The sequence below is a fragment of the Erythrolamprus reginae genome, chromosome 11, assembly GCF_031021105.1.
Source record: "Erythrolamprus reginae isolate rEryReg1 chromosome 11, rEryReg1.hap1, whole genome shotgun sequence".
NCBI lineage: Eukaryota > Metazoa > Chordata > Lepidosauria > Squamata > Dipsadidae > Erythrolamprus > Erythrolamprus reginae.
This window is the reverse complement of record NC_091960.1, coordinates 23,963,705-24,023,300: the sequence shown is the minus strand read 5'-3', so window position 1 is coordinate 24,023,300 and position 59,596 is coordinate 23,963,705. Positions and strand designations below refer to the sequence as shown.

The following is a 59,596-nucleotide window of genomic DNA, read 5'->3' as shown; positions in this document are numbered from 1 at the left end:
ATTTGTTTGTGTCCAGGGCCGCCGATAGACGGGTATTAGTGGGAGGGGCGTACCGGGCCTGGGAAAATTGAATAATGGGGGGGGGGGGCGCTTCTCCTGCTGAGCCCAGCTGCTGCGGGCGCTCCGCTCCTTTGCGGCTGAGGCGATGGAAGGCGGCTCGGGCCAAAGCGCTTCCGAGGGAGTTTTGCTCTTGGGCGTCTTTCGCCTCTTCCCTTGCCTGAAGGTGAACTGCGCTCTGAGCCTGACGAGCGGCGCAGAGCGGCTGGTGCGCCAGGCTGGACTCGGCCGGCCGGAGCACCAACACTGCCGGCAGCGCGCTCAGTCTGGCCACTTGCGTGGGCTGCTACACTTTCCAGAGCAGGAGCGCCTCGCAGCAGCCGGCGGCCGCCTACTTCTCCGTCGTTTGCTACCCTTCCAAGAAGGGCTGGTGGTACCACGCGGAATGCCGGCAGAAGGTGGCCAAGACCTTTTGCGTCTTGGCGTCGCAGGACGCCGACGAGAACCGGCGCGTTGCCGAGACCTGGGTGAGGACCATCCGGGAGCTCTCGGCCCCGCAGCTGGAAGATGATCCTAAAACTGCAAGCATAGGACATGGGCATATAAACCCTGTCTGTTTGTCTGTCTGTCTTGTCTGTCTGTCTGTCCATTCATCTATCCATCTACCCACCCACCCACTTCTTTCTTTCTTTCTTTCTTTCTCTTTCTTTCTCTCCTTCCTTCCCTCTTTCCATTTCTTTCATTCCCCCTCTCTTTTTATTTCTCTTTCATTCTCTTTCTTTCCTCTTTCTTTCTTTTGTTTCTTTTTCTTTCTTTCTCTCTTTCTCTCTTGCTCTTTCATTCTTTTTTTCTTTCTCTTGCTTTCTTTCTTCCTCTTTCTTTCTCTCCTTCCTTCCCTCCTTCCATTTCTTTCATTCCCCCTCTCTCTTTTTATTTCTTTCATTCTCTTTCTTTCTTTCTTTCTTTCTCTTTCTTTCTCTTTTTCTTTCTCTCTTTTACCTTCCCTTCCTCTATTTCTTCTTTTCTTTCTCCTTCCTACCTTCTTCCCTCCCTCCCTTCCTTCAGTCCTTCCTCTCTTACTCTCCCCTTTCATAAGTTTCCTTGCTTCCTTCCTCTGTTCCTGTCCCTTCCCCCTTTCTTTCTTTCTTTCTTTCCTTCCTTCCCTCCCTCCATTTCTTGCTTTCCTTCTCCTTCCTCCCTTCTTTCCTCCCTCACTCCCTTCTTTCACTCCTTCCTCCCTTACTCTCCCCTTTCACACCTTTCCTTGCTTGCTTTGCACCCTTCCTCTGTTCCTGTCCCTTCCCTCTTTCCTTCCTTCCTTCCCACCCTCCGTCCATTCATTCACCCATTCCTCTCTTGATCGCCCCTTTTACCATTCCTTCCTTCCTTCCTTCCTTCCTTCCTTCCTTCCTTCCTTCCTTCCTAGCTCGCCCTCGCCTTTCTTCCCTTCCTTCCAGATGGGAGTGCCCCCTCAAGACACCCGCCAGACTGCTGGTACCCTGCTTTTTCTCTCCCCTCGTCCTTTCCAGCTCCTCCCCAGTGGCTGCCGGGTGTGGGATCCCCCTCCCCTCTCCCCTCACTAGAAAGCACATGGTTTTGTCAACAAGAAGGGAGAAGTGCCAAGGAGCGGTAAATAAGCCTCGCTCCGCCTGACCGATGCCAGGATCTTTCTTTCCCTTGTCACTCCCGCTTCTTTCTTTCTCCTGGACGACTCCACACAATCGACTTAACCCAGTTCCTGAAATAGCCTATGGCAGTGCTTCCCAACCTTGACAACTTGAAGATATCTGGACTTCAACTCCCAGAATTCCCCAGCCAGCAAATGCTGGCTGGGGAATTCTGGGAGTTGAAGTCCAGATATCTTCAAGTTGCCAAGGTTGGGAAACACTGGCCTATGGGACCGGTCTGCCTCGCTTGGCGTGAAGCGGGAAATGATCCCCGGGGGATGGAGTGGCTTGGCGACTTAAAATAGTTTTAAAATGGCGGGGGGGGGGCAGACACTTAGGCTGTATGGGGCCCCAAAATTCCTGATGGTGGCCCCGTTTGTGTCTCAATACATTGATGCAGCCAATCTATTGTGGATTACAGACTGTAGAGTACAGCTTTTAAAGCAAAGCAGGTAAGCCACTGATGAGAAAGCCCATGCAAGAGGGATTGTAAAATTAGTCCTCTGGTTGTAGTTGATTTAGCAGTAGATAATGTGCTCATACTTAGTCATCCCACTCACACGCTTAGCTGCTTCATGCTGCACCATCTGTTTTTTTCCCAGTCAAGGACAACTGTAGGTGGGTTGCCACGTCTAGAGGAGAATATCATTAATGCAGCAACTGAAGCTAGTGAGACAGTCTCTACAGACAGAAAAGACTCCAGTGGCATCATCAAACAGTTCCATAGGATATGTTCCCATGACACTCTATACTTCACCTATCCGCTCCGAGTCTCCGGAGAGGGGCGGCATACAAATCTAATAAATAAATTATTATTATTATTATTATTATTATTATTATTATTATTATTATTATTATTAATAATAATAATCCACTTTGTAATTTAGCATATGGACCCAGACAGCATAGATATTGGGTAAGGAGCAGGGATGAAATCCAGCAGGTTCTGACGAGTTCTGGAGAACCAGTAGTGGAAATTTTGAATAGTTTGGAGAACTGGCAAATCCCACCTCTGGATGGCTCCAGAGTGGGGTGGGAATGGAGATTTTGCACTGCCATGGCCACCGAGCCACGTTCACAGAACTGGCTCGGTGGCCAGTTGGCAACTTGTCCTTTTTTGTTTTTCCCCCAGAGATATTTTTTTCTTGTTTGTAATTTTCTTATTGAGATGGGGAGGTTATTTTTTTTTTTGTGGTAGATGTTAGAGGTACATGAAGTCTGATAATAATTTTCATTTCAAGTAGGAATGCTTGATGCCATCTGTTGTATCTTGAAATGGCTACCTTGTATTTCCTGTAAATAGTTTGTTCCGTCTCCCAGCGCTGTCTGAGCCGAAGCAGGAAGTCGCTCCTGATTGGCTCAGACGCGGCTGGCTCTTGCTTTGGCGGGAGCCGCAAATGTATAAAAGAAGCGGCTTTTCTAAGCAGAGTCAGTCGGTACTCGCTGAATTGTCACTTGCCTTGCTGAGCTGTCACTTGTTCTCTGAGCTGAATAAAAAGTACCGATTTGTTCGAACCCTGTCTCTGGGTCTACTTCACTGGCGACTAACGGACGGAAGAAACATCGCGTGCAACATGAGCAAAGTCCAGATCGGCCAGGCTCCGGAACTCTTCGACCCTGAAAAAACGTCCTGGGACGAATACATGGCTACCTTCGAGATCTTCCTCGAGGCAGCAGGGATACAGGACGCCGAAGCCGATCGCAGACGGGCTATTTTTCTGAATTACTGCGGCCCAGAAATCCGTGGCCTCGCCCAGACTCTCACCGACCCGCAGCCAGCAAGAACCGTCGCTTGGGACGTCCTACAAGACAAGTTAGCGAGCCATTTCAAACCGACCAAACCAGCCATGGTTTTTCGGCATCAGTTCTCTATGATGGCTCAGAAGGAAACAGAATCAATCAACCAGTTTACAACGCGACTTCGAACGGTGCTTGCACAATGCAAGTTTAAAGACCCGGAAGCTCGCCTCACCGATGCCTTGGTCTTTGGCATGAGAAGCGCCACGGTGAGGAACAAACTCCTCACCGAAGACGAGCCGACTCTACAAACCGTAATTAAACTAGCGCAAACCGCAGAAGCCGCCGACGCAGCAGCGAGAGAATTAAAAGAACACGGAAGGCGAGAACTCATCGCCAAGATTGACTCCGCGTCTTCCCGCGCCGTGGGATCAGACGACCCCAGCCAACCAGCTCACAACGAGGACAACTGTCCCTGGTACAAGACCAGCCGAGACACCACAGAGCTACTCACCCAGCCCCCTGCGCGGGCTGCCGGGGAAACCACCAGCGCCATCGATGCCCCTTCCGAGACGCCACATGCCGCCGCTGCAACCGCCGAGGCCACATCGCCATCGCATGCAGAGCAACGGCACCAGAGGAGACATTCGCCACACCGCAACACCAACGACCACAAAACCAGACCCCCCAGCCGCGAGAAAATCGACCGTTCCGCTATTCGGGTCAAAGGAACTACTCAACCGCTAACCGCGACTACTATAGAGGTAACACTCAATTTTCCGTGAATAACACGGCAACAAAAAAAGGGGCCAAAATTGTTATCTCACTGTTACTAAATGACCAACCATGCTCGATGGAGCTTGATATTGGGTCTAGGTATACCATTATACCTTGGGAGAAGTTTAAACTGTATATGCCTAATCTGTCTAAATCTGATCTAAAACAAACCTCTTTAGTGATCAGAGATTTTCAAGGGGGGGGTAATCTCGGTCCTGGGAACAGCAAATGTACCTATTGTATTCAAGAATGTCAAATGTACCCTACCCATGCTTATTGTAACGGGGGCTAAGCACTCTCTCTTGGGGTTGGCTTGGATGGAACCTTTGGGGATTGAAATTTCGGGTGTGTGTAATGTAAACTGTGATAATATGCCTAACTTTGTGCAAGAGTTCCCCGAAGTGTTCAGCCCCACCTTAGGATCGTATAAGGGGCCCCCTATATCATTTTCCATTGACCCCAAGGTCCCACCAGTCAGGCTAAAACCTCGCAGGGTCCCCCTTCCGCTTCTCCCCAAACTAGACCTGCAGCTTGATAAACTTATAAGCCAAGGTATTTTGATCCCTGTGGAACAAGGGCCATGGGAAACTCCTATAGTTACGCCTCTGAAGCCAGATGGTGCTGTTCTGTTCGGGTCGTATGTGACCCGAAGCCAAGTTTGAGTCCCTGTAAAAAATTTTCCCTGCATATCTGAAACTTGAAATTTCATGACTATCCATCACTTCAGGGGTTCTCTCTATGAGAATTTTTTTTGGGGGGTGGGGGGCTTAGTTTTTGCTGGGCAAAAAAAGTTACAAATCTTCTGTTCGGGTCACATACGACCCGGACCGAAAACTCTTCATTTGAAGTGCTTATGTTTGGTCAATTTGAAAACTTTTTTCACTTGGAAAGTAGTCTGAACATTTCTGCACACAATGATATGAAAATTGAAATGAAAAAAGTAAATCTTATTGGTTTATTTTGCGGATATAATGCACGCCCCCCCGTTTTTGTGATTTTTTTTTCAATTTATGGATAGTTTTGCTTGCAAAATGCATTCTATTTTACTAAAGTTGGTGTGGGATTGGTAGCTTGAACATTTCTGAATATAAGAAAAATATAAAGGAACTGAAAAAAATGATTCTTATTGGTTTTTTAATATCAGAAATAAGGCCTCCCCCCCCCCTCGGCTGCTTGCAACCATTTTCACTTTTTATTTTTTTATCCTCCAAATCCGAAATATTCTTTAAAATCTTAGGCATTCATTTACTCAATTTAACAATGCTGATCATCAAAAAATATTTTTGGGGTGGTGGCTAATTGTTTTCTGGGCAAAAAAAAATCATAACTTCGAGTCTGTTTCTGTTCGTATATGACCGGACCAAAAATAATTTTTTTAGGTACTTGAATTTGATCTTTTTGAAAACTTTTTCAACTGGAAAACTAGTTTGAACATTTATGAACATAATGATATGAAAATTGAACTGGAAAAATTGAGACTTATATTTTTATTTTGATCAAAAAGCCCCTCCCCCCCCATCCTTTTTTAATTTCGTGTCAATTTCTATTTTTTTAAGGCTACAAATCCCTAAGGAATTTCCCCCCAAAAGGTTTGATATACTAAATTGAACATTTCTGAATATAAGAAAAATATAAATGAACTGAAAAAAATGGTTCTTATTGGTTTATTTTTGCCACAAAAAGGCCACCCCCCCACCCCCGGCCTTGCTATGTGCCATTATTGTCACTGTTTATACATATTTGTCTAGAAATATTTGGAATATCCTTTTGAAAATCAACCACATTGTAGCCAGAGGACTAATTTTATGAAACAAATCCATTTTACTAAAAAAAAGTATGTAAGTTTGAAATTAACAGCATAATTTTTATATAAATTGAAATAATTGAACACGGGGGGAGGCATACATTTATGTGCAAAATAAACCAATATGCATCAATTTTTCCAGTTCAATTTTCATATCATTATGTTCAGAAATGTTCAAGCTACCAATCCCACACAAACTTTAGTAAAATAGAATGTATTTTGCTAGCAAAACTATCCATAAAGTGAAGACTATTTAAAAAAAACGGGGGGGCATGCATTTCATCAACAAAATAAACCAATATGCATCAATTTTTCAAGTTCAATTTTCATATCATTATGTTCAGAAATGTTCAAGCTACCAATCCCATACCAACTTTAGTAAAATAGAATGCATTTTGCAAGCAAAACTATCCATAAATTGAAAAAAATTTCACAAAAATGGGGGGGGCGTGCATTATATCCGCAAAATAAACCAATAAGATTTACTTTTTTCATTTCAATTTTCATATCATTGTGTGCAGAAATGTTCAGACTACTTTCCAAGTGAAAAAAGCTTTCAAAAAGACCAAACATAAGCACTGCAAATGAAGAGTTTTCGGTCCGGGTCAGGGTGACCCGGGAACAGAAGATTTGTTACTTTTCTTAAACAGAACAGCAGGGTTAAGGTTTTGCGCTGACTATAAATCTACCCTTAATAAGGCCCTCCAAAATCACCCCTACCCCATCCCGGTGGTACAACAACTCCTACACTCCCTGGGGGAAGGGAAAAGGTTTGCAAAAATCGACCTCGCGCAGGCTTACCAGCAGCTTCCAGTCGATGAACAAACAGCAAACGCACAAACAATCGTAACGCACAGGGGGGCTTTCAAATGCACGAGGTTACAGTTTGGGGTGAGCATAGCCCCAGGGATATTCCAGAGCATTATGGAACGCCTATTGTCAGGGGTTAATGGGGCCATCCCATATTTTGATGACATCTTAATTGCAGGGGAAAACCAGGAACAAGTAAACAAAAGAATAAGGGAAGTACTTAAGAGGTTACAGGACAAAGGCTTAAGAATCAAGCCTGACAAATGTGTCTGGGGAACCAACAGTATAGAATTCCTAGGATATAAAGTAGACAAAGAAGGTATCCACCCCACAACAGAGAAGCTGAGAGCCATTAGGGAAGCCCCAGAGCCACGAGATAAGAATAAGCTACAGGCATTTTTAGGCCTCCTTAATTTTTATTCCGTTTTCTTAAAGCAGAAGGCAACAGTAGCAGAGCCTCTACATCGTTTACTCCAGAAGGAAACCCGCTGGACCTGGGGGGAAACTGAACGTGAAGCCTTTTTCCAAGTAAAGCAATTACTAACTTCTAAAAGTGTGGTAGTCCAATATAGTGCTTCACTACCCATTAGACTCACGTGCGACGCTTCACCGTACGGCATAGGAGAAGTCCTAGCTCACGTTCTGCCTAATAAGACAGAGGCCCCAATAGCATTTTTCTCCAGAACCATGACCAGCACAGAGAGGAATTATAGCCAGTTAGACAAAGAGGCTCTAGCTTTAGTGGCAGGGGTAAAGAAATTTCACAAATACATTTTTGGAAGAAGTTTTGAATTAGTCACTGACCACAAGCCTTTACTAGGTCTGCTAGCCCCCAACAAGCCCACTCCGCCTTTTATGTCTCCAAGACTGATCAGATGGGCTCTTTTCCTCTCAGGGTACCAGTATGATCTCACCCACAAGGGGGGGAAGGAAATCAATCACGCAGACGGCCTCAGCAGGTGCCCCATAACAGACTTAGTGGAGGACCCTGCTCCTTCCACAGATGTTCTAATGATAGAACTCGAGGATAACCCACTAACCACAGCCAAAGAGGTAGCTGCACACACGCAGCAAGATCAAATCCTTAAACAAGTGGTAAACTGTGTACTTAAGGGATGGCAAAATGATTCTGTGAAACCTGAATTGTGTGACTTCAAAACCAAAAGACTTGAGTTATCTTATGTAAAGGGTTGTCTGCTGTGGGGACATAGAGTGATCATCCCCAAAAGCCTAAGGGAAAAGGTACTCAAAATGTTACATGTGGGCCATCCTGGGATTGTCAGGATGAAGAGCCTAGCAAGAGGGCATTTATGGTGGCCAGGTCTGGATGCTGATATTGAGAGCTGGGTTTCGAAGTGTGAACCATGCCAAGAGTCACGGCCTAATCCCCCCAAAACAACTCCGGCTGAGTGGGAGCAGCCTGCTGGTCCTTGGTCAAGAATCCACATTGACTTTGCTGGTCCAGTGGGGTCCCAGTATTTCTTAATAGTGGTTGATGCGTTCTCCAAATGGGTGGAAATAATAGCAATGAACAACATAACCACAAGTGCCACCATCAAGGTATTAAGTAGACTGTTTGCCACCCATGGTTGCCCAGATATCTTAGTGTCTGACAATGGGCCACAGCTAACAGCCAGGCAATTCGAATTGTTCCTAGATGGCCTAGGGGTCAGGCATGCCCTCATCTCGCCTTACTCGCCTTGGGCTAATGGATTGGCAGAACGTTACGTTCGTGTGGCAAAGGAGGCATTGCGCAGGTCAGGCCCTGGGGATGTACAACAAAACTTGGACCAATTCTTACTCACCCAACACATCACCCCTAACTCGCACACACATGTAAGCCCTGCAGAGTTATTAATGGGAAGGAAATTAAGGTCACCACTAGATAGGTTGAACCCAAGATTCTGTATTAATAATAATCAAATGTGTGTAAAACCTGAAAGAGAAATGTATTTGGGACAAAATGTATATGTAAAAAGTTTTGATGGAAATGTAAACTGGATGAAAGGAATTGTTGTTAAGCAAAATGCACGAAAGACTTATATAGTAAAACTAGAGGATGGTCGTTTGTGGAAACGACACATAGACCACATTCGGAAGCGAACAGAAAACCAATTGCCACAACCCGCTGACATGGACTCTCCCCCTTCAACAGACTTTAACACATTGCCCGAATTAAGAGACACGCAAAGGGACTTATCGGGCCAGGGAGAGCCATCCAGCGACGCCGAGCCATCCTCCTCCTCCGAAGCCTTCGTTGGGCCCGCCAGGCCAAGTCCGCCGCGCCGGGAGAACAGCGGCGAGCCATCCTCCACAGTCAGTGTCGAAGGAGAAATTGAACTGCGCAGGTCAGAGCGAGCTTCACGGAGGCCCCACCGATTGGACGACTTTGTCACGTGGCTTTCGTGATGGATGTGTCCAACTATGAGGGGAGGGGTGTTGTATCTTGAAATGGCTACCTTGTATTTCCTGTAAATAGTTTGTTCCGTCTCCCAGCGCTGTCTGAGCCGAAGCAGGAAGTCGCTCCTGATTGGCTCAGACGCGGCTGGCTCTTGCTTTGGCGGGAGCCGCAAATGTATAAAAGAAGCAGCTTTTCCAAGCAGAGTCAGTCGGTACTCGCTGAATTGTCACTTGCCTTGCTGAGCTGTCACTTGTTCTCTGAGCTGAATAAAAAGTACCGATTTGTTCGAACCCTGTCTCTGGGTCTACTTCACCATCTTTCCCTTTGCTTTCTTAATGTTTTCATGTGCTATCCAAGTATGTGGGTTAATTCCATCAGATCCAGCATGGGCAAGACACAGCCATTATCTAAAATAACCTTTCTATATCATTTGTCTTGGTTGGTTGGGATGAAGAAATGACCAGATTCCCAAAATTTGACTCCATATTTATATTTTGGCTCAGACATTAGCTTAATTCTCTGGTTGACTTCCCTGAAGAGACAGCCAGAAACCCTTCCCCATTCCTCTTCCATTAGTCACCTCAAGTTAGGGGTGAACTTCAGCAGATTCTGGAGAACCATTAGTGGAAATTTTGAGTTGTTTGAATAACTGGCAAATACTACCTCTGGCTGGCCCCAGAGAGGGATGTGAATGGAGATTTCGCAATATCCTTCCCCTTGGATTGGGGAAGGAATGGAGATTTTGCAGTATCCTTCCCCCAGAAGTGGGGAAGGAATGGAGATTTCGCAACATCCTTCCACCATGGGTGGAGAGGAAATAGGATCTTGCAATATCCTTCCCCTGCCATGGCCACCAAGCCACACCCGCCAAGCCACACCACACCTACCAAGCCGCACCCACAGAACCGGTAGTTTTAAAAAATTGCATTTCACCACTGACTCAAGTCCATCCTTCATACTTCACCTGTCACGGCCTTGGTTGCCTTCTCAACACTCACAGAGGCACCTGACTGTGGAAAGCCACTTCAGTGCAAGATGGTAGCTGAAGGGGTCAGGGGTCAGGGCTAGGCACACCTGTAGCGCAGAACTGATCTCACCTTCTGCAAAACCATGGACCTATTTTAAAAATCAAACCAAGAACGGAAGCTTCTCACTCAGAGTGCCAGTATATCGCTTGTTTTCCCCTCCCTTTCCTTCTAGAAGAACACTGGTTTCTGTTTGTCCAGACAAAGGTGAAACAAAAGCCTTTTGCAGGTCAGCTGAAATCTGTGGGAACCAGCTAAGGCAATTGGTAAAAAGATTTGATACAGATTCAGTGGTACGTCTACTTAAGAACGCCTCTACTTAAGAACTTTTCTAGATAAGAACCGGGTGTTCAAGATTTTTTTTGCTTCTACTTAAGAATCATTTTCTACTTAAGAACCCAAGCCTGGAAAAATTTCCTAGGAAATTTGAGAGCGGCACGAAGGCCCGGCCAGTTTCCTGCCATTCCCCCTGGGTTTCTCTCTCTGGCGCAGTGAATGGGAGGCAGCCTCGCACCGGGTATATGGGAGGCACGTTCTCCTCCTCGTCGCCTCAGAGTCCATCTTTTTTTCTTTAAAGTTTTCTTAAAGTTTGGGACTTTTTTGATTCCCCTCACCTCACCTTCTTCCTTCAGCAGCGACTGTCCTCCTCTTCTTCCTCCTCCTCCTCCTCCTCCCACCCAAATTCCGAGCTTTTATTTCTTTCCTAATGGTTTTGCACGCATTATTTGCTTTTACGTTGATTCCTATGAGAAAAATTGCTTCTACTTAAGAACGTTTCTATTTAAGAACCTGGTCACGGAACAAATTAAGTTCTTAAGTAGAGGTGCCACTGTACAAGGAAATGTTCCAAATTGGTGCCTCCCTCCACCCAAACAATTCCCACAGTATTTCATCATTACTTCCTGCGGTTGTACTTGGAGACACCTAGTGGTGGGAAAACACAAGTTCCCATTTGAAAGGACCGTCCATTTTGCGGAAGAAGGCAGCCTTCAGGCTCCATCTGAGGGCCCAGGCATTTCTTTCCAGGGTCAGCCAGGCCAAAGGCCCACAGATATTTATGATCATCTACCTTTCAGTGCTCATCCTAGTGTTCTCATCAAAATCATGAGCAAACAAGGGTCCTAAGGTGGAAGTTATTTTCAGGGTTGTTGTTTCTTTTTTTCCTTCCAGTTTTCCAATTTTACAAAATTGTAAAATAAAGTTTCTGCATGTAAAATAACTAAATAAATATAAAGCAGACTCTTTTATACAAATCTAATAAATTATTATTATTATTATTATTATTATTATTATTATTATGTCAATACAACACAGCAAACGAGATCACTATGCTGGATTTCGTATTTCATCGCCAGTCGGGCGCTTCCCAAGCACCTAGGACTGCGTGATGTAGCGGTGAATTATGTTTGCCGATCCCAGTAAAGCGGCCTTTTGCAATTGATAGGTGGAGATTTGGTCAATTCCGATGGTTTTCAAATGTCCGCTGAGATCCTTTGGCCCTGCGCCCAGCGTGCCAAGTACCACTGGGATCACTTTCACTGGTTTATGCCAGAGTCGTTGCAGCTCAATTTTTAGATCTTCGTATTTCACTAATTTTTCTAGCTGCTTCTCCTCAATTCCGCTGTCCCCTGGGATTGCAATGTCGATGATCCATACTTTCTTTTTCTCCACAATCAGGATGTCTGGTGTGTTATGTTTCAGAATTCGGTCAGTCTGAAGTCGGAAGTCCCACAGTAGTTTTGCTTGCTCATTTTCTACCACTTTTTCGGGCTTATGATCCCACCAGTTCTTTGTCACTGGTAGATGGTAGTTCTGGCACAAGTTCCAGTGGATCATCTGTGCCACAGCATCATCATCATCACCACCATCATCATCATCATCATTATTATGCATTCTTTCAGCGCTGGGATCTGTGAATTCAATTCATTTTGCTGTTGCACCTTCTACCAAGAAACTTCAGAAACAATGTATTTTTATTTAGTAAATAAAAATAACCATTGCGGTGGTACAGTGGTTAGAGCGCAGTGCTGCAAGCTACTACTGCTGATCACCGGCTGTCAGCAGTTTGGCAGATCGGGTCTCAGTAGCTCAAGGTTGACTCAGGCTTTCATCCTTCCAAGGTCGGTAAAATGAGGACACAGATTATTGGGGCAATATGTTTACTTTCTGTAAACTGCTTAGAGAGGGCTGTACAGCACTATGAAGCAGTATATAAATCTAAATGCTATTGCTATTGCTATAAATTCTTCCTTCCTTCTTAAGTTAACCACCTTGGAGGTTGTGAGTTCAATCATTTTTGATTAGTCACTTGAGGTGACTAATGGTTATGAGTTCAATCCTAGGTAGAGGCAAATTGCTTGGGCCCTTCCAACTCTGTTAATCTGGATTTGAAACTGCTTTTAGAAATTACTTATCATGGGATATCACCATAATTAACTAATTGTAGTGTAATCAACATTCACTAATTGTAGTATAAACACAAATGCAAATTTGCAAATAATGTTAAGTATCAGATCTGTGACGCAAAAATCTGGATAAACTCTAGGAGGCAGCAAAGAATGGCACACTTTGCTCCCATCTAATGTGATCTTGAGTTTTGCAGCGTGAATATCACGTGCCTAGATAATGGAATGGAGGCTACTGGAACTTAGAATATGTGTTCATTCTATGCCAAGATTTATTTCAGCCAAATATTCCACAAAAGCTAAGAAAATTAAACTGTAAAGAAATAGAATTTACATGTGACCTACTGGAGCCATGTCTCCCTTCTCACTGTAGGTCTGGACCATTTCATGTCAGCTGATTGGAATATTGGTTGGGAGTTATGACAAGACTGGATTGGACTTCTATGGATACATATGTTTGTGTGCATGTCTTGTTTTTAAATAAGGGGTTTTAAGATATTTTTTAAATATATTAGATTTGTTATTGTACATTGTTTTTATTATTGCTGTGAGCTGCCCCGAGTCTACGGAGAGGGACGGCATACAAATCTAATTAATAATAATAATAATAATAATAATAATAATAATAATAATCATCATCATCATCTTCGGGAACATCTTCTGCCGCATAGCTCCCAGTGATCGATAAGAGCCCACACAGTTGGCCTTCTCTGGGTCCTCTTGACTGAACAGTGTCAGTTGGCGGGACTGCAGGGGAGGGCTTTCTCTGTGGTGGCCCGGTTCTTTGGAACTACCCCCTGAGATCTGTACTGCCCCCACCCTACTGGTTTTCTGGAAAGCCTTGAACACCTGGCTTTGCTGGCAGGTCTGGGGCCGTGATCAATCAACACACCTTTAGATCCAGCCACAATAAGATTTTAAGATTGTACTAAATGGGGTTTTAAATTATATTGTTTTTTAGTTGTTGTAAGCCCCCCCGAGTTCTTCAGGAGTGGGCAGCATACAAAGATAATTGATAGATAATTGATAATTGATAATTGATAATTGATAATCGATAATTGATCTGGGCTTATTTTGCATCGGTTTTTTTTTTTCTCTTAGTTCTCCCCTATGGGTGTTTAATTACTCAATCAAGAATGCTGTGATTTTTGTAATGATGAAGAATATAGACCAGAGGTCTCCAAACTTGGCAACTTTAAGACTTGTGGACTTCAACTCCCAGAATTCTCCAGCCAGCTATGGTATAGACCCTCCTGTTGTACAGCAAGAATCATTGACGTGTGTATTTCTGCATTATTAGCAATGTCTGGCATTGCTACACCAATGATGGCGAACCTATGGCACGTGTGCCACAGGTGGCACATGGAGGGTACACAAGGCATTGCCCTATGTTAGCTCCAGTGCACAATCATGCGCGCACTAGTCAGCTGATTTTGGGGCTTCTTTTTGGCCATTTTCACTCTCTCCAGGCTTCAGGAAAACCCAAAATTCACCTGTGTGCTCACCAGGGGCAGATTCCTCCTATTGCACTACCAACGCGCTTTGCGGGCAGCTTCAGATGTGCTGCATGTGCAGAAGCAAAAAAAAAATCACCAAAATCTCTTGCACATGCATGTCCCCTTGCAAGTTTTTGCTTCCTACACATGCGCAGAAGTAAAATCTCGCTATGATGTGCACGCACACAACACACCCAAAGCTGCACATGTAGCTCAATTTTTACCACTGGTGCAGCGCCCTTTACCGTTCTGCTAGCAACCCGCTACTGGTGCTCACCCCCCAGCCTCCTTTTTGCTATCTAAGGTCTTCATGAACTTATTCCAGTGTTTCCCAACCTTGGCAACTTGAAGATATCTGGACTTCAACTCCCAGAATTCCCCAGCCAGCATTCACTGGCTGGGGAATTCTGGGAGTTGAAGTCCAAATACCTTCAAGTTGCCAAGGTTGGGAAAGACTGACTTATTTGGCTTTGGACAGTTGCAACCAGGCCTCCCACACCTTGGACCTTACTTGATCTGCAGCTGGCAAGGCTTTCCTGAAGGCCTCTGCAGCCAATACCAGAGCTCCAGATCAATCCAGAGCTCTGTGATCGGCTGGAGAGGCCTTCAGGAAACCCTTGCAGGCTGCAGAAGAAATGGGCCGAGGTGTGGGAGGCCTGGTTTGCAACTATCTGAAAGTAAGGAATAGGGCAGCTCCATAGCTTAAGTGAGGCCTGTGCTCATGGGGTGGTGGTGGCAGCGTTTGAGTTGTGCGCATATGACGGGTGAGGGCATTGCATTATGGGTGTGGTCACCCGGGTGCATGCCATTGTGTGTTCCTGCACCTTTTTGGCACCTGAGCCAAAAAAAGGTTCCCTATCACTGGTCTATACCAGTGTTTCCCAACCTTGGCAACTTGAAGATATCTGGACTTCAACTCCCAGAATTCCCCAGCCAGCATTTGCTGGCTGGGGAATTCTGGGAGTTGAAGTCCAGATATCTTCAAGTTGCCAAGGTTGGGAAACACTGGTCTATACCATTCTCACGAGGGGTTATCAATCTAAGCCTTTTGTGTACAGAGCTTGTGTTCTACCACAGTCCTCCAGTCCAGATTTTGATGGACTATTTGCTCCAAAGCTTTAAAAATGCCTTCTGCCACCGCAAGATTCTTCCTCGTGTCTTTGTCAGTGTGCATTGCTCCTGACCTTGAAATGACAGGAAAGTAAGTCAACAGACATCGCACAATCTCAGGAAGAAGCTCAGGACTGGTGCTGACGTTACAGTTTGAACGCAGGGAAAATTAATGGCAGGGTTTTGTAGATTCCTCTGGCTAAGTTTCCTCTTTCAACCAGTTTTGTGGCCCATGAGGAAAAGCAGCGACCAATTACTTCCTTAGCATGAGGTTAGGTGGGCCGGGTACCATTCAAACTCTGGAGTGACAGCACAATACAGTATTTCTCTTCAGTAGTGACCTATCCCTACTTAAGCTGTTTTTATTTTATTTTATTTTAGTTAGTTAATCCAATACACAATGGTTTTAGAGGATATACTTCTAGTAAAATATATCAGAGAAATAGTAGAAGAGATATAGGAATAAAATATAGGAATAAAGATATAGGAAAAAGGAATAAAATACTGTATATCAATGAAAGAATAGAGAAAGGATATAGGAATAGAAGAAAAGATATAGCAGATATAGGAGAGACAATAGGACAGGGGACGGAAGGCACACTAATGCACTTATGCACGCCCCTTACTGACCTGTTAGGAATCTGGTGAGGTCAACTGTGGATAGCCTAAGGGTAAAATGTTGGGGATTAGGGGATGACACTACAGAGTCCGGTAATGAGTTCCATGCTTCAACAATTCAATTACTATTAAAAATATACTTTATTAATTTATTAAGAATGGGGAAGGGGAATGGGAATACAAAAAGAAAGATAGGAGGGGTGTGAGGCAAGAAATCTTTTTACATAGTAGCATATATATATTGTTGTATATTCATTTCAAACATTTATCTATAGATAATTATTTTGTATTCAATATTCGTATTTACATATCTATACATTACATTATCTATAAAATATAGTAATTTAAGAATAAAGTACTGCTTTGCTATATGCATTAATAGATAGGTAATATAGTAAAGATTTTAGATGAGGTAAGAAAAAGTGGGGGGTTAGTACCTGCAAGCTAGCAGGGATATATATTGTGACAACTTAGCTTTGGTTATGTTTATTAATTTTGTGAGTAAAAGATATTTGTGAGTTATGTTGTTAGTATATTGTCAATAGTTATCGGTTGGATTGAACTCAGACAGAGATTGTGTTTCAGTTTTAGTCAGAATTTCTGTTGTGTACATTTTGGAGTTCACATGTCTTAAATATGTCAAGTTTGAGAAATACTGCCATATTTTATGACACAGGAATAATACAGAAGCCTTTTCGTGAACTATATTGAAGTCTGTAGTGAGTGGAAAATAAAGAGTATGGCAGAATGCTATTAAACACAATAAATAATCAGATCTATTTTTAGCATTTTATATTTGGCCTTTTTCATTGTACTCAGAACATCAATATTTACTTGATTGGTTGCTGTTGAATACAGTAATAAACATAACCTCCTCAAATTTCACCATTTGAAACTTGGCAGCTTCATCCTTTCCGAAGAGACAAGAGTAACTACACATATTTCTAATCCTGCCAAGAAATAAATATAAAATTGGCAGTTCTCCTTAAAGGACAAGAAAAATATTTTGTCTTCAATTGGGCATGTGACAACTTCTAAAAAAAGGCTGCGTTTACTGCTAATCTGGGTCAATTTCAAATTATAGTTTAAGAGAGCCAGCTAAAATTGATGATTTTTCACACAGAAATAAGCAGTTTAGAATCTCCAGAAGGGAAACATGAGGAAGTTTGAATCTGGTTTATGACAAGAAGCCCAAGATTCATCCATCATGTATTGCCGTAAACATCCAGTCTCAACCCCCACATCAAAAAGGAAAAATATTGCATTGCAACGCCACAATGCAAAGCTCCACCCTTCCCTACATATCTCATGTTGTCATAACACTGCGTACAAATGTACACACACACACACACACACATTTGTGATGTTCAAAAGGGGCAAGTACAAGTGCACTAGAGTGCTTTCCATCCCGTCCTATTGCCCTACACCTTTCTTCTATTCCTATATCTCTTCTTCTGTTCTTTCATTGATATGTTCTATTACTATACAGTATCTTCTTTTCTATTCTTTCTTAGATATATTTTACTATGAGTATCTCCTCTATAACCTTCATCATGTATTTTACTGTGTGTGTGTGTGTGCACTGTTTTTTAAAATAATGGGGTGGAGCAGGAATGGGGAGGATTATTGAATTTATGTATGAGTGACATTCATAGTAAAGGAATATAGTAAAATATAGTGAAGATCCAGAGACAAGATGCTCAAGGCAAAGCAAAACGGCCACTCAATCCAGACCAGCCCACGTGGCTTCTCTGTCCGCAGCAAGACAATGCGCATCGTTTGGAGCTCCTTCCGTTCCCCCACCCAGCCCCGCCTTTTGGGAATCAAACGATCCAATCAGTGGAAGCGTAAGTGAAAGGACATTCGACTCGTCTTTTTCTGCATTACGCCTGACCAATGGACGAATGACGTCTTTTCCCCTCACCTTCTCCCACCCTGCTTTGTTGCTGATCGGTTCGGAAAGCTGTCAATGTAGTTGGGGGAGTTTTCTATTGGCTGGCTCAAGGGAGGGGGAGCAAGCCAGAAGGGCGGGGACTGTGCCTGTTCGTCGAGGCTATAAAAGAGTGAGACAAAGGCGGCCGCGAGGCTGTTTTTTTTTAAAAAAAAATATCTGTGCGTCTGGCGCCATTTTGTCTTTGGTCGGAGTCTGAGGATCAACTGCGTCGTGTCGCCGTCAGGCCCCATCTCACCCGCCACCATATTCGCCATGTCGAGAGACCGTTTTCGTAGCCGCGGCGGCGGCTTCCATCGGCGCGGCGGCGGCGGAGGCCGAGGCGGCCTCCCCGATTTCCGTTCGCCATCGGTGAGCATGGGGCAATCGCGGGGCAGCCATCATCATATGGGCGGCGGCGGCAGCAGCAGCTCCAGCAGCACCCCGAAACCGGAGCCTCCTAAGCCGCCGAGCTCGACCTCCACTCCGCCTTCTTCCGCGGCCTCCGTTTCCTCCAGCCAGGCAACCTCGTCGTCGTCTTTGGGGCCGAACCAGAACCAGATCGGAGCGGCGACCGCAACCTCGTCGTCCGCCTCTTCCATCTCCACACCGAGTTCGGCCTCCGCGCCCGCTGCCCCCTCAGGCCACCAAAGCGGCGGCCGAAGCGGGGAGACGCAGTCGCCGCAGCAGAGTAACGCGCCGTCGAACCAAAGCTCCGGCCAGGGCGGTTCCAAGAAGGGATCCGGCCCATCTCCCGGAGGTGGAGGAGGACCCATGGGTGGCCTGAAAGGAGGCCCCGGAGGGTCCCAGCAAGGAGGCGGCGGCGGTTCTAAGAGTGGCGGCAGCGGCGGCTCCTCTGGACAGCAACATCGCGGCGGCGAAAGGCGCGGAGGGCAGAGCCAGCACCACCACCCGTCGTCTCAGCACCACCACCCATCTCAGTCGCAGCAGCAGCAGGGCGCGGGAGACGAGAAGCTCTCCGACGCTGAGGTAAGCAAAAACCACGGCGCCCCCCCCCCCCCCGCGCTCTGCCTTAACACAAGATGGCGCCGGTGCGTCCGCTCTGCCGCGGGCCTTCCCCGACAGCGCGCTCCGCCACCATTTTGGGCGCGGGAGTGCGCGCGCGCGAGGGCCGGAGCCTCGGGCTACTCTGCAATGGGGCGTGGCTGCCGATGAAGAGCTGGTCGGGTTTTATAAGAGGAAAATGGGTTCCTTTCGTAACAGCTGCCGCCTTGATTTTCCCGCAACAGAGTCGCGCTTGCTATGTAGAAGTCCTGATTTTTGCTACCTTAAAAAGTGATGAGTGCCCTTCCAAAGTCAAAAGTCTCATGTTTCTCAATAAAATCTATTCTTTCACCCGTGTACATACCTAATGCTACAGAATTAACAATATTAAGCTTAATATTGTTAATTCTGTAGGATTAGGTATAGCTTAAAAGAGACATCGACAATCCAAAGAACGATAGGAAAATGCTATCAATAATAAGCATTAGAATTAAAACCACTCGGAAGGGTTTAGAAGTAGAAAGGAAAGGGGAGAGGGAGGTAGGAAGAGGGAGAGAAGGAGAAACAAGGTAGGGAGAAGGAGAGGAATATGGAGAGAAAAAAACACTGATCAACAACAGGAATATTAGGTGTTAAAATAGGGTGTTGAATTCTGATTGGAAAATATGTGTATTATTGACATTAAGTTATAGTATTGGTATATATATATATGTATGTATATATATATATATATGTATGTATGTATGTATGTATGTATGTATGCTGAAGGGATTGGATACTGTAGCCTAGAGGTTAATTCTCTGCCTTACAAGGCAAATGTTGCAGGTTCAAGCCCCAGTGAGGGTATGGCTAGCTGATGAGGCCAAAATAAGGTCGAAATAGATCTATCCTAGTCTCCCTTAATTTTCAAATTCAGCAAAAAAAAAAAGTCACACACACACAAACACACACACACACACACACACACACATATATATATCACGTTATATATAATTGAGAAAAATATATATTTTTAATTAAAATGATGAATGGTGGTGTCCTTCATTGCTCAGATCATGGCGTTCTGAGAAAATGCTGTTAATAGGATAAGGCGGGTCAGTGTTTTCACTTCTCTGGATGATCTTGGGGCCACTCAAAGACCTACGAAGGTGGCAATGGGAAGTCAATCTGAAATAATATGCGGGGAACTACAGTGGAAGTGATTTGCTATAGTTTCCTTCCTAAGGCAGATATTGAATGCCTGGCCCAAGGCAGATCCAGGGTTTATGGTTTCCAAGTTTCTAGACTGGTGCGTGAGTCTTTACAGCATACTAGTTCTATGTGTGTGTTTGTCATATACTTCTGCAATATAGAGAGCCAGTTTTATATGGTTATGGTGCTGACTTAACAAAGCAGAAGTCTGAGCTTTAGGCCTCAAATCCTAAAGCTGTCTCTGACTGGATTTCTCACTTTCTCAGCCCAGTTCACCTCACAGGATGATTGTTGGGGAAATAGGAAGGTGTATTGGGTGTGCTTATATATGTATATAAAATCTGTACTGTGTGCCACAGTAGAGATGAGCAAGAACCTTCCAATTTTGCTCATGTCTCCTTTAACCCCATTTTGAAGACTATTAGCCACAATGGCTGAAAAGCAGTGACCCAGTTACTCCCAATCTCTAAGGCAAACAACATTGTGCAGGATTAAAAATACAGTATTAATAAATCTAGCTCTTTTAGTTTTATTGTAATTTGACATGTGCATTCTGAAAAAGTATTAAAATGTTTGAATATGTAATTACTAAGGTAAATGTTATTAGACAAAATTTAAATGCAATAGAAAAATAGTTATTCTTTTATGTAAGGATATTGCCTGGTGCATCATGTACACGGGCAACTTATGCTTAAAGAGCATTCTCCCTTTAAAATACTGCAGAGACAGTGATGGTTGTGGATTGAGTATGTGAGGGATCTATCAAATATATCTAAATGGACAATTATCAGGTTGTTTAATAAAATGATGTGAGTGCCTTTTAAATACAAATATTATAACTGTGTCATTAATTTTGTTAGGGTTTTAAAGCAAGTCTATCACTTTTGAGACGCCCTGGAGAGAAAACATATACTCAGCGCTGCCGGCTGTTTGTTGGGAATTTGCCTGCTGATATCACAGAAGATGAGTTTAAGAGATTATTTGCCAAATATGGTGAACCAGGGGAAGTCTTTATTAACAAGGGGAAAGGTTTTGGCTTTATTAAACTGGTAAGCATTAAAGTTCTAGGTTTTTTAAAAAGACTTTTAATACTAAGATTATTCTTACATTGTTGAACATTCTTCTAAATTAAGATTTATTAACCTATCTACAGGAATCTAGAGCTTTGGCTGAAATTGCAAAGGCAGAACTTGATGATATTCCTATGAGAGGAAGGCAGCTTCGTGTGCGTTTTGCCACCCATGCTGCTGCTCTTTCTATACGTAACCTCGCCCCCTCTGTGTCAAATGAATTGTTGGACGAAGCTTTCGCTCAGTTTGGTCCAATTGAAAGAGCTATTGTGATAGTAGATGATCGTGGCAGGTCCACTGGAAAGGGCATTGTGGAATTTGCATCTAAGCCTGCAGCGCGAAAAGCATTTGAACGTTGTACTGAAGGTGTCTTTCTTCTAACAACGTAAGTAGGCCTCTTTTTAAAAAAAATGTAGCTCAGTAACTGAAGACTGGACTGAAAATTTAAATTAAAAGCTTTAAGTTTAAAGGCAAGTATTTAAACCAAACTCAATACTTTGTCTCTGATTTTCAGCACTCCTAGGCCAGTTATTGTGGAGCCTCTTGAACAACTGGATGATGAAGATGGTCTTCCAGAAAAGCTGGCTCAAAAAAATCCAATGTATCAAAAGTAAGCAGATATAACCGTGTAGAATTGCCACAACTAAACTCTTATTTAATAATTTAGAACATGTATTGTATGTTAATATAATATACATAACATGTATAGTTTATGTAATGGAGTATGATTATAACTTGACTCATTCCTGTTTTCAATAATGTGAATTAGAAATTTTTATATTGCTTTGAATTAAAATACTTTTTGTATTTTTCACTTTCAGTTTTAAGTAATTTCAGTTTTTTCTTAGAATGGTTGGTTCACTTAAAATAAAATCAGATGGTTTCATTTTGTAAATTTATGTAGCTTAAATATATCTAAAACATTCAGAGTTTTATTTTGAAATAATTTAAATTCAGTGCCCTTGTGCCTTTTAGGTTTTTAAGCAAATAATTTTTAGAGTTGTGTATTAACCTACTACTTAAGACATCTTTTACACTTTGTAAATTGAAGGCAACTGGAATAAACATTTGGACTAATGAGAAGCAACATTACTATCAGAATTTATGGCCAAATCTTATATTTTGCAAGCTTTTTTTTAAAACAAATTACAAATTGAAAATGCACAGCAGTCCACTTGAAGTGAAAAACTGAAAAGTAGAGCATTGTTTGCAGGAGATAGAGCACAAATTTGTCAGTTCCAGTCAGGCTCATGTTGTATTCATTCTATTAACAATTTTGATGAAATGGTGCCTTTCAAAAGTTCACTGAAAACAGTTTCTTCTGTACTTGACTTTCTGAGTAGTAGTGCAACAGCAATCTCTAGATGAAGAAAAGTGTTATTCTAGTATGTTTGTTTTATCAGCATCACTGCTAGCTATTTTGAAAACCATAAATATGCTTTTCATTTTCAATTGGATTTCTAGGGAGAGAGAAACACCACCACGATTTGCGCAACCTGGAAGTTTTGAGTATGAATATTCTCAACGGTGGAAATCCTTGGATGAAATGGAGAAACAGCAGAGAGATCAAGTAGAGAAAAATATGAAAGATGCCAAGGACAAACTGGAAAGCGAGATGGAGGATGCTTATCATGAGCATCAGGCAAACCTTTTACGCCAAGGTAAGGGGTGCAGATCTCTGGCTGAGATTTCGCTTGCTTTCTCCCATCTCCCCCCCCCCCATAATTTTTCACTATTGGCATTCTAATGTTTGTTTTTAATTCACATAGTACATCTTAAAATATAAATTTGCTGTTTTTAGGGTTATTTCATTGATTATTTAACTGCACATCTCATTGTGAAAGGTGACTAGATGGTGCATAATAGTTAGATAAAACAGCCAATGTAAACATCTAAAAAGCCGCAATAGTAGCATAAAAATAAAAATCAACTAATTGCACCACTAACCATGGCACCACTAACCATGGTGAAGAGAGACGATAAAATGCTGGTTATGATCTCGGGGTATTCTCAGGGAACCAGACATTTACCTTAATGGCTTCCACTCAATAAGGGAGTCATCAAGACAAATCAATAGTTCTCTGGGCCTGAGAACATAACCAATTTAATAAATATCAGAGGTGATGGAAGCTCTCTTAATTTAAGGGGGAAGGATGTACCACAATGTGAGTGCCAGTTACATTTTATTAGGGTTATTTCTCTTATAGTCTTACACTGCTGTTTCAGACAAAAGCTGCGCTGAAAATATTTGTCTTCCATCAACTGCCTAAATAGTAATGTGTCTCCCAAATGTTATGTATGAATCATTCACTAACATAATCTGGAGACAAACTTGTTTGTGTGTAAATTTGCTTTTGGGCTTTTTTTCATGTTAATAAATTATATCAGGGATGCCCATCAAATTTAGATTCTTTTTAATTGATAGACCCTCATAATCTATTATTAAACAAGGGCTGCGTAAATGGTCATACTTACAGATCTTATGAGGCGTCAAGAGGAACTGAGACGCATGGAGGAACTTCACAATCAAGAGATGCAGAAACGAAAAGAAATTCAATTGAGGTAATTTTGAACTTGTTATTAATTCTGTATTTATAGGTTTTGAATATAACTGGATAATCAATTGCTTAGAACCAAGTGAAGGAACTACTGGAGGATTAGTGTGGTGTCTCCTCCCAATAGATTTATTTATTGTAATTCATAAAGGCTTATTTATAGTAACTATTTTAATGGCTTAGTTCAATGATGGTGAATCTTTTTGGCTTGGGTGCCAAGAGGGTGTTCGTGCTCCCACACCCATAATGCAATGCCCTTCCCCCCATGTGCACAAACCTCCCCCCGCATATGCACAGGCATATGCACAGGCCTCACTTGAAGCCTGCAGACTTCCTGTTGGGCCATTTTTGCCATCCCCAGGCTTCAGAAGTCTTTCCTGAAACCTGGGGAGGGTGAAAACTTCTTCCCCTATTCTCCAGAAGGCTGAAAATAGCTGGACAGCGCGTGCATTTGCGCTGGAGCTGACAGGGCAATCCCTCGCGTGCCCTCAGATATGGCTCAGCGTGGCACCTGTGCCATAGGTTTGCCGTCATTGGCTTAATTCTTAGTTTGAATAAGGTATGTTGATTTTGTGGTAAAATGAATTGGTACACTATTCTTCTAAAAGTACAAAATATAAAAGAACAATTGTATTTTCAGGCAAGAAGAAGAGCGTCGTAGGCGGGAAGAAGAGATGATGATCCGTCAACGTGAGATGGAAGAACAAATGAGAAGACAGAGAGAAGAAAGCTACAGTCGAATGGGTTACATGGATCCTGTAAGTCAGGGCTGTAAGAATCCCAGTAATTTAGTTGCCCAAATGATCTCTAGGAATAAATAGTTCTTATTTAAAGGACTATTTTGAATATGTAAATCAGGATCTTGGAGGATTGGTATCTGCTGTCTTAGAGCTGGTCATCCTGCTGGCTTTTGTTACAGGATTATAAATCATTGGCTCCCATCTTCTAATCCTGGTGTGCATTACAGAGCTTTTAAGGGATTTATTTGTTCTTAATAATGTCTATCTGTTTTTGCAGAGAGAAAGAGACATGAGAATGAGCAGTACCAGTGCAATGAACATGGGAGGTAAAAAAAGCTTTCCAATTAAAACCCACCTGCATAATTCATTGTGATCTATCTGATGTATAATCATTTGATTATTTTTTTAAATAGATCCCTATGCTACAACTGCTCAGAAATTCCCACCATTAGCAGGTAGCACTGGCCTTGGCTATGAGACCAATCCCGGAGTTGGACAAACATCTATGAGTGGCACTATGATGGGAAGCGATATGGTAACGTATCCTGTGGCAGCTTGACCTTAGTTCTAGAGATTCTTTCCCCTATTAATTCTATGACCTACACTTTTAGATAGACTTCCCTTTTCCAGCAGTTTGTTAATAGCAAGAAGCTTGTTGAGCAATATAAAACTTAAGTTTAGTCTTTTTCCAGTATGGTTACAGGTCTGCTCAGAAATTTCCGCAATGGATATTAGCAGACTTTCCTGTGATCAGTTGGGTTGGGAGTTGTCTGCCTAAACTTGCAAGGAGCCTTTAGTTCTGTAATCTTAACAACCTGCCTGGAAGGGGAGGGAGAGCACACATTCTTGTGGAGTTAGCTTAATGAGCAGAAGTGGTCTTGTGTCACTTTCTGAACTTGAGTTAACTGTGGTGCATAGAAATGTGTTTCAAATAAAGAGATGAAAATAAGTAATATTTTAAAATATTATTATAAAAAATAATAATTACTATTTTTACTACTTGTTAATGTAATGGGTTCATGACAGGTAGAGAATATTTAAATTACCTTTCTTTGTACACATTGGCTTTTGACACACAATGTGTGATGATGAGGAAAGAGCAATTCTTGAGGAAGGCCACTCATTAGCAATCTATTTCTTGAGCAAGTTGCTTGTTGACTCTTAAATAATACATGATTTGGTTATGGTGCTATTTTAAGTTTCTTGAATATAGACGGAGCTGCTGGATCAAACTAAAGATCCATCCTATTCCCAAAGTGGTTAACTGGATGCTTCGGGGGATGTCTGTGAAAGCAGTAGCTTCTTCCCTTGATGTCACCAATATTCAGGGACATAATAGCTGCAGACAGTACACTTGTTCTCCACTCACTTAGAAATTTACTTCCTGTTCCTGTACTTGTAGGCTTTGGAGAAATTCTTGATTTCACATAATACGTGAAGCCTTGGAGTAGTATAATGGTAGTATAACTGGTAAATAGAATTACTGAAAAATTCTAATCCTTCTTGTCTGGTACACATTCACCTTTAGAGTTTAATCTAACACATAAAATAAGGTTGGTGGAAGGGGTGGAGGATATTGTAGTACAGAAAGTTTTGCTACATGAGATGACCTACTTGTAGCTCATGTGTCATTTAACATAGAAACCAATACCATTTATTTAATCCCAAATTGTTAAGATGCCCCTGCCGCTGTTTTGACTGTGTAGCTCAAAAGAGTCTGCAATTAGCCCTAGACTTCTGTTGAAATAGGTTGGTAAAACCTGGATGTGTGTTTTCAAAATTAACAATGCAGTGTATCAAACGCTTAAGTATCTCATTCACTTGTAATTGGTGGCACTAAAAAAAAAAAGCCTGACATTTCAGTGAGCACTGTGCTGTCTTTCTAAAGTATGTAAATTTAGAAACTTAGTAGAAATTGTCTCCTTTACAGAATTTGCTCATTCATGACACTTGGCCTTTGGCAGTCTAATAACTGTAAGCCAGTTGTTAGAGGAAATCTGACGGAGTTTTACTTATATGCTAGAAATCCAGACTCTCAGTGACTCCATGATTGGATACTTATGCAAATCAATGAAGGGCTCATGCATATGTTTTGTCATCTGTGATGATTGTGGCAGCATTCTGGAATCTAGACTTTGTGGTGTTACTGGGACGCAAATTGAGTGTGAGCCTTTCACAAAGAACATCTGCATGCGTATCTAGTTAAAGGATTCATACAGCTAGTCTGAGAAATTATACTGAGTGAATTGGCTCTGTTGTTAAGATGAGTGAATTGGAAAGCTGTTTTTTTTTTTGTAAAATAGTTCCTATGCTACCCTGAAAGCACCAATAATACCAACACGAACATCTTTGATTCATTACACCCTCTCTTGTGCCTGGTAAATCAAGAAATGAAGAAAGATCAGGTAAATTGAACAGTGAACTGGTCTGCTTTATTTTAGCTTAGTTGAGCTTTAGTGGATTCAGAGGAGACCAGCTTGAACGTATTCAGATGCTGCAAAATAATAATGGACTCTTTGCTAATCCTTACTCTGAAGTCTGCAGTGAAACTATTTAAAGAAGCTTAATATTGTGCAAACATTTAGTGGTGGTTTTTTTGTCTTGGCAATTTAACCAGGTGGATACTATTTCTTGTACTTTCATAGGGTCAGTGGCTTTTGAAAACCATTTAAATAAATAGACATGGTCCAAGTAACTTCAAGAATATGGTCTTATACCTTTGAACTAGGCATCTGCTTTTTATATAAAACGGCTGATGCTTAAGGAAGCTTCTGCTGAGCTTCTTTGTACCTTCTTCACTGACGGTGTAGGTTAGCGATTGTAGAAATAACCAGAATTTCTTTCAGAGAGAATTCTTGGTTCAAATCCATACTAATGCTTGAATTTTTAGCACTTCAGGGAATATCTGTTTGCTGAAACAGACATTTCAGAATGGATCAAGTTGGGAACATACCACAAGACATGTATTAAGTTAAACTAATTATTAAATTACCCTTTTTTCCTTTCTATGTTCCCGGTACCTGTGGATCGGCTCAATGGTGATTGTATCGACGAACGTTGACTTCGGAACCTTCTAATATAAATTCTAAACACACATGGACATCAACTACACATAATGAACTCTTAATTGTTCTAATAGCGCACTGAGCGATTTGGACAGGGAGGTGCGGGGCCTGTAGGTGGCCAGGGCCCTAGAGGAATGGGGCCTGGAACTACTGCAGCTTATGGGAGAGGGAGAGAAGAATATGAAGGCCCAAACAAAAAACCCCGATTTTAGATGTGACTTATAGATTTTTCATTCCAGTTTGTTTTATTTGTCTTGTTTAGACACTACTTTTTTTTTATTCTTGCATTTTAGTAAGAAAGCTACGTTTTTATGGATGTTAGAAACTTAAAATGACTTTAGAATTTGTAAGTGGTCTGGGCAAAATAAGTAATTATGTAATGCAGTGTTCTAAACTTAGCTTTTTTGATGTATAACGTCCCCACCTTGATGGCAATGTACCGTGTGCCATATAAAATCCCAAGTGTAAACTTTTTTTTACTGTGCTTAAAATAAATAGTCTATACGTAGCAAGATTCTTTTATCATAAATTTCTGAGTATAGAGGGCAAATAACACTTCAAAAAGGCAATGCGTTTCTTGAAATCTGGAGTATTGCGCAATACACGTGGCTGGGATGCTTCCATGCCATCAAGTCTAAAATACCTGTGCAATTTTAAAATCATCTTGAACTTCAATATTTGATATGGCAGTGAAATCTTACCCTTAGAAAAAGCTTTGAGAATTCTGCTAAACTTTGACTATAATTATTCAAGTATAATATTTGAAATTTTAACTTCCTTACAGTGAGGAAGCAAACTGGGTTTTGGTGAAATAGATCAGTTTTTGAACAAAGAGGTGGGAAGGGAATGGATAAGGGCACGTAATCAAATAGTATTGGCATTTCCAGCTGTTATAAGTCATAGCATTTCATTCTTTTAATAAGACTCAAAATATGACACCTGGTTGATCTATTTCACTTCTAATTCTTTTTCTACTTAAGCCTTTTACTGCCCACTGGATGTTTTCTTAACAGAATTCTTGTGATTGAATATATTTATTGAAATTGAATCCAAATAATGAAAGGAATCAATTTTTTCTTGATTTCATCAGCATAATCTTGATCCAAAAGGTTTGAGCATTGGTGGGCATTTGTGTATTAAAATTCATATCAAAACTTAAATGCGGAAATGAAACTTCCTTTGAAATTTCAGGATTAAAGTAGTAATCCGTTAGATTAAAGCCTGAGATACAGAAATCTAAGCATCATTAAAAATCGATTTTTTTTCCTTGGGCAACATAGTATCAAATTGTGCTGTTGACGGGTAGGGTTGGGTAATGTTGCATTTATATTTATTAAAATGATGTATGAAGTTAATCTGTCTTGGACTCTAAACCCCTCGTACCTAAAATACTGGGTGGTCAGTTTCCTGGTATAGAAAAGATACAATGGCTTGATAAAATGAAGATGAACCAGATCAGAGAATATTCTGTGATTAATCCTGTTGGTTTTTTTAATTCAATAATTTGGGGTGCTTTAAATTTTTAAAATAAGGGTGGGGATTTTTTTCCGCCCTCATGGGGAGCCATTTTATATCTGTTTAAAACAGTTACTCTGGGTAATGTTGCATTTATTCTACCCCCCCCCCCCCCGAAGATTGTTGAGAGAGGGGCATAAAACCTTTGGCAAGTCAGTACTGATTACCTGCAGGGATCCTGTTTTGGCTGCTTTTTTTCCTTTCAACTGTTGACACTCTCTGTGCTACTATCTCCAGTAGCTTGGGATAACCAGAATGCCATATGTGGTCCCCCGTCCCTACTTTAAATGTCCTAAAGCTGAGGATCAATCAGTTACCTGTAAGCCACTTATAACTGCAGCGTATGAAACTTCACTGCCATCAGTTGTTACTTATTTTCATTCTGCAAAATGGATTGACTCAAAAGCTTGTGCTGAGCAAGCTTTTTGAAAAACCCAAGAAATGATAAAACAGCTGATATTCAAGGTTGCTGGACTGTCTCTCATTTAGTGTTGTGGTTGAATTGATTTATATTCCCAGAAGCTTCAAGAAATTACCATCAAAGGGGAAAGAACAGCCACAGTTCTTGCATTGACTTCTGATGTAGAGAAACCCTGGTGATACCAATGTGGACGTTAACTACCCTGGGCTGCGTACAGCTCAATTCTGCTTTTCTCAAAGAGGTGTTCATGGACACCCACTGTAGGAAACACCCAAGACTGACAGTGGTGGGGAAATGGAAATGGAAACTAATTTTCAGTTTATTTTTCAGATTACATGCCATTTTTCCTTAGGATGCTGGCACATATCCTAAACCATGTTCTTTTATAGTACTGTAATCTTGGAAGAGTGAAGGAAGCTGATGGTCCCATTTCCTTCCTAAGGTTCATCTCTTGTTTACATTTTGTCTAAACCAGGCCAATATTAAAATGGGAAGGAAATGTTGAGGGGCCGATGTAGATTTTTAACACTTTGTTGGACCACTGCTGCCAAATATCCTTAATATATAATATGCACAGTAGTCTGACTTCAAAGGATAACAGGCTGATCCCTCAATAGCAAACCAATTGTTGGAAAGTTTGCATTGAACTGAATGTTTCATCTTTCTAGCTTTTTCTAAATGGATTTAAATATTTGGACTTAACAGATGATGCCTTTTAAGCAGAAGCATAACTGTTCTACTTCTGCATGCCATTAAGCCTTTAGGTCATGCATAAGTTGGCCCAATTCAAGGGTCTACCCATGTTTAACATCCTAGCATGCTATAACCACATCCTTATTAGTTGTAATAAATGAATTTCTGTTTCTGTGCGTATTTTGTGGTATATTTGTTTTTAAAAAGTTCTTGGCATCTCCTTGGCAACCACTTGTGGCAGCATGCTTTTCTCTGGAGTTTGAGACTGCAATATGACACTGTTTAAAAGTAGTGGCCTGCTATGTAACAGCACTTAGACAGCATTTCCGCAGTGCATAACTGTGAGGAACGTAGTACCACAAGTGGCAATGGACATTAGCACCTGGATGTAGTATTCCTGCTTGCTCCAAGATTCTCATTGTCGCCTGCATACAGGTAGGTAAAAAGACCTATAATCTAACTTGGTGACTTTCTGTGTAATCTTGCTATGGGGGTATTCTGGCATCACACTACTGACAGTGGGATTTCAGTGCAGCACTTCTCATACTGTACGGTGCTTAGTTTTGAGGCCTAACCTGCAATCAGCATTAGGCAAGCCTGAGTAATGATGCTGACATAATGGTGCCTCAGACCCGTGATTTCTTCGTGCAAATATGACTTGTTTCTTCCTTCACTGTGAAAGACACTTTTATAGAGTTCAATGGGAGGGGAAAGTGAGTTCAATCTATGCATAATTTTACTGCTCATGGTCTCCATTGTGTATAGGAATGGTTGCTTTTAGTTCATACTAGCTATATATTAAAAGTTGTATGAAAACTCTTCATGGTCAGGCAGATAATACATTGGTATTTTTTTCTTTTTTAATAGTATTTGCTCTGTTAAGTTTGAGGTAGTATTGAAGTAGTATTTTGTAACGATAGTGTCATATTAATATAATAAGGGTGGTTGGCTGCGGGATGATTGTGATAATGTAAAAAATAATAATTGAGACTCCCCTTACTCTAATCCATGCATTTTACCAAAAGGTATAGGTTACTTTGCTTACTACTTGATTAATAATAATAATAATAATAATAATAATAATAATAATAGGGTTTTATATCTAATGTAGTTGATGAACAAAAAGTAGGATTTTATATATCGAATGTAAGTTGCCTTCCAGAACTATTGGCTTTGTTGTACCAGCTAGGTCTATCTTATGTGTCTTGAAAGTAATTCATAATATTTGGCTCTTGATCAATTCATAAGATACATCAATGCTCAAAACTGAAGTGCAGTTCTGTCAAATTTCATGTTTCATTGTGTTTGAAGAAAAAAGGCTGCTTCGTGAATAGGATTCAACAGTGAATCTTAACAGTCAAGTAATGAATTGGAGTTCCTAGTCTTGTATCTGGGTGGTTTGCAAGAAAAGAATGTTTTTTTAAAGTCCCTTGTCAGTATGAACGGTCAACATACTGAGAGGAGGTGTACTTTAAATCCTATGAACAGCATGTTCACTGTGGGACTAGTTATATTCCAAGCTGGATATTCCAAGTAGTAGTATAACGAACTCAGTAAATAAGTATGTTTGCTATATATATTCAACCACAGTAACTACTTAGTTTGAACAATATGCTAATGGCTTAATTGAAGCGTGGGGATTATCTCTCTTGGCATAAGTGAATTTTTAGTAAGCAGGTGAATTGGACTCCAGTTTCTTACGTACATGATTAACTGCAGTTATAAAGAGAAATACATTTAAAACTTTAAGGGCAGTAACTCTGATCAAAATATGTATCAAGGGTGTAAGTGGCATAAGAAATAACAAAAAGTGCTTGCATTGTATTCCATGTTAAATTTTTTTGTTCTGGTCTTTGATTTCCCCTTTGCAAAAACTGACTTCAGAGCTCAGAAGTGTGATGCCAGAATACATTATGCGTACTCTGCTAGGTTCTCAGTTCCGGTTACTAGTGCTGTGTGAGGGCAGAAGCACATTCCTAACATTATTGGGTGGGGGGAAGCTTTGTTGCAGTATGGAAAAGCTTCTATTGGCTGAAGCTCTCTCCTCAAGACTAGGAAACACCTAAGCAACCAGGGGGCTGAAACTCTGCAATTAACTTCCAAGCGGCTGATCAGGAAGGCCTGTGGTAACTTCTAAAACTGGAGCCCAACGTGAAGAGATTGTACTTTTTTAGGTTTGTTTGGACCGTTGGTGGTTTTCTACCATCACAGCTAGCAAGGTTGGAATCAACAGGTCAGTTGCAGATCTGTCTTTATGCTACTTGCTGGGCTTAAGCAAATGCTGCGAGAGGGGGGGTCTGGAGGGGAGGGGCAGAAGAGGGAGGCACCTCCCATTTTGTTTGTTCTATTAGCAACTGTTTGTGGAAGCCCAAGGCTGGTGTATTACCAATCCCCTCCCCCTCAGAAAACTTTGACATTGAATATTGGCACAATGAAATGTGGGGAGGGATGGCTGCAGACAAATAGCGAGGGAGAAGAAATATAATTTGTATTCCTACCTTAACTTTTTGTTTTGCAAAAGTAATAAATTAAAATGTGGTCTTGAAACTAGCACATTGGCTGGCTTGGCAGTGTTTCTGACATTACAAGGGCCATTAAGAATTAGCTGCAGTGGAAAGGTTTGACCTTTCACTTTAGGCCCTTAATAAGAACATTTGGAAATGGCTAGGGGCAACCACAGGGGGGAAGTCTGTAATAGTCTAGCAAGCAAATTCTTCTCTGTCTTGTAAAGATTCAGAAAGCTTTGGCTTGTCCTTCAGTTACCTAAAATATGATTTGCTTTATGGGGTGGTAGGGGTGCATGGCAGCAATTCAGAGAGGCAGTTAAATAGCTGAATGCAATGGCTTTGCACTTGCACCTAAGGGGTAGTGTACCTCTGGCTGCAACTGTCTCAATCAGGCAGCATCTGTTCCAAGGGGCACTTCAGGATTAAGTCTTAAGAGTAGTTGCAATTGTTCACTATCCTCTGTTTCAGTCTTTGGAATAAAATATTCATTTCCTTCTTGTGCCCTTCGCTACCCAATGACTATTAGTAGCTTTTGTAAAATTCCCCTCAATTTTACAAGTTCATAAGTTGCACTTAATGTTTAAACTTTATTTTCAGAAATATTTCAGTCTATTTTCCCCTGCTAACTTTAATTCTTATCCTTTAGGTGAAGATAATATCAGCTGGATGAAACCAGAACACTCCCATATAAGGTAAAGTTTCATGGAACTAAACGTTATAAGCCCTCCCGAGTATATATATAATTTTTCTCCTAGTCATTTTTAGTTTTCTATTTGAAGTATAAAAATGATTGTTACTGGCTTATGCTATGCTCCATTTTTAAAACTTTCCCCTCTAAATTTATATTTACCATCAAACCCCCAAAACAATCTGAAGGTGGGGCTGAAAGGTGAAAGCAGTATGTTCCATCCCATCTTTGGGTAGAATAGGATGCCTTGATAGACTGGAGAAAAAGACACATTTGTCTAAATTTATTAAACCTTGGATTATATTAAATTCAAAACAACTTATTACAGGGTATCCAGTAAACCTGGAAAACGGGGAAATCGGAATTATCAGGGGAATTGGCGGTTCGGGAAATATCGGAATTAGTGAAGAAAAAAACTGAATAAATTTGGAAAAAACCAAACTCTATTAAAATGTTTAAAAGTCAGGGAAAAAATCATGTAAAAAACCCCCGGATTCCGCTGTCTGGCAGTCAAGCAAAAATTAGCATAACTGGCAACAACTTGCTTCCTCAACTACCGATATTTTTCCACAGTTTAGTCGTTTGATATGACATCATCTACGACCACACCTTAACTAGATCACAAGTTATAGGGGAATGTCAGGGAATTTCAAAATGGTTTCCCCCTGGACACCCTGTTATTAGCATACTCCATGTTACATGAAGACAATTTTATTTTGCAGTTGACCAATAACCAGTACCGTATATGCTCACACCATTGAACCTTGGAGAGAAAAGTCGTCTACAATAATGTAGGTAAGGAAACAATACCAGGTTCTTCTTGAACGTTTGAAGGGTTCTTCCATTTTGTTCAATGTGCATGGTCACCCATCTCACTAAGTGGCTCTCAGCAGCAGTTCAAGAGTAGAAACTGATTGCTGGCCCGAACTAGAGGTGATAAGAATCTTTTGTGGATACAGTGAAATAGGGTGAAACAAAAACTAAATTTCTATCCGTTAAACAATGGTGCAGGAGTCACAATGTCTCTCTCAGTTCTCTTAATTTTCTCTAGCCACGTTGCCCATGAAATTAATCACCTGTTGCAGTAGTTCCCCCCCTCCCAAAAACAGTTAAAAACATCTTAATATCACGCATATCAGTAGTTTGCAGTAGATGTACTAAGGAGCATCTCTTAAATTTTACTGCTATGGATAATAGCCTTATCCAAAAAGGCTATTCATATGGCCAGCCCTTCTTTTTGCTTCTCTTAACAAAACTAGTTTTTTTTTTTTTTAAAGTTATGACCAAACAAATCTAAGTTTAATCTGATCTTGGCTTTTATCTAAGTTATTTTTGGGGAACGCTATCAGGTTTTCCAATGGTTAAGAGTCTTGAAGCTGCACATAACTGATGTCAAGTCTTCATTTGCATTTAATATGCTAAACCCAATTTAAATGATTGTCATCAGGTCAGTCACTTTCACAATCTATCACACCTGATTGTGTGAAAAATATGGATTGTATGTATGTAAATATATTGAGTTGGCCAAAAGTTGAAATAAAAATAAACATGCAAGATACATCAGTAGTATAATTCAGCCATAAGTATCTTGATTTTTTGCTGGTCAATGTAATAATCCTCCATTTTTTTTTCTCTACAGGAGAAGAAGGGTACATTTGATTGAAAAGAAGAGTCCAGGAATGCAGTAGCATTTTTTTAAAAAAAATCTTCAATAAACGTATCAGAAACGTAATAGTGTCGGTTCTTGAAAGAACTCAATATTCAATTGGTGCTCATTTGAAATATCAGAAGGAAGGTGGGAGCAGTCTGATGCACTCAATATTTATATTTATTTATTATTAGAGTTGGAAGAGACCTCGCAGGTCATCTAGTCCAACCCCCTGCTGGTGCAGGAGACCCTACATTACCACTAGTCCAATAGCAGTTTAGTCTTTTCTTAAAGGTCACTAGTTTTGGAGCATTCACCACCTGTGCAGGCAAGCCGTTCCAATGGCTGATCGCTCTCAAAGTCAGAAAGCTCCTCCTTATTTCCAGGTTGAATCCTTGGACAGCTTCAAATCGTTGCTCCTTGTCTGGCTCTCTGGTGCTTTGGAAAGTAATGTGTTCCTCTCATCCCTGTGGCAGCTTCTCCTTAAGTATTTGTAGGCTGCTGTCATGTCCCCCCTGGACCTCCTCTTTGCTGGACTCCATGCCCAATTCCTGCAACCCCTTTCCTCTATATTTTAGTTTCTAATCCTAACTTCATGTCCTAAAATCTGCTCCTTTATTAGTTATACTCTTTAGTAAGTTATTCTGGAATTATGCTGAAAAGCTGCATTGATTTTTCCAGTGTGTAGTCCCTAGTGGCTTTTGTTATTTTGCACTATTTTGTATCCCACAAGTTCACTTTTGAAATCTTCCTATTTCTAGTATTCAGTTGTGCCCTTTCTCAATATTCTGTAATTCATTATCTCATTTGAGGATTGGAATCAATTTCAAATAGCGTCCTTGGTGGTAGAACAGCAATGTAGAAATAGATCATTTGACCTACACTGATTTGGGTAGTGAACCAGATTGGATCCAAATTTGCTGGAAGGTTTCAAAACATCCTGAATTCAATTACTAGTTTCATACAGCTTTGTTTGAAAACTCTTAGATACATGTTTGATGCAATCAGAAATCTCTGCTTCATTAATTAGGAAAAAGAAAGCTTAGTTTCTCTGCCAAATGACCAGGATTCAATTTCACAAGTCTTCCCTTAAAAAATAAAACAACCCATGAAATTTCATTATTTGAATCGGATAGACCAACTGGCTCATTCTTGTCCTTCTGATAGTGAATAATTTAAAGTTTGATTCATAGAAACATAGAAACATAGAAGACTGACGGCAGAAAAAGACCTCTTGGTCCATCTAGTCTGCCCTTTTACTATTTCCTGTATTTTATCTTAGGATGGATATATGTTTATCCCAGGCATGGATGGTTTATCCCAGGATTCCTTTTGCTTTAAAGCAAAAATCTTCCTGCTGCCAGTTTCCTTCAAACCTCACATATTTCTTTGTTATTTGGCCTAGTTGTTATGGCACAAGACTAGAAACCAGGAGAGTGGGCCTTCTAGTAATAACTTAGATAAGAAAGCCAGTAACTTCAGGCCAAGCCAATGATTCAGCCTACCCCATCTCAGTGTTAGAGTTGTTCACAAAGCCGGACAACAAGGTTAACCCCTATTCGGTTACTGATAAATATTGCATGCAGGTCAAGCTTGAATTTTTTATGTGAAGGCTTAGACATTGAAAACTAAGAGGAGGCAGCTGGAGGAATTCACAAAAGGAGGCAAGCAGTATTGCTCTTCGTCCAGTTGCAATGAAGATGGAGTATGATACTCATCTGGCTTTTGGGGGCACTAGGAGATATTCCATTAATCCTTATCTACCTGCATGCTTCTCACATTATTACCAACCACGCTTTTCAGATTTATTGGAAAGGCACGGTAGATTTCTTCAGGTAAGTTTGCTTTTGTTATCTTTAGTAAGTTTACAATAGGTAAATAAGCTCTACAGGTGGCAGGCAAGGCCTGGAGAAATCATATCCAGGCTTGCAAAAATTGACTTTTAACAGTTTAGCAAGATTACAAGGTAGCAAAATGCAGAAAAGGAGAACAAAAATAAGCAAAACAATTTCACTAATTTGTTACCTTAAAATGTTTTTATCCACAAAGCAATCTTTAAAGCCTTATTTGGTCCTGGTTTGCAAAAGTTCACTTACATTTATTGAGACGTCTTTTAAATTTGATGAACTTTATATATTCATTTTATTTTTTATGCTCCTTAAACGCCTTCAACGATTGTCCTAAAACATTTCTCTCCCCCATCATTAAAATCCTTCAAACATCATTAAAATCCTTCAAACAACTCTTGTAAATCCCCTATAGGAAAGTTATCCAGACCACTGAATTTTAATATCCAATAGAGGTGTGCATCCTAGCAGCTATTGAAAACAACTCTATTAATAGATATATTTGATATTTGGCAGAAAATCAGCCAAGGACAACATTTGCAATACTTTTCATCCTATGATGACTCACTTTGATATTTTAAGCTTTATGACTACCAAGTGATACTAAACAATAATTAACCTGATTGCTAGCATTTCCATTAAAAAAAAATACTCTTATTTGGTAATCAACACCTTGAGATATCCCAATATTTGTCTTCCATGGATATTCCCATTATTTCATATTATAATGGGAATTGTGTTTTGGGAACTGAGTGAACTTTGGAGTTGGAACTTTCAGAAAACAGTACTCAAATCTCGAGTAGGGAAAGTATAAGGAGTATTTATTTATTCGACTTCTATGCTGCCCAGTCCTGAAGGACTCAAGGTGGCTTACAACAGTATGAATACAATAAATAGATACAAAACAGTAAAGTCGAACATTATCTAAGCCTAAAACATTAACAAACTGAAACCCCCTTAAAAAGTTATAAGAAATGGAGGTCACACTATTCATACAATTGGTCATCAAAGATGTAAATTTATGTCCTCCAGGCCTGCCAGCAAAGCCAGGTCTTCGTGGCATTACGAAAGGCCAGCAGGGTGGGACCAGTATGGATGGGGGGGGGGGTTGGTTCCATAGGGCTGGGGCAGCCACAGAGAAGGCCCTCCCCCATGGTCCCGCCAACCTGTATTGCTCAGTTGACAGGACCCGGAGGAGGCCAACTGAGCTCTTATTGGTCTCTTGGAGGTAGTCCTCTAATTACAGCAGCATGGCGGAGGGAAAAAAAGACTAGTCCTTACACTTGGGGTTGTCATAGCATCCTCATGGTTATGTAATCAGGATGGGCACTTGGCATACCCAACCTCGATGTAGGACAGGTGCTGGGTTCTGAAGTCAAATGATCACCATTTGTGACATTCCCAAAAGACAATGGGGAAAGCCAGATTCACTTAACTACACGACTCAATGTATTAGTTTAACAAGCATTGTCAGAGGTGGGCTGTTTAGGGGGAACGGTGACGTGTGCTCGCCCCCATGGCTGTGAGTGCTAGCGGAGTCCAGCGCACTTCTGCTACTGCACCTGAGCAAGTAACCATAGGCGCCCCTGCGCGTCCTTACACACTATTCACCAGAGCCTACAAAACTTTTGCCAGACCCATCCTTGAATACAGTTCATCTGTCTGGAACCCATACCACATCTCGGACATCAACACCCTTGAAAATGGCCAAAGATACTTCACCAGAAGAGCCCTTCACTCCTCCACTCGAAACAGAATACCCTACGAAAGCAGACTATCAATCCTAGGTCTAGAAAGCTTAGAACTACGTTGCCTAAAACACGATCTAAGTATTGCCCACAAGATCATATGCTGCAAAGTTCTACCTGTCAATGACTACTTCAGCTTCAACCACAACAACACAAGAGCACGCAACAGATTCAAACTTAATATTAACCGCTCCAAACTTGACTGTAAAAAATATGACTTCAGCAACCGAGTTGTTGAAGCGTGGAACTCATTACCTGACTCAGTAGTGTCAACCCTAACCCCCAACATTTTTCCCTTAGACTATCCACGATTGACCTCTCCAGGTTCCCTAGAGGTCAGTAAGTGGCGTGCATAAGTGCACTAGTGTGCCTTCTGTCCCCTGTCCAATTGTCTCTCCTTATCTCATTTATCTTTTCTTCCTTTCAAATATGTTCACCTATACTTTTATATCTTTTCTTCTATTCTTTTCTTTACTTATATTATTACATATCTTTCTCTTCAATGTGTGTTATGTATTGGACAAAATAAATAAAATGAATAAAAAATAAATAAATTTCTCTACCTGCCCAGGTGCAGTAGCATAATTGCGCTGGAGTCCGCTAGCACTCACAGCCATGGGGGCAAGCATACGTCACTGTTCCACCTTAGCAGCCCACCTCTGAGCATAGTGCAAAGTAAAAAAGCTACCTTGCATAATAGCACTGGAAATTCGCGTCCCTATTGTAAGTGGAGTACCATCTGTAATCTTATTTTGTAGTAGATGAAGCAGAGAAAATAACAAATTTTCAAAATGCCGTGATTCTACCCTACAATAATTCCTTACCTGTTTCTCAACCTGGACTGTTGATGGGTAGAGACACATCGACTGCCCTATTTAAATTATGCATCAATTTAGTCATGCAACCTTTAGCTTGCTTCTGAATCCTCTGCAGTTTACATTTATGCCCTAATTACACACTTTACAAATATCTTTTTAAGTATGCCAATTAGATTTTGGAACTGGTTTTTTAAAGAGGTGTTAGCGTCTCCAATTCCAAATATTTCATCTTGATTTCATTAAACATTAAATCTAGCAGTTATCTGGATTTGCTAATCAATAACATGTTTCTCTTCAGGAAAATATTGGGAGGGAAACATTAAACCCAGACTTAGTTTTTTTTTATAAAAAAAATATTCTCCCCTACCTTTAACTGACTTTATCAATGATCTATAAACTGAATTATTACACCAGAGGTATTAACAGGCCTAAGGGTCCTCAGTTTTATTTTTAATAATTTTCAAAATAGAACAGGTACCCGAATTCCAAGGACCAGGATAAGAATAAGCTACCTTCTCTCAAACATCCTGGGACAGAAACTCAAACAAGAAGAGATGGTTGCTGGGATCTCCCTTTCAATGTGAACCTGGACAACAGCTTGAAGAAAAAGTATACCTACTTTCATTTTTCTAAACCCATCCGCCTTACTCCAAAGCCAGCTCCTCCTTGCAAAGCCAGCTGTGAGGCCTTACAGCGTGGCCGTAGACATTTGGCTCACCACAATGATTTCATTGTCACTGGGTTGAACTGCAGACTCCTGTGGCAGAGAGACCTACCGCTGCTACCCCAGACGAGGAGGCCAAAGCTGGAGCTCCATGTTTATCTTCCCAACGAGAAAGATGGGGAAGATGTTTGGGAAGAGACGGAACACAGGCTGAGTGGTTTAAGCTTGCAAAATTCCACGCTGAAGCAAATCTGAAACTGCTACAATCACACTTTGTGAACCAAAGCTAAATGAACTGTCTGATACTAATACTGGTCTCTTGCAAGACGCATCTAGCTATACAAGAGAATATTCAAAGTGGGGACTTTGGTGTCCTGGGTTTGGTGATTTTCTTTCAGACTACTGTATTCTCAAGTAGGCAGCTGCGAAGATTCCCCCCCCCCCCCTACACACACATCTGATTGTTTTTTTCATGAAAACAATGTTCAATGTAGAGAAAAGGTTAAAAAAATACAAGCAAGCTGCAGCAGTATTTAGTTTGCATTATTTACTGTTCCTTATACCTCTCCATCTTTGCAAATCATCCTTGCTTCATATTTTCATACACACCTTTTCATTTTCTACACAGGAACAAAAACTGCACGTAAGAAATGTTCTTGCTCTATAAGCAAGGCTACTTTTCTGCAGTGTTTTAAATGTTGCTTTTTAATTGCTTTCGGTAATTACGAATTGTTTGATGGGAGCATGACTGCTGAAGTTTTATGCAATGTAATTTCCCCTCACCACGTATACCTGCCGGCTTGCTGAGTTTTCTCAATTTGAAGACACCCAGCCCCCAATTCCTCCATAAATTATTTTCCAATAGAAATTTGTAACTCTTTCGAACTCTGGAGTTGGAGCTCTCTCAGCTTGGTGGTTTTCTTGTAGACATTCCATTACCTACCCAGCTAGCGTCATCAGTGCCGGCTGAATAATGAAAGAAAGAAAACAAGCAAGCTCAGAGAAGCTAACAGATGACAAAGAAACTTCTTCACAATGTCTGATGGAGCCACTCCAATAAAATTTTCATGTTTTCACATCATTCTTAACTCTTGTTGAGTTTCCACGTACAGTGGTACCTCTACTTAAGAACTTAATTCCCAATTTTTCCAAGCAATTTTCCCCATAGGAATCAATGTAAAAGCAAATAATCCATGCAAACCCATTAGGAAAGAAATAAAAGCTCGGAATTCGGGTGAGAGGAGGAGGAGGAAGAAGAGGAGGACATTGGCTGCCAAAGGAAGGTGAGGTGAATTAAAAAAAAATCCAAAACTTTAAGGCTAAAAAAAAAAAGGGACTCTGAGGCTGCAAGGAGCACGCACCTCCCATACACCCAGTGTGAGGCTGCCTCCCATACACTGCACTCCACTTTTTGGAGAGAGAAACCCAGGTGGCCTAGAGGGGGGAACCTCCCGCTCCTTTGATGGAAAGGTGGCTGCTGTTGCTGCTACCTGCTTCCTCTTCCTTCCCATGCTGAAGGGCTCCCCTCTCGCTCGCTCGCTTTGTAGCTGGCGCCTTTCCTTCACTGTGGCAACTCCTTGGCTTGTCTGAAGCTGAGTTGATCTGTCCAGGGCGAAGTGCCCCCCTTTTGCCTTTCCGCGCCCAGATGCTCCAGGAGGCATAGCAAAATGGTTTATTCCCTCTGCAAGCACCCAGAGAAAGGAAAATGCTTTGTTCTCTCTGGTCTGCCAAAGCCTCCTTAAGCACCACCGAAAGGCTCCTGTGGCAGCCCAGAAAAGCTGAGATAGCTGGGATTAAAGGGAATGGCAGGAAACTGGCTGGGCCTTTGTGCCACTCTCAAATTTCCTTGGAAATTTTTCTGGGCTCAGACTCTTAAGTAGAAATGGTTCTAAAGAGGCAAAAAAAGAGGCGTTCTTAGATAGAGGTACCACTGTATTTTCCTTTTCCTTCACTTCTATATGTTTGTGTTGCTTTTCTGACCTTCTCAAAAGGGATATATTTATTGTATTTTATCCTTGGGGGCTTTGCAATTAAAAAACAGGAAGGATCTACCCCAAACCGGCCCCAATATAACACCAAATCCAATCTTAAAAAGAGCAGCTTTTCCACCTCTGACCTGAGAAAGGCTCCAACCCTGACACAAATCTTCTCTCCTCCCCCGGGGCCTTATACAATGTGTTTTGAAGGTCACTTTTTCTAGGACCCCCACCCCTCCACCAACCTCCTCTTCCCATCAGCTTTTTCAGCCAGGGATCCTCTTATACCTGGAAGATTTAAATCTTCAGCAAGATCTCTCTCTCCCCCACCTCCCCAACCACATACAGTGGTACCTTGAGATATGAGTTTAATTCGTTCCGGACCTGCGCTCTTAAGTCGAGCAGCTCTTATCTCGAACGACTTTTCCCCATAGGAATTAATGTAAATAATTTTAATTGGTTCCAGCCCTCAAAAAACTCACAAAGTTAGTCTAAATTATGCAAAAAGACATTGCAAGAATAAATGTAACTTTACTTATTAATAAGCTGATAAGCTGAGAGCTTTCCTTCCCTTCCTCTTTTTACCCAAAACAATCAACATGGCAAACTTTTATTTTTATTCATTAAACTGTAGTTATTTATTCAACTTCACTGCCACCCAATCCTGTAGAGGGAGGAAAGAAGGGAGGAAGGAAAAGGAAAGCAAGAAATGGAGGGAGGAAAGGAAGGAAGGAAAGAAAGAAAGAAAGGGTGAAGGGACAGGAACAGAGGAAGGAAGCAAGGAAACTTATGAAAGGGGAGAGTAACTTCACTGCCACCCAATCCTGTAGAGGGAGGAAAGAAGGGAGGAAGGAAAAGGAAAGCAAGAAATAGAGGAAGGGAAGGTAAAAGAGAGAAAGAAAAAGAGCAAGAAAGAAAGCAAGCAAGAGAGAAAGAAAGAAAATGAAAGAGAAATAAAAATAGAGAGGGAGAATGAAAGAAATGGAAGGAGGGAAGGAAGGAGAGAAAGAAAAAGAAAGAAAGCAAGAGAAAGAAAGAAAGAGAAAGAAAGAATGAAAGAGCAAGAGAGCAAGAGAGAAAAAGAAAGAGAGAAAGAAAGAAAGAAAGGCAACTTCAAAGAAAGGCTCACTGAGCATCTCTCTCTCTCTCTTTCTATCCCTCTCTCTTTCTCTCCCCCCTCTCCCCCCTTTCCCTCTCTCTTTCTCTCTCTCCCTCTCTCTTTCTCTCCCCCCTCTCCCCCCTTTCCCTCTCCCCCCCCAGGCCGGCAGCGATGTTTTAAAACAGCCGCGCCGTTTGCGAGCTAACTCCTGAGGTGCGGAAGTTCGCCTTTGGCGTTTGGGCCACTCGGAATGTGAAATTCAAAACAGCGTTCGGATCCCCCCACCCCCAGCAGAAGCCAAGGACCCCCAGAGTGGGGCGGCAGGGGAGGCGACCGCCTCTCCACTCACCAAGTGCCGGGATACGAGCCGAGAAGAGCCGGGCTGGCTTACTTTCCTTCCTTCCCGCGCTGATGCAGAGCCACTCCGACAAAGCGTCACGCCCCCCTGACGCTTTTGGCGGCAAAAGAGCCCAGCGTCGCTTCGGAAGCCGCCGAAAGCATCAGAGGGGCGCGACGCTTTGTTCGAGTGGCTCTGCATCAGCGCGGGAAGGAAGGAAAGTAAGCCAGCCCGGCTCTTCTCGGCTCGAGAAGTAATAAATAAAATAAAATTAAAAAATGTCTCTCCTCTCCCAGCTCTTATCTCGAGTAGCTCTTAAGTCGAGCAGCTCTTATGTCGGGGTTCCACTGTATTAGACTTGACCCCAACCCTGGCGTGGCATAAGCCTGTTTCTCGGCCATACCAATGGAGAGGATCTGTGATTCTTGGCACCTTGGAAGACTTGTGGACTTCAACTCCCAGAGTTCCTCAGCCAGCAGGGGTCTTCAACCTTGGTACTTTGGAAGACTTGTGGACTTCAACTCCCAGAGTTCCTCAGCCAGCAGGGGTCTTCAACCTGGGCACCTTGGAAGACTGTGGACTTCAACTCCCAGAGTTCCTCAGCCAGCAAAGAGTTGAAGTCCACAAGTCTTCCAAGGTGCCCAGGTTGAAGACCCCTGCTTTTAACGTGCCCATTTAAAATTAAACAATACGAGACGGTCGGGATAACCACGAAGAAGACGGTCCGTCCCTGGTTCTTTATTCACGCGCCATTTCTCACCTGCCCAAGACGGCGGCGACAAAAGCGCACCAGCTCGGATCTCACTTTGGGAACCTGCGCTTCTCCCCCAATGCAGCTCTCTCCCCAAGAGCCCTCCCTTCTGTCCCCCACTCCTGAATCCACCCGGGCTCGCAATCTTTTGGTTGCATGCAAGCCAAGCCCCGCACCGGGCGGGCCGAGCGCAATTACGCACGGATACTCGGGCTTGGCAAAAAGGCAAAGCGGGAGGCGCCTCCGTCCGGGGCGGGTTTCTCCGCCCTGCCCCCCGGTTCCACCTCCTCCGGCTGGCCGCCAACGGGCGGGAAAGGCGGGAGAAACCCACCAAGGCGACGATGGCGCTGCTCTTCTCCGCCCTCCGCGTGGTGCTGGGCCTTTTCTTCGCCGTTAGCGGGGCGGTCAAGCTGACGGACCTGATCGCCGGAGACGCGCACCGGCAGCTGGTGAGGCGGGAAAGGGGAAGCCAGTCGGGGGCTGCTGCAGCCGCCCAGCCCGGATCTAGCGACCCCACCAGATTCCCTCGCCGAGCGGATCTTTGCGGGGGACCCTCTTAGTTCAGGGTCGCAACATAATCTTTTGGAGCTGCGCAGGGCGCGTGGGCGCTGCTTTGGCGAGCCCGGTTCTCGCGGGGACTTAAGGCGGTTGGGGCTCGTCCTCGCTTGTGGGATTTACCCTCGATGCGGGTAGATCCCGGTAAGCGACCAGGCGGCAGAGCTTTCGGCTCAGCTGTCCCGTTGTGTCGCGCGCTTGCAAAACAAAAGAGGCGCAGCTTCCCCGGCGCGCTAGTGCGCACTGCTTCCTGCCCGCAAAGGGCTTGTTTGCTGTCTTCGGAGGGTGGGGAGGCGCCCTTTTCAGGGCAGGGATTCCTTTCCCCTCCCCTCCCCCACCACACACAATCCCTTTCACTCTTCCTTTCTCTCTCTTTCACAAACTGACTCAAGCAATCATTCACACACATACCACTCAACCACTCTTTCTCTCTTTCTCTCACACAAATAGGCTCTCTCACATACCACTCACAACCATTCTTCCTTTCTCTCTCTCTCATACACACATCACACACCACTCACAATCACTCTCTCTTCCTTTCTCTCACACAAACACACTCAATCATACCCTCCCCTCTTTCTCATATAGGCATACACCCCTCACAACCATTCTCTTCTTTCCCCTCTTTCTCCCGCACACAAATACACTTAAATCAGTGTTTCCCAACCTTGGGAACTTTAAGATAGTTGGACTTAATTTTTGTTGTGGGGTGGGAGAGAGCCCGTTGCCAGATAGTTTTTTGGAACAGAGAGCTGCCTGGATCCAATCTGGATGATTCACCGGAACCATTCGGAGCTTTCAGACTTGTGTTGGAGAGCCGAATCCTTAGGGAAATATCTCGATCAGAATGTGTGCAATTGAGACCCAGAGGGCTACCTGTTTCCACTGGGCTGGTGAAAATTACTTTTAAAATAAAAATGAAAAGTGGGATGGGAGGAAGAGACAACACTCATTGAGTTAAGATGAGCCACAAGATTTTAGAGCAGAGGTTTTGGCAACTTTTAAGACTTGTGGACTTCAACTCCCAGAATTCTTATCAAAATGTTTTGTCTACCTCTATGCCACTGATACTTGGACAGATGAATTAACAGTGGAATTCTTGGTGGTTCCTGAGCGTGGTTGAGTTCTTGGCTGGTTCTGGGAGTTGAAGTCCATAAGTCTTAAAGTTGCCAAATTTTAACCCACTTACAGATCTGTTCGGATTGCTGACCAATTAAGAAATGATTAAGACCTTGTCAGAATGCAAAGGAGAAGATGGAAAAGATAATGACTGAAGGAACATGCAGGCGAGTCCTTGGCTGACAGCCACATCAGGGACTGGAACTTCCATCACTAATCAGTTTGGTCATTAAATGAATTGTCATCTGACTAATCACACAATTATTAATCAATAATTCTCCCATTGACTTTGCTTATTAGGAAAGTGGCTGGGAAGGTCGCAAAGGGCGACTGGTTGAGCTTATGATGTGCATGTTTTGTAAATCGTGCCAAGTGCCAGAATTTTACCTATGTGGCCATGAGGATACTGGGACAAAGTGCAAGGAACCTGTCATACCACTTTTTTCCCAATTCTGTGGTGAACTTTGAACAGTCAGTAAACAAATGGTCACAAGTTTATTTCATTTAGGTTGGTTGGGGGAAAGTTCAACAGCAATGAGTCTGCAGAGAGGGGCGGCATACAAATCTAAATAATAATAATAATAATAATAATAATAATAATAATAATAATAATAATAATAATAATGTGAGAAAATATTATTTGACTGAAAGAGTAGTAGATGCTTGGAACAAAATTCCAGCAGACCTGGTTGGTAAATCCTCAGTAACTGAATTTAAACATGCCTGGGATAAACATAGATCCATCCTAAGATAAAATACAGGAAATAGTATAAGGGCAGACTAGATGGACCATGAGGTCTTTTTCTGCCGTCAATCTTCTATGTTTCTATTTGTTCAATTTTGGGGGCCATACCGGTCAATGAGTTTGGGCAGCTTACAGTTATATATATATATATATATATATATATATATAATTCAGCTTAAACATGTGACATATATATATATATATATATATATATAATATATATATATATATATATATTCCAGTTAAAAATATTAAAATGAGGCAGACTCAGAAGAAGGAGAAGACACAACCTCAACATTACAGCAGCATCTTTCTCACTGACTCACTCATTTATTGATTTATTTGAATTTATATGCTTCCCAATCCCAAAGGAGTCTTTGGGAGTTAACAACGGGGTTAATAACTGCAAGATTCAGAACTTTGCATCTTCCTCGACACCCAAAGTAGTAAAAGAGGAAGTAAAGAAGAAAAATATTAAAAATGTTTTCAGACAATAAAAACAATAAAAACAATAAAACCCCATAAAAACACTTTAAAACAGATTAAATATATACATAGGAGCAAGGTATGGTGGAGGCCAAAATTGTGGAAACCTTTTGATAAACGTGTAAACTAGCTAAGACCACTTTTTTTGGGGGGGGGGGGGGGGATAGTACCATAAAATTATATATCAATGGAAAAATAATAAAGAATGTAATGCAAGAACCTTTATGAAGGATTTGCTATTAGCATAACAGTTATAAAGAAGAAAAGTGAAACAAGATATACAAAAATTATCACCATAGAAAAAAATGAGATAAACAAAAATTATCACAATGCCAGTCAATACTTAGTTGAGTAACCTTTAGCGTGGATTACGGCCTTACAACATCTTCTCATGGAGTGAACCAAGTCTTTTAGTTCTACTGCTGTTATAATGGGAAACCAAGATTGAACAATTGCTTCTACTAACTGGGTTTTATTGTTGGGTCGTTTCTGGTTAGTTGGCTCCATAGATTTTCAACTGGGTTAAGGTCTGGGCCATTCCAGCAGTAGAATATGATTACTTTGAAACTCCTCCCAAAGAAAGTGGTGTTATTAGCCATCAAACCTGAAAAATGCACTTTCTCAAAAAGGTTTCCACAATTTTGGCCACTTCTGTACTAAGCCAGTTAGCAATATAGCCAGGAAATGGGGCCCTTGACATACTCAGTGTGCCAGGCTCTGGAACATAGCCAAGGTTTTTAGGGCTTTCTGAAAGGCTAAGAGGGGTTGGGCCCATTCGGATGTCTGATGGGAAGGTGTTCCATAGAGTAGGGGCCACTGCAGAAAAATCCCTTTGCCTTCTGATCTTATTTGGCTGATGAGCCTTTGGCTGATGGGATCTGCAGATGTCCATCCTGCTTGAGCTGGTTGGACTGTTTGAAGAAAAGTCAATCGCTTAATTCAGGGGTGAGGAACTGTGACACTTTTATGACTTGTGGACTTCAACTCCCAGAATTCCTGAGGCTGCCTTGGGACTTCTGGGAGTTGAAGTCCACAGGTCATAAAAGCGCCATCTCTTCGGAGAGGGGCGGCATACAAATCTAAATAATAAAATAAATAAATAAATAAATAATTTCCCACCTCTGCCTTAGGTATAGGTTGAGGGCTTACCTGTGTCACAGCAATGTGATACAGCAATGCATGGATGTTTTCGATGTGGTTTGCCACCCACATTTTCTGGATTATTTGTGCATCTGATTCTGTACGCATGTGGGTGTGATTGGATAGTTCGTTAGGACTTATGGGGTTTTACTGTTCTTATTACTAATACAGTGGTACCTCTACCTACGAACGGCTATACGTTGTTCTGTCGGGCTCTCTGGTAGACTCTTCCCAAAAATTCACAGGTACAAATTTCAGACACACACATGTTTGAAAATTCAAAACAATGTTCTTTATAATGAAAATTCACTTAACCTAAGCCCTCTTTTTGGTATAGCAAAGAGCACTTGTCTCCAAACAAACTGGTAATTTATACAAGTCTCTTATCAGTTCTGTGATACTTAGCTTGCAGCTGTGAGGCAATTCACAGTCCTTCTTCTTTCACAAAGTGAAACACACTTTGCTCTGGTTGAGTTTCAAAGCGGGGAAAAATCAGCACACAAAAGGTCAAAGTCAGTAAAGCAGTCACGAAACACAACGATCAGATAATCCTCCACAATGGCCAAACCCACAGGCTGCTCTTTATAGCAGCCTCACTAATTACCACAGCCCCACCCAACCACAGGTGGCCTCATTTTCTTTGATAATAATCTCTCAGTTGTTGTTGCCTATGCATCGCTCTCCGCATGCACGGCTGTATCATTAACTCTTGTTCTGAATCCAAGGAGGAGCTAGATAATTGATCTCCTTCTGAGCTGTCTACCACACTCTCCTCCTCCCTGTCACTCATGTCTTCTGTGTCAGAGGAGCCTTCATCAGCAGATTCCAACCGGGGGCAAAACAGGCCTGCAGCATGTGGATGTCTCCCCCACATCCACAGTCCTTGGGGCAGGAGCTGGGCTCGAGCTAACCACAGCATACGTATGGACTTTTCTAGATACGAACCAGGTGTTCAAGATTTTTTTGCCTCTTCTCAAGAACCATTTTCCACTTACGAACCCAAGCCTGGAAAAATTTCCTGGCCACCGCCATTACCTGTGACCAATGAGTGAGTCTCTCAGAGCTCATCAGGTGATTGAGTCATTGACCCATTCTCTTTTTGTCCCTGTAACCCATTTTCTATTGTTCCCAGCATCCTTTGTCTCTACCCTTCGGTCGGCCACTTCTGTGTTCCTCTCGAATGTAAGAAACAAATAGAGTAGCAAAATGTAATGTAGTGCACGTAGAAATTAAGATTACGGTATCATGCTTCTCCCACTCACTGCCTCCCATTCACTGCCTCCCACCGACCTTCCACCTCCCACCTCCCATCGCTCAAGCGCCTAGTCCTCCAGCAATTCATCACATCTCTGTGTGTATAGATGTACTTTGCTTTTGTTTTAAACAGTAATAAGGCAAAAGGGGTGACTTTTGGGATGGGTTCACACGCATTATTTGCTTTTACATTAATTCTTATGGGAAAAATTGCTTCTTACGAAAATTAAATTAAACTAAACTAAACTAAACTAAACTAAACTAAACTAAACTAAACTAAACTAAACTAAACTAAACTAAACTAAATTAAATTAAATTAAATTAAATTAAATTATTACCAGCTACTTTAAAAATTGCATAACCCTCTTCTATCTAATATTGGGTTTCAGCAGGTTCTGACCAGTTCTGGAGAATCAGTAGTGGAAATTTTGAGTAGTTCGGAGAATTGGTAAATACCACCTCTGACACTCTGGTCTCACCCCCATCTGTTTTCTGCCTCCCGAGTCCCAGCTGATTGGGAGGAAATGGGGATTTTGCAGTATCCTTCCCCTGCTTCGCCCACCAAGCAACACTCTGAGGAACTGGTAGTAACATTTTTTTTTGAATCCCACCACTTCCTTAGTTGTCCTTGCCTCTTGACACTCCTTTTCCTTCGTATTGCAGAAAACCCAATTTGAAAGATTTGCAGATGTCTCCCCGTTGAAGGAGTTTGGCTACAAGCCGGAACCAGGATCGTACATGGAAATAGTGGGCTGGATAGAAGTGATAGGAGGTTGCCTTTTAGCCTTCGGACCTCAATTGTTACAAGAAATCAGCAATTTTGTGCTCACCGTGGTCATGATAGGTAAGGATAGGTCCTGTTAATGAATTTCTGACCGGGATCTGTTCCTGAACTATTTCTATGATGATTTGTGGCAAGTTAGAGTGGATCGCTTGCAGAAAGGTATCGGATTCCTGCCCCTTCGAGGCTCTTGTCAATCAGCTGTCTATTATTATTATTATTATTATTATTATTATTATTATTATTATTATTATTATTATTAATTAGATTTGTATGCCGCCCCTCTCCGGAGACTCGGAGTGGCTTTTACTGACACGCATTTTAGCCTCATCCCAACTTATTTATTTCTTTATAAAATATATTGGCTGCCCATATTACTACAGGGTGACTCTTGATGACTTACAATCTTTCATACACACACACACACACACACACACATACACATACACATACACACAAAGGTAAAAGTTTCCCTGTCACTTGTGTTCAACTTTGGGGCATGATGCTCATCTCTGTTTCTTGATTGATGCAGCCAGTGTTTGGACGAGACAATTCTCATGTTCATGGGGCCAGCGTGACTAAACACCCATGATTGCGACTCTTTTTTGACTTGGGTGCCAAAAGAGTGCGTGCACGGACGATAGTGTGTACGTGGGAGCCCACACCCATAATGCGATGTCCTCCTCCCCACGCATGCACACAACCCATGCGCTGCCCCCCTGCCCATGTGCCCCGGCCTCACTGAAGCTGTGGAGCTGCCCTACTCCTTACCTTCAGATAGTTGCCGCCAGGCCTCCTACACCTCGGCCCATTTCTTCTGCAGCCTGATTTCTGGAGCTCTGTTATCGGATGCAGAGGCCTTCAGGAAAGCCATGGCGGCTGCAGAAGAAATGACCAAGCTGTTGGAGGCCTGGCTACAATTGTCCAAAGCATTGGATAGGTAACACATTTCAGAAGGCAGGTGAAACTCTTTTCCTGGACCTTGGCAGTCAGAATAATCGGACTGATGGGGCCCATAGCATGGGTGCATCTTATACACCAAATGTAGCCCCACCCAGCCACCCCCACCCTTTGGCCTCTGCCTCTTAGCAGTTTACTTCCTTCCAGCAAACAGCACAGAGCCCGTTAAGCCAAACAATTGATTTTCAGCCTCCTGCCCCACAACTGATTCATGAGGCTGCAGGCAGGCCACATGCTCAAACTGAAACTAACTGCAAGGAGGCAAATTGCTAGGTGGGAGAAGCAGAGACAGAATTTTATTTTCTTGTGCTAATGAGGCTGCTAAAACCTAATGCAAGGAGGTAAGTCAATCACTATAACTGTCTGTAAGATGTTCAAATTATTAGACTACTTTATTATTGTTCTGGACAACTTAACAAAAATGAAGAAGCTTTTTAAAATAAATGCTTGATCTGAAGAGGCCCAGTGCTATTATATCTTCTTTTAAATGGCAGAGAATAATGTATACTTCCAAAAAGCCACATCAGTTTTAAAGATCTGTAAAAGTATAATCTGAAATGTAATAGTGTCCTGGTTTAGTATTAAGATAAGGCAGCTGAGATAAGGCAGCTGAGTTAAACCCCAAGTTAGTCCTGGAGCAGATCTATTTAAATAATTGGGAGGAGTTAGTGTGACTTCATTTAAGAAAACTTTCTGGCATTAATATACTGCCATAATGTACATTTCTCCAATTATTTGCTATTTTTATGGGTCAGGCACATATGCACAGAAATACACAGCAAACAGTGTATTTCATCTGTGCCGTTTGCTAGGAGCCAAATTGCTGGGAGGCAGACTCAGATTTCCCCCCCTCCCTTTTTTTCCTCCCCCAAAACTAAGGTGTGTCTTATATTCCAAAAAAATATGGTAGCTTATCTTGGATAGTCCCATTGGGTTTGGCAATGCCGATTACCACAAATGTGTTTGCTTTTTCCCCCAATAGATTTAATCTCATTTTGTGAGGGGGAAGAAGCAAACGGATGTTATCATTTCTATTCTCTTAAAGCATCTTTTAGATCTATTTCAGTTCCCCAAATTCCCCGGCATGAAATTGCCCTGAGAAAACAGGGAGCCCAGCCAAATAGTAGCTGAGCAGATGTTGGTTGGCAGCTGGAGAGAAATACAATCATGTACCAGTAAGCTGGTACCAGTGATTTAATTTAATTTATTAAATTTATAAGCCGCCCAACTCCTGGCGGACTCTGGGTGGCATACAACAAGTAAAAAGAATGTTAAAAAACAATTTAAACCACACACATACCCCCAAAAATAAACACATTCACTACTTCTGGGCTGGAGCTAGGTGGTAATGATAACACAGGTCTACAAAAAATATTTTTTGTAATCCTCGCAGTTGATCTTGCACTTTTCTGAATCATTGTTTTGTTCTGATTTCAAAAATGTATATAGTTTTTCAATAGCAGGTATAGTTTCCATGGAGCAGCATCATTATTGTAAGGTATAGGAAACATACTGGCAACATAAGGAAAACAGTAATTACCACATACATTGAAAATGTAGAAATAACAAAAATGCTTCTATATCAGAAACTTTATGTGATAGAGCAAAACTAAGCATATTTTTGGAATCAGCACATCAAACTCCATAAAACAGCTGATGGATTTTTTGTGTTGGCCAGTGTAACTTGATGCAAAATGAACATATTAAGAACCGCTGGGTTGTCTGTGGTCCTCTCCAGTCTGGAGCCTTCCCAGGGGTGGGTTCCACTTACCTTTGCCACCAGTTCACATTGTAATTTTTGTGCATGTGTGCGCGCATTCCTTCATGCAATTTGGCTTCTGCACATGCTCAGTAGCTGGAATCGGCTCAAAACAGTTGTGTTTCGGGCGAAGGAATAAAGGTCAGTTTAAACCCAGGGGAGGACGGGAAAGCCCTTTTATGCGCAGAAGAACAGGAAAAACCTTCAAAACAGTAAAAAAAATGCTGAAACTTTTGGAAAAAAAGATGGTGGCGCCCATGGACCAGCACCGACCGAACTGGATCTTTGACGCCATGTCACCAGCGGGCTGCTAATGGTTCGGTCAATCTGGTCTTTATAGCCCTCTCTAAGTGGTTTACAGAGTCAGCAGATTGCCCCCAACAATTTGGGTCCCTGCACATCTGAAGGATGACATATTGAGCAATCCTGGGAAAGAAGAGTTTATCACAGAGGTCTTCAAAGTGTTTTGCAACAATATTTTTATTTTTAAAATGTAATTTATTTTATTTTATTTATTTTATTATTTTAATCTTTTATATTTATTTTATTTTATTTTATATTTTATTTTATATATATATTATTTTACCGTACTTTACTTTATTTAATTTTATTTAATTTTATTTAATTTTGTTTAATTTAGTTTTATTTTATTTTATTTTATTTCATTTTATTTTATTTTATTATTTTATTTTATTATTTTATTTTATTTTATTATTTTATTTTATTTTATTATTTTATTATTTTATTTTATTATTTTATTTTATTTTATTTTATTATCTCATTTCATTTCATTATTTTATTTTATTTATTTTATTTTATTTTATTTTATTTTTTATTTTATTTTATTTTATTTTATTTTATTTTATTTTATTTTATTATCTCATTTCATTTCATTATTTTATTTTATTTTATTTATTTTATTTTATTTTATTTTATTTATTTTTTATTTTATTTTATTTTATTTTATTTTATTTTATTTTATTTTATTTTATTTTATTTTATTTTATTTTATTTTATTTTATTTTATTTTATTTTATTTTATTTTATTTTATTTTATTTTATTTTATTTTATTTTATTTTATTTTATTTTATTTTATTTTATTTTATTTTATTTTATTTTATTTTATTTTATTTTATTTTATTTTATTTTATTTTATTATTTTTCAACAAGTGCCAGGAAACAGGAAACATGAAAAAATGGCTCAAATAAATGGATATAAAGAAGCAGGACAATAGCCATTAACACATAAAATGAGTACATACCAATGGGTACAGGATGGTAGGCACCTGGGGCGCTTATGTATGCCCTCTTAGGAACCTCTTAAGAAATGTGTAAGGTCCACAACAGACAGCTTAAGGTAAATGAAATAGGGGTTAGAGAAACTAACAATAGGATCAGTAAGGTGAGACATTTACTACTCTTGCAGAAGTCATATTTTCTGCAATCGGGATTAGAGTGGATTAGATGTGGTTTGTAACTATTAATAGCCATTGTGTTATTGAAATTAAAGCAGTCTTTAACAGGTAGGACATTAAGGTAGATATGTACTAAGCTTAGATCAGGACTTAGATGGCATAGTTTAAGGTTATTCAGGCCTAAAAATCTAGTGGAATAAGGAATTTTATTGCGAACAGAGGAGCTGAGTACAGTACTCTTCTCATAAAATACCTCTGGACCCTTTCTAATGTAGCAATAGCAATAGCATTTAGATATGTATATCACTTCACAGTGCTTTACAGCCCTCTCTAGTTTACAAAGAGTAAGCATATTGCCCTCAACAATCTGGGTCCTTATTTGACCCACCACGGAAGGATGGAAGACTGAGTCAATCTTGAGACTACTGACATTCGATCAGCAGAAGTAGCTTATAGTACTGCACTCTAACCACTGTGCCACCAAGGCTCTTTTTAAACATCTGGAATGCTTCACGAATTTGTATGTCATTTGCATGTGTTAATGTCCGAAATACAGTATGGGTTCCAGGCAGGTGAGCAGTATTCAAGGATAAATCTGGCAAAGGCTTTGTATACCCTAGTTAAAAGTATAACTTGGCTGACAGCTTACCGTATTTATACATTAGCAAAACAAACGGCTAACCCAGTCCAACTTGGGTTAGCCGTTGGTAGCCTTTGAATGAGCCAGGGTGACGCAGCAGGTAGAGTGCTATACTGCAGGCAACTGAAACTGATTGTAGATCTGTAGGTTGGCGGTTCAAACCTTATCACCGGCTCAAGATTGACTCAGCCTTCCATCCTTCAAGGTGAGTAAAATGAGGACTCGGATTGTGGGGGCAATATGCTGGCTCTGTTAAAAAGTGCTATTGTTAACATGTTGTAAGCCGCCCTGAGTCTAAGGAGAAGGGCGGCATAAAAATCAATCAATCAAATAAATAAATAAATAGCATTTTTTTCTTTTTAAAATTGATTTTTATTCAGTTTTAAAAATAACAAAACATACTGTAATACTACAAAAAACATCAAACTTCAAAGAATGTTTACATTTACATTTCTGTTTCTACGTTTTCTCCTTTATTTTTTTGAACAATTATCCTGTTTCCTTTTCCCCTTCAATCCAGTTGTAGAATTTCCCCCATAAGGTATCATATTCTCTTTCTTCTAATGTAAGTTTACTCAATTGTGCACAGTCTAATATTTGAATTGCAGCTTGGTTTTAGAATTCTGCCCCTCCTCTCTTTGTGTGTGACACTGCAGGTGCCATCTACACTCTCCTGGTTTTGAAAGAGCCTTTTGCCATGTGTGTACCGGCCACTGTCTCCTTGGGCCTCCTGCTCCTCCTCAACATCCGTGGAAGAGGGAACTGCGCGAAGTCAAAGTCCGAATGAGGCAAGAAGAAGATCTGGAGAGATGGGAAGGATCCAAAATGAAGCCCCTAGATGGACAGACAACTTGTGTGTTCCTGTTGCTTCTCCCCAATCAATCAGATTATGTGGACTTTACAATGTGTAATCCAGAATGGGGGGGGGGGGGGGGAGGGTTTAAATTTTCATGATCATGGCCTATTTTGGGTCCTATCTTAAGTGTTCAGTTTTGCCAATTTTCCATCCCTCTTTAGACCTGATTGGGAGATCTTATCTTCTCTGCAAAAGCAGTCGTGGTCTCTTCGGTCAGTGGATCCTTCTTGTGTCCAGGCAAGGAGGTAACATAGATCAGAAGAAAATGTTATATTACAAAGGGGCCGAGAATGAGGGTTGCGTGGGGTTGTGGTTGGGCACCAAAGAATATTATTGAGGGTAAAAAGAGACCCCGGAATTCTGCAGAACGATATAATCAAAGGGCTCAGAGATAATCTGGCATCACTTGCAGATTGTACTGCTGCATTTCTGGATTTTATTAACTTTGTTGTCAATCCATCTTGGCCTGATCTAGATTAGGTCTTGTTGGTTGAGGAAGTATCATGTTTCCCTGGAAAGAAGAATCTGTCTCATATTTTTTTGAACCTTGAAATAAGAGCTTGGCTTTATTGCCACGCACTCAAAAGCCCAATTGGGCTTATTATCAGGGATGCCTTATTTTGGAAGAAATAAGGTATAGGTCAGCGATGGCGAACCTATGGCATAGGTGCCACCGGTGGCACGCAGAGCCATATCTGCTGGCACACGAGCCATTGCCCTAGCTCAACTCCAATATGCATGTACATGCCAGCCAGCTGATTTTCAGCTCACCCGGTGGTTTTGGGGGGGGGGGGGGGGCATTTTTAGCTTCCGGAGAGTCTCTGGGGAGATAGAGGAGGGCATTTTTGCCTCTGGAACCTGGGGACGGCAAAAAAACGGGCCTACCGGGCCCAAATGAGTTTGGAAAATGGGCTGTTTCAGGCCTCCAGAGGGCCTCCAGGGAGTGGGGGAGGCCATTTTCGCCATCCCCAGGCATTGAATTATGGGTATGGGCACTTGTGCCTGCATGATAACACACGCACAGACCCGAGGAAAAAAAGGTTCGCCATCACTGGTATAGGTTAATCACAATTTGTCATCTTTTTCCAAAAAATTAAATTCCATTTACCCACTACATTTTTTCACCCCACCCCCCCCATTTGCATCAAACAAAGGTTCTTTTTATCATTCTCATTTTGTTAATTTTATAATAGAATAGAATAGAATTCTTTTTTGGCTAATTGTGATTGGACACACAAGGAATTTGTCTTGGTGCATATGCTCTCAGTGTACATAAAAGAAAAAGATAAACTTGTCAAGAATCATGAGGTACAACACTTGATGATTGTCACAGGGGTTAAATAAGCAATGAAGAAACAATATTAATAAAAATCTTAGGATTTTTGATCATGAATTTGGTAAAATAAAAATAAAGGGGATGGATAGATTTCTTCTAATAAGCATGGCGTGATCTTGAGCCATTGCCATTTGTAAGAAATAATCTGGGAATGAAACGAGGTAGGTGACAAAAATCCCTGAATTATATGCAATATGTATTTATGATTATTTGTAAAAATCAATAGATTCAAATTTTAGGTCACTATGTAGGGGACTGAAGGTTGGTTGGGGGCTTTTGACTAAAAAAAATTCTTTTTTTAAAACAAGTCGGAGTGGTTGAGTGATTTGGATTCAAAGCTGAAAACAACGTTTAAGATGTGTGGGCTTCAATTCCCAGAATTCCCCAGCCAGCAATGATGGGGAATTCTGAGAGCTGAAATCCACACTTCATAACTACTGATAAAGGGGAATATTTGTAGCTCAGGGTTGAAATGAGGGAATCCTTGCTGCTCTCTGAGCTTATCAATAGTTAAGCACAATACATAAACACAATCCACACACAGTGGTACCTCGTCTTACGAATGTCTTTTCATACAAACTTTTCGAGATACGAACCCGGTATTTAAGATTTTTTTGCCTCGTCTTCTGAACTATTTTCACCTAACAAACCCGAGCCACCGCTGCTGGGATGCCCCGCCTCTGGACTTCCGTTGCCAGCTGAAGAGCTGGGATTCCCCTGAGCCTCCCCTCGCTGGGAATTCCCGCCTCTGGACGTCCATTGCCAACCGAAGCGCCCGTTCTTGCATTGCTGGGATTTCCCTGAGCCTCCCCTCGCTTGGAAACCCCACCTCCGGACTTCCGTTGCCAGGCGAAGCGCTCATGCCCTCATTCGTGCGGCAGAAGGACTGCCTTCTGCCGCACAAATCCCAGTGACTGGTTAGGTCCCACAGAGTTGGCCTTCTCCAGGTCCCGTTGACTAAACAATGTCATTTTGCGGGACCCTGGAGAAGAGCCTTCTCTGTGGCGGCCCCGACCCTCTGGAACCAGCTCCCCCCAGATATCAGAGTTGCCCCCACCCTCCTTGCCTTTCGTAAGCTCCTTAAAACCCACCTCTGTCGTCAGGCATGGGGGAATTGAAATTTTCCCTTTCCCCTAGGCTTATAGAATTTATACATGGTATGCTTGTATGTATGATTGTTTCTTTAGATTGGGGTTTTTTAGATTATTTTTAATATTAGATTTGTTACATTGTCTTTTTTATTGTTAGCCGCCCCGAGTCTTCGGAGAGGGGCAGCATACAAATCTAATAAATAAATAAAATAAATAAATAAACTACTGGAAGACTGCCATCCTATCATCCCTAGTCCTTCTCTTTGTTAGACTAGACTCCCCTAGTTCCCTGGAGAAAGTTCTGTCTTGTTAGAAAAGAGATTCGACAATGTTTTTCCTATGCAGCTCCAGAAGGGCTGATTAGTCAAAACTTTTATTCACAGCTTAATTTGTACTTCTGGAACGAATATATACAAATCTGAATATAATTTAGCTTTGGGTACTTCCGATTTTGCTCCTCATTATCAAGTGGTGCATACCAAAATAATGTCTTGTAGGGAAAATTGGGCATAAAAGGGAAATGATAGCAAGGTTGTGTGCCAAGCATGTATCTTGCTGAAAATTGCATACAAAAAGGCGCGCACTAGGGAAAAATATTGGAAAACATTTGTCTTGTTAGGAAGAAGTGAAAAGTACAAAATTTTCTAGGCCTATGAAAATGATGGTTATTTCGTTGCGCATTTAAAAAAATGAATAAAAAATGATGCCCAAAATAGAATTGGTGCCTTGAAATGGTCAGAAATGTATTTGTTCATTGCTCACAAAGATTCATTATTTCCAAAATAATTTGCAGATTGTTTCATTCACCTTGGTTATTTTTCCAACCAAAAGGTTACATTCAACCAAACATTTAAAAAAAAAAATTTTTTTACTTTTAATGCTGGATTTTTTGTTTGCTTCATGTATGTCTTAATTTTTGTATATCTTACGTTTTGACTTCTCAATGATTTGTAGAGTACGTTGCAACATCTACTTAACCTGTTGATGCATTTTGATCCTGTTTTTCATTATCACTGTTCTTTGTTGTTGTATGAAGAAAAATCATGGTTTTTAGAAAAATCTAAAATCCTGAGAATGAATAAAAATTGTAGTAGACTCCTGTCTAATCTTAACCCAAGGGATGCCCAACTGGAGATGTGCGGCGAACGGGGGTACCAGGGGTATTTCTAGAAGGCATGGGTGTGGCCACTAACCTAGGTTTTCATATGAGAAATTATATGGTAGTTATGCTCCCACAATACACTTAACCAGTTGTACACTTAGAAGTAACATTTTCACATGCTAAACTTGCTTAGGCGTGATTCTTTAGGGTGTTTAATGTCTTGTGTGAACCCAGTCTTTGT

At 41.4% G+C, this 59,596-nt stretch overlaps 2 protein-coding genes across 5 annotated transcripts; both read left to right on the top strand.

Moving 5' to 3' along the window:
- Positions 1-17,863: 17,863 nt before the first annotated feature.
- SFPQ (splicing factor proline and glutamine rich) lies at positions 17,864-34,959 on the top strand. 4 transcript variants are annotated; one of them, XM_070764482.1, is made up of 13 exons: positions 17,899-18,767; positions 20,834-21,022; positions 21,127-21,428; positions 21,558-21,653; positions 22,508-22,704; positions 23,521-23,605; positions 24,239-24,356; positions 24,616-24,664; positions 24,752-24,873; positions 26,642-26,743; positions 27,478-33,231; positions 33,950-34,022; positions 34,867-34,959. In XM_070764482.1, the coding sequence occupies exons 1-11, from the start codon at positions 18,054-18,056 to the stop codon at positions 27,613-27,615; spliced, it is 2,112 nt and encodes a 703-aa protein (XP_070620583.1). In that variant the 5' UTR covers positions 17,899-18,053; the 3' UTR covers positions 27,616-33,231; positions 33,950-34,022; positions 34,867-34,959. The 4 variants fall into 4 exon arrangements, with proteins under 4 accessions (XP_070620584.1, XP_070620586.1, XP_070620583.1 ...); XM_070764483.1 differs by lacking the exon at positions 26,642-26,743 and having other exon boundaries at positions 17,864-18,767; XM_070764485.1 differs by lacking the exon at positions 26,642-26,743 and having other exon boundaries at positions 17,897-18,767; positions 33,186-33,231.
- A 9,407-nt stretch (positions 34,960-44,366) lies between these two features.
- TMEM35B (transmembrane protein 35B) lies at positions 44,367-59,348 on the top strand. The gene is made up of 3 exons (XM_070764797.1): positions 44,367-44,564; positions 50,078-50,258; positions 55,627-59,348. The coding sequence occupies exons 1-3, from the start codon at positions 44,457-44,459 to the stop codon at positions 55,755-55,757; spliced, it is 420 nt and encodes a 139-aa protein (XP_070620898.1). The 5' UTR covers positions 44,367-44,456; the 3' UTR covers positions 55,758-59,348.
- Positions 59,349-59,596: the final 248 nt, after the last annotated feature.

What these genes read in the sequence shown, in the direction of transcription:
- SFPQ (XM_070764482.1), top strand. Translation starts at nt 18,054, where the DNA reads ATGTCGAGAGACCGTTTTCGTAGCCGCGGCGGCGGCTTCCATCGGCGC. An exon ending in GTTTTGGCTTTATTAAACTG is followed by an intron (nt 21,023 to 21,126) that starts GTAAGCATTAAA and finishes ACCTATCTACAG; the next exon opens with GAATCTAGAGCTTTGGCTGA. An exon ending in GAATGGGTTACATGGATCCT is followed by an intron (nt 24,357 to 24,615) that starts GTAAGTCAGGGC and finishes CTGTTTTTGCAG; the next exon opens with AGAGAAAGAGACATGAGAAT.
- TMEM35B (XM_070764797.1), top strand. Translation starts at nt 44,457, where the DNA reads ATGGCGCTGCTCTTCTCCGCCCTCCGCGTGGTGCTGGGCCTTTTCTTC. An exon ending in GAGACGCGCACCGGCAGCTG is followed by an intron (nt 44,565 to 50,077) that starts GTGAGGCGGGAA and finishes TTCGTATTGCAG; the next exon opens with AAAACCCAATTTGAAAGATT. An exon ending in GCTCACCGTGGTCATGATAG is followed by an intron (nt 50,259 to 55,626) that starts GTAAGGATAGGT and finishes GTGACACTGCAG; the next exon opens with GTGCCATCTACACTCTCCTG.